The following is a 72,089-nucleotide window of genomic DNA, read 5'->3' on the forward strand; positions in this document are numbered from 1 at the left end:
GTGTATCATCGTCAATAAGAAGGTCCGAGGGATACAGTAAACCTGAATAGAAGCATCGGAATCTATAGCTAGTGTCACAGGAATGGTTCAAAACACAGACAGTAAGAAGAGTCAGACTTCTTTTACTTAAGTCAGCATTGAGCCTATTATATTTAATTCCGATGCAATTTCTGTGTTTCATCGTCAATAAGAATGTCCAAGGGATACAGTAAACCTGGAGTAAAGCATCGGAGTCTATAACTAGTGTCACAGGAATCTTTCAAAACGTAGACAGTAAGATGAGTAAGTCTTCTTGTACTTAATTCGGCATTGTGCCTTTTGTATTTAATTCAGGATGCATTCTCTGTGTTTCATCGGAAATAAGAAGGTCAGAGGGATACAGTAAACCTGATGTGAAGCACGGAAGCCATAACTAGTGGCACAGGAATGGTTCAAATCATAGTCAGTAAGAAGGGCCAGTCTTCTTGTAGTTAAGTCGGCATTGTGCCTTTACTATTTAATTCCGATGCAATTTCTGTGTTTCATCGTCAATAAGAAGGTCATAGGGATACAGTAAACCTGAAGTGAAGCATCGGAATCTATAACTAGTGTCACACGAATGGTTCAAATCATAGACAGTGGGAAAAGTCAGTCTACATGTACTTAAGTCGGCATTGTGCCTTTTGTATTTAATTCCGATGCAATTTCTGTGTTTCATCGTCAATAAGAAGGTCAGAGGGATACAGTAACCCTAAAGTGAAGCATCGGAATGTATAACTAGTGTCACAGTAATGGTTAAAAACATAGTCAGTAAGAAGACTCAGTCTCCTTGTACTTAAGTCGGCATTGTGCCTCTTGTATTTTATTCCGATGCAATTTCTGTGTTTCATAGTCCATAAGAAGGTCCGAGGGATACAGTAAACCTCAAGTGAAGCATCGGAATAAAAAACTAGTGTCACAAGAATGGTTCAAAACATAGACTGTCAGAAGAGTCAGTCTTATTGTACTTTAGTCGGCATTGTGCCTTTTGTATTCAATTCTGATACAATTTCTGTGTTTCATCGTCAATAAGAAGGTCCAGGGGTTTCAGTAAACCTGGAGTGAAGCATCGGAATCTATAACTAGTGTCACAGGAATGGTTCAAATGATAGACAGTAAGATGAGTCAGTCTTCTTGTACTTAAGTCGGCATTGTGAATTTTTTATTTAATTCCGATACAATCTCTGTGTTTCATCGACAATAAGAAGGTCCAAGGGATACAGTAAACCTGGAGTGAAGCATCGGAATCTATAACTAGTGTCACAGGAATGGTTCAAAACATAGACAGTAAGAAGAGTCAGACTTCTTTTACTTACGTCGGCATTGTGCACTTGTATTCAATTCCGATGCAATTTCTGTGTTTCATCGTCCATAAGCAGGTCCAAGGGATACAGTAAACCAGGAGTGAAGCATCGGAGTCTATAACTAGTGGCACAGGAACGGTTCAAAACATAGACAGTAAGAAGAGTCATTCCTCTTGTTCGTAATTCGGCATTGTGCCCTTTGTATTTAATTCTGATGCCATTTCTGTGTTTCATCGTCAATAAGAAGGTCTAAGGGATACAGTAAACCTGGAGTGAAGCATCGGAATCCATAACTAGTGTCACAGGATTGGTTCAAAACACAGACAGTAAAAAGGGTAAGACTTCTTTTACTTAAGTCGGCATTGTGCCTTTTGTATCTAATTCCGATGCAATTACTGTGTTTCATCGTCAATAAGAAGGTCCAAGGGATACAGTAAACCACGAGTGAAGCATCGGAGCCTGTAACTAGTGTCACAGGAATGGTTCAAACCATAGACAGTAAGAAGAGTCAGTGTTCTTGTACTTAATTCGGCATTGTGCCTTTTGTATTATATTCTGATGCAATTTCTGTGTTTCATCGTCAATAAGAAGGTCAGAGGGATACAGGAAACCTGAATTGAAGCATCGGAATCTATAACTAGTGTCACAGGAATGGTTCAAAACATAGTCAGTAAGAAGAGTCAGTCTTCTTGTACTTAAGTCACCATTGTAGATTTTCTATTTAATTCTGATGCAATTTCGGTGTTTCATCGTCAATAAGAAGGTCCATAGGATACAGTAAACCTGGAGTGAAGCATCGGAATCTATAACTAGTGTCACAGGAATGGTTCAAAATATAGTCAGTAAGAAGAGTCAGTCTTCTTGTACTTAATTCGGCACTGTGCCTTTTGTATTTAATTCGGATGCAATTTCTGTGTTTCATCGGAAATAAGAAGGTCAGAGGGATACAGTAGACCTGATGTGAAGCACGGAATCTATAACCAGTGGCACAGGAATGGTTCAAATCATAGTCAGTAAGAAGAGTCAGTCTTGTTGTACTTAGGTCGGTATTGTGCCTTTTGTATTTAATTCCGAAGCAATTTCTGTGTTTCATCGTCAATAAGAAGGTGCAAGGGATACAGTAAACCTGGAGTGAAGCATCGGAATCTATAACTAGTGTCACAGGGACGGTTCAAAGCATAGACAGTAAGATGAGTCAGTATTCTTGTACTTTTTTCGGCATTGTGCTTTTGTATTTAATTCCGATGCAATTTCTGTGCTTAATCGTCACTAAGAAGGTCAGTGGGATACAGTAATCCTGAAGTTAAGCATCAGAATCTATAACTGGTGTCTCAGGAATGGTTCAAAACATTGTCAGTAAGAAGGGCCAGTCTTCTTGTAGTTAAGACGGCATTGTGCCCTTTCTATTTAATTCCGATGCAATTTCTGTGTTTCATCGTCAATAAGAAGGTCAGAGGGATACAGTAAACCTGAAGTAAAGCATCGGAATCTATAACTAGTGTCACACGAATGGTTCAAATCATAGACAGTAGGAAAAGTCAGTCTACATGTACTTAAGTCGGCATTGTGCCTTTTGTATTTAATTCCGATGCAATTTCTGTGTTTCATCGTCAATAAGAAGGTCAGAGGGATACAGTAACCCTAAAGTGAAGCATCGGAATGTATAACTAGTGTCACAGTAATGGTTCAAATCATAGTCAGTAAGAAGACTCAGTCTCCTTGTACTTAAGTCGGCATTGTGCCTCTTGTATTTAATTCCGATGCAATTTGTGTGTTTCATCGTCAATAAGAAGGTCAGAGGGATACAGTAAATCTGAAGTGAAGCATCGGAATCTATAACTAGTGTCGCAGGCATGGTTCAAAACATAGGCAGTAAGAAGAGTCAGTCTTGTTGTACTTAAGTCGGCATTGTGCCTTTTGAATTTCATTCCGATGCAATTTCTGTGTTTCATTGTCCATTAGAACGTCCGGGGGATACAGTAAACCTCAAGTGAAGCATCGGAATAAATAACTAGTGTCACAAGAATGGTTCAAAACATAGACTGTCAGAAGAGTCAGTCTTATTGTACTTTAGTCGGCAATGTGCCTTTTGTATTCAATTCTGATGCAATTTCTGTGTTTCATCGTCAATAAGAAGGTCCAGGGGTTTCAGTAAACCTGGAGTGAAGCATCGGAATCTATAACTAGTGTCACAGGAATGGTTCAAATGATAGACAGTAAGATGAGTCAGTCTTCTTGTACTTAAGTCGGCATTGTGAATTTTTTATTTAATTCCGATACAATCTCTGTGTTTCATCGACAATAAGAAGGTCCAAGGTATACAGTAAACCTGGAGTGAAGCATCGGAATCTATAACTAGTGTCACAGGGATGGTTCTAAACATAGACAGTAAGAAGAGTCAGTCTTCTTGTACCTAAGTCGGCATCGTACCTTTTGCATTTAATTCCGATGCAATTTCTGTGTTTCATCGTCAATAAGAAGGTCAGTGGGATACAGTAATCCTGAAGTTAATCATCGGTATCTATGACTAGTGTCACAGGAATGGTTCAAAACATAGTCGGTAAGAAGAGTCAGTCTTCTTGTACTTAAGACGGCATTGTGCCTATTGTATTTAATTCCGATGCAATTTCTGTGTTTCATCGTCAATAAGAACGGCCAAGGGATACAGTAAACCTGGAGTGAAGCATCGGAATCTATAACTAGTGTCACAGGGATGGTTCAAAACATAGACAGTAAGAAGAGTCAGTCTTCTTGTACTTTAGTCGGCATTGTGCCATTTGTATTTAATTCCGATGCAATTTCTGTGTTTCATCGTCAATAAAAGGTCAGAGGGATACAGTATTCCTGAAGTGAAGCATCGGAATCTATGACTAGTGTCACAGGAATTGTGCAAAACATAGTCAGTAAGAAGAGTCAGTCTTCTTGTAATTAAGTCAGTATTGTGCCTTTTGTATTTAACTCCGATGGAATTTCTGTGTTTGATCGTCAATAAGAGGGTCCAAGGGATACAGTTAACCTGGAGTGTAGCACCGGAGTCTATAACTAGTGTCACAGGAATGGTTCAAAAGCATAGACAGTAAGAAGAGTCAGTCTTCTTGTACTTAAGTCGGCTTAGTGTCTTTTGTATTTAGTTCCGATGCAATTTCTGTGTTTCATCGTCAATAAGTAGGTCCAAGGGATACAGTAAACCTGGAGTGAAGCATCGGAATCTATAACTAGTGTCACAGGAATGGTTCAAAACATAGTCAGTAAGAAGAGACAGTCTTCTTGTACTTAAGTCGGTATTATTCTTTTGTATTTAAATTCGATGCAATTTCTGTGTTTCATCGTCAATAAGAAGGTCCAAGGGATACAGTAAACCAGGAGTGAAGCATCGGAGTCTATAACTAGTGTCACAGGAATGGTACAAAAAATAGTCAGTAAGAGGAGTCAGTCTTCTTTTACTTAATTCGGCATTGTGCCCTTTGTATTTAATTCTGATGCAATTTCTGTGTTTCATCGTCAATACGACGGTCTAAGGGATACAGTAAACCTGGAGTGAAGCATCGGAATCCATAACTAGTGTCATAGGAATGGTTCAAAACACAGACAGTAAGAAGAGTCAGACTTCTTTTACTTACGTCGGCATTGTGCATTTTGTAATTAATTAAGATGCATTTTCTGTGTTTCATCGTCAATAAGAAGGTAAAAAAGGATACAGAAAAGCTAGAGTGAAGCATCGAAATCTATAACTAGTGTCACAGGAATGTTTCAAAACATAGTCAGTAAGAAGAGACAGTCTTCTTGTACTTATGTCGATATTGTGCCTTTTGTATTTAATTCCGATGCAATTTCTGTGTTTCATCGTCAATAAGAAGGTCCGGGGGATACAGTAAACCTGGAGTGAAGCATCGGAATCTATAACTAGTGTCACAGGGACGGTTCAAAACATAGACAGTAAGATGAGTCAGTATTCTTGTACTTTAGTCGGCATTGTGCTTTTTGTATTAATTTCCGATGCAATTTCTGTGTTTCATCGCCACTAAGAAGGACAGTGGGATACAGTAATCCTGAAGTTAAGCATCGGAATCTATAACTAGTGTCACAGGAATGGTGCAAATGTTAGACAGTAAGAAGAGTCAGTCTTCTTGTAGTTAAGTCGGCATTGTGCCTTTTCTATTTAATTCCGATGCAATTTCTGTGTTTCATCCCGTCAATAAGAAGGTCCACGGTATACGGTAAACCTGTAGTGATGCATCGGAATCTATAACTAGTGTCACAGGAGTGGTTCACATCATAGACAGTAAAAAGAGTCCGTCTTCTTGTACTTACGTCGGCATTGTGCTTTTGTATTTAATTCCGATGCAATTTCTGTGTTTCATCGTCAATAAGAAGGTCCAAGGTATACAGTAAACCTGGAGGGAAGCATCGGAATCTATAATTAGTGCCACAGGAATGGTTCAAAACATAGACAGTGAGATGAGTCAGTCTTCTTGTACTAAATTCGGCATTGTGCCTTTTGTATTTAATTCCGACGCAATTTCTGTGTTTCATTGTCAATAAGAACTTCAGAGGGATACAGTAAATCTGAAGCGAAGCATCGGAATCTATAACTAGTGTCACAGGAATGGTTCAAAACATAGACAGTAAGATGAGTCAGTCTTCTTGTACTTAAGTCGGCATTGTGCCTTTTGTATTCAATTCCAATGTAATTTCTGTGTTTTATTGTCAATAAGACGGTCAGAGGGATACAGTAAAATTGAAATGAAGCATCGGAATCTATAACTAGTGTCACAGGAATTGTTCAAAATATAGTCAGTCTGAAGGGTCAGTCTTCTTGTACTTAAGTCGGCAATGTGCCGTTTATAATTAATGACGATGCAATTTCTGTGTTTCATCGTCAGTAATAAGGTCCAAGGGATACTTTAAATCTGGGGTGACGCATCGGAATCTATAACTAGTGTCACAGGAATGGTTCAAAACATAGACAGCAAGAAGAGTCAGTCTACTTCTACTTAAGTCGGCATTGTGCCTTTTGTATTTAATTCCGATGCAATTTCTGTGTTTTATCGTCAATACGAAGGTCAGAGGGATACAGCAAACCTGAAGTGAAGCATCGGAATCTATAACTAGTGTCACAGGAATGGTTCAAACATAGTCAGTAAGAAGAGTCCGTCTTCTTGTACTTATGTCGGCATTGTGTTTTTGTATTTAATTCCGTTGCAATTTCTGTGTTTCAGCGTCAATAAGAAGGTCCAAGGTATACAGTAAACCTGGAGTGAAGCATCGGAATCCATAACTAGAGTCACAGGAATGGTTCAAAACATAGACAGTAAGATGAGTCAGTCTTCTTGTACTTAAGTCGTCAATGTGCTTTTGTATTTAATTCCGATGCAATTTCTGTGTTTTATCGTCAATACGAAGGTCCAAGGTATACAGTAAACCTGGAGTGAAGCATCGGAATCTCTAACTAGTGTCACAGGAATGGTTCAAAACATAGACAGTAAGATGAGTGAGTCTTCTTGTACTTAAATCGGCATTGTGCCTTTTGTATTTAATACAGTCGCAATTTCTGTGTTTCATCGTCAATAAGAACGTCAGAATGATACAGTAAATCTGAAGTGAAGCATCGGAATCAATAACTAGTGTCACAGGAATGGTTCAAAACATAGACAGTAAGAAGAGACAGTCTTCTTGTACTTATGTCGGTATTGTGCCTTTTGTATTTAATTCCATTGCAATTTCTGTGTTTCATCGTCAATAAGAAGGTCCAGGGGATACAGTAAACCTGGAGGGAAGCATCAGAATCTATAACTAGTGTCACAGGGACGGTTCAAAACATAGACAGTAAGATGAGTCAGTATTCTTGTACTTTAGTCGGCATTGTGCTTTTTGGATTAATTTCCGATGCAATTTCTGTGTTTCATCGTCACTAAGAAGGTCAGTGGGATACAGTAATCCTGAAGTTAAGCATCGGAATCTATAACTAGTGTCACAGGAATGGTGCAAATCATATACAGTAAGAAGAGTCAGTCTTCTTGTAGTTAAGTCGGCATTGTGCCTTTTCTGTTTAATTCCGATGCAATTTCTGTGTTTCATCGTCAGCAAGAAGGTCCAAAAGATACAGTAAACCAGGAGTGAAGCATCGGAATCTATGACTAGTGTCACAGGAATGGTTCAAAACATAGACAGTAAGAAGAGTCCGTCTTCTTGTACTTACGTCGGCATTTTGCTTTTGTATTTAATTCCGATGCAATTTCTGTGTTTCATCCCGTCAATAAGAAGGTCCACGGTATACGGTAAACCTGTAGTGATGCATCGGAATCTATAACTAGTGTCACAGGAATTGTTCAAAACATAGTCAGTCTGAAGAGTCAGTCTTCTTGTACTTAAGTCGGCATTGTGCCTTTTCAATTTAATTACGATGCAATTTCTGTGTTTCATCGTCTGCAAGAGGGTCCAAAGGATACAGTAAACCAGGAGTAAAGCATCGGAATCTATAACTAGTGTCACAGGAGTGGTTCACATCATAGACAGTAAGAAGAGTCCGTCTTCTTGTACTTACGTCAGCATTGTGCTTTTGTACTTAATTCCGATGCAATTTCTGTGTTTCATCGTCAATAAGAAGGTCCAAGGTATACAGTAAATCTGAAGTAAAGCATCGGAATCTATAACTAGTGTCACAGGAATGGTTCAAAAAAAAAACAGTAAGATGAGTCAGTTTTCTTGTACTTAAGTCGGCATTGTGCCTTTTGTATTTAATTCCGATGTAATTTCTGTGTTTTGTTGTCAATAAGACGGTCAGAGGGATACAGTAAAACTGAAGTGAAGCATCGGAATCTATAACTAGTGTCACAGGAATTGTTCAAAATATAGTCAGTCTGAAGAGTCAGTCTTCTTGTACTTAAGTCGGCAATGTGCCTTTTATAATTAATTACGATGCAATTTCTGTGTTTCATCGTCAGTAATAAGGTCCAAGGGATACTTTAAACCTGGGGTGAAGCATCGGAATCTATAACTAGTGTCACAGGAATGGTTCAAAACATAGACAGTAAGAAGAGTCAGTCTACTTATACTTAAGTCGGCATTGTGCCTTTTGTATTTAATTCCGATGCAATTTCTGTGTTTTATCGTCAATACGAAGGTCAGAGGGATACAGCAAACCTGAAGTGAAGCATCGGAATCTATAACTAGTGTCACAGGAATGGTTCAAACATAGTCAGTAAGAAGAGTCAGTCTTCTTGTACTTCAGTAGGCATTGTGCCTTTTGTATTTAATTCCGATGCAATTTCTGTGTTTTATCGTCAATAAGAAGGTCAGAGGGATACAGTAAACCTGAAGTGAAGCATCGGAATCTATAACTAGTGTCACAGGAATGGTTCAAAACATAGAGAGTTGGAAAACTCAGTCTTCTTGTACTGAAGTCGGCATTGTGCCTTTTGAATTTCATTCCGATGCAATTTCTGTGTTTCATCGTTCATAAGAATGTCTGAGGGATACAGTAAACCTCAAGTGAAGCATCGGAATAAAAAACTAGTGTCGCAGGAATGGTTCAAACATAGACAGTAGGAAGAGTCAGTCTTCTTGTACCTAAGACGGTATTGTGCCTTTTCTATTTAATTCCGTTGCAATTTCTGTGTTTCATCGTCAATAAGAAGGTCAGAGGGATACAGTAAACCTGGAGTGAAGCACCGGAATCTATAACTAGTGTCACAGGAATGGTTCAAAACATAGACTCTCAGAAGAGTCAGTCTTCTTGTACTTTAGTCGGCATTGTGCCTTTTGTATTTAATTCTGATGCAATTTCTGTGTTTCATCGTCAATAAGAAGGTCAAAGGGATAGAGTAAACCTGGAGTGAAGCATCGGAATCTAAAACTAGTGTCACGGGAATGGATCAAAAGATAGACAGTGAGAAGCGTCAGTCTTCTTCTACTTAAGTCTGCATTGTGCCTTTTGTATTTAACTCCGATGCAATCTGTGTTTCATCGCCAATAAGGACGTCAGAATGATACAGTAAATCTGAAGTGAAGATCGGAATCAATAACTAGTGTCACAGGAATGGTTCAAAACATAGACTCTCAGAAGAGTCAGTCTTCTTGTACTTAAGTCGGCATTGTGCCTATTGTATTTAATTCCGATGAAATTTCTGTGTTTCATCGTCAATAAGATGGGCCAAGGGATACAGTAAACCTGGAGTGAAGCATCGGAATCTATAACTAGTGTCACAGGGATGGTTCGAAACATAGACAGTGAGAAGAGTCAGTCTTCTTGTACATTAGTCGGCATTGTGCCTTTTGTATTTAATTCCGATGCAATTTCTGTGTTTCATCGTCAATAACAAGGTCAGAGGGATACAGTAATCCTGAAGTGAAGCATCGGAATCTATGACTAGTGTCACTGGAATGGTGCAAAACATAGTCAGTAAGAAGAGTCAGTCTTCTTGTACTTAAGTCGGTATTGTGCCTTTTGTATTCAATTCCGATGCAATTTTTGTGTTTCATCGTCAATAAGAAGGTCCAAGGGATACAGTAAACCAGGAGTGAAGCACAGGAGTCTATAACTAGTGTCACAGGAATGGTTCAAAACATAGACAGTAAGAAGACTCAGTCTTCTTTTACTTAAGTCATCATTGCGCATTTTCTATATAATTCTGATGCAATTTCTGTGTTTCATCGTCAATAAGAAGGTCTAAGGGATACAGTAAACCTAGAGTGAAGCATCGGAATCCGTAACTAGTGTCACAGGAATGGTGCAAAGCATAGTCAGTAAGAAGAGTCAGTTTTCTTGTAGTTAAGTCGGCATTGTGCCTTTTCTATTTAAATCTGATGCAATTTCTGTGTTTCATCGTCAATAAGAAGGTCAGAGGGATACAGTAAAATTGAAGTGAAGCATCGGAATCTATAACTAGTGTCACACGAACGGTTCAAAACATAGACAGTTGGAAGAGTCAGTCTTCTTGTACTTAAGTCGGCATTGTGCCTTTTGTATTTAATTCCGATGCAATTTCTGTGTTTCATTGTCAGTTCGAAGTTACAAGGGATACAGTAAACCTGAAATGAACCATCGGAATCTATATCTAGTGTCACAGGAATCGTTCAAAGCATAGACAGTAGGAAAAGTCAGTGTACATGTACTTAAGTCGGCATTGTGCCATTTGTATTTAATTCCGATGCAATTTCTGTGTTTCATCGTCAATAAGAAGGTCAGAGGGATACAGTAAACCTGAAATGAAGCATCGGAATCTATAACTAGTGTCACAGGAATTGTTCAAACGTAGACAGTCTGAAGAGCCGGTCTTCTTGTACTTAAGTCTGCATTGTGCCTTTTCATTTAATTACGATGCAATTTCTGTGTTTCATCGTCAGCAGGAAGGTCCAAATGATACAGTAAACCAGGAGTGAAGCATCTGAATCTATAACTAGTGTCACAGGAATGGTTCAAAACATAGACTGTAAGAAGAGTCCGTCCTCTTGTACTTACGTCGGCATTGTGCTTTTGTATTTAATTCCGATGCAATTTCTGTGTTTCATCGTCACTAAGAAGGTCAGTGGGATACAGCAATCCTGAAGTTAAGCTTGAGAAACTATAACTAGTGTCACAGGAATGGTTAAAAACATAGTCAGTAAGAAGAGTCCGTCTTCTTGTAGTTAAGTGGGTATTGTTCCTTTTCTATTTAATTGCGATGCAATTTCGGTGTTTCATCGTCAATAAGAAGGTCCGAGGGATACAGTAAACCTGAAGTGAAGCATCGGAATTTATAACTAGTGTCACAGGAATGGTTCAAAGCGTAGTCAATAAGAAGAGCCAGTCTTCTTGTACTTAAGTCGGCATTGTGCCTTTTGAATTTAATTCCGATATAATTTCTGTGTTTCATAGTCAATAAGAAGGTCCAAGGGATACAGTAACCCAGGACTGAAGCATCGGAATCTATAACTAGTGTCACAGGGATGGTTCAAAACATAGACAGTAATAAGAGTCAGTCTTCTTGTACTTAATTCGGCATTGCGCCTTTTGTATTTTATTCTGATGCAATTTCTGTGTTTCATCGTCAATACGAAGGTCAGAGGGATACAGTAATCCTGAAGTGAAGCATCGGAATCTATAACTAGTGTCACAGGAATGGTTAAAAACATAGTCAGTAAGAAGAGTCAGTCTTCTTGTACTTAAGTCATCATTGTGCATTTTCTATTTAATTCTGATGCTATTTCTGTGTTTCATCGTCAATAAGAAGGTCTAAGGGATACAGAAAACCTGGAGTGAAGCATCGGAATCCATAAATAGTGTCACACGAATGGTTCAAAACACAGACAGTAAGAAGGGTCAGACTTCTTTAACTTATGTCGGCATTGTGCCTTTTGTATTTAATTCCGATGCAATATCTGTGTTTCACCGTCAATACGAAGGTCCATGGGATACAGTAAACCTGAAATGAACCATCGGAATCTACAACTAGTGTCACAGGAATCGTTCAAAACATAGACAGTGGGAGAAGTCAATCTACATGTACTTAAGTCGGCATTGTGCCTTTTATATTTAATCCGATGCAATTTCTGTGTTTCATCGTCAATAAGAAGGTCAGAGGGATACAGTAAACCTGAAGTGAAGCATCGGAATCTATAACTAGTGTCACAGGAATGGTTCAAAACATAGTCAGTAAGAAGAGTCAGTCTTCTTGTACTTAAGTCGGCATTGTGCCTATTAAATTTAATTCAGATGCAATTAGTGTGTTTCATCGTCAATAAGAAGGTCCAAGTGATACAGTATGCCAGAAGTGAAGCATCGGAATCTATAACTAGTGTCACAGGAATGGTTCAAATCATAGACAGTAGGAAGAGTCAGTCTTCTTGTACTTAAGTCGGTATTGTGCCTTTTCTATTTAATTCCGATGCAATTTCTGTGTTTCATCGTCAATAAGAAGGTCAGATGGATACTGTATACCTGAAGTGAAGCATCAGAATCTATAAATAGTGTCACAGGAATGGTTCAAAACACAGAGAGTTGGAAGATTCAGTCTTCTTGTACTTCATTCGGCATTGTGAATTTTGTATTTCATTCCGATGCAATTTCTGTGTTTCATCGTCCATAAGAAGGTCCGAGGGATACAGTAAACCTCACGTGAAGCATCGGAATAAAAAACTAGTGTCACAGGAATGGTTCAAAACATAGAGAGTAGGAAGAGTCAGTTTTCTTGTACATAAGCCGGCATTGTGCTTTTTCTATTTAATTCCGATGCGATTTCTGTGTCTCATCGTCAATAGGAATGTCCAAGGGATACAGTAAACCTCAAGAGAAGCATCGGAAACTATAAGTAGTGTCACAGGATTTTTTCAAAACATAGTCAGTCTGAAGAGTCAGTCTTCTTGTACTTAAGCCGGCATTGTGCGTTTTCTATTTAATTACGATGCAATTTTTGTGTTTCATCGTCACAAGAAGGTCCAAGGGATACAGTAAACCAGGAGTGTAGCATCGGAATCTATAACTAGTGTCACAGGAATGGTTCAAAACATAGACAGTAGGAAGAGTCCGTCTTCTTTTACTTAAGTCGGCATTGTGCTTTTGTATTCAATTCCGATGCAATTTCTGTGTTTCATCGTCAATAAGAAGTTCCAAGGGATACAGTATACCAGGAGTGAAGCATCGGAGTCTATAACTAGTGTCACAGGAATGGTTCAATACGTAGACACTAATAAGAGTCTGTCTTCTTGCACTTAATTCGGCATTGTGCCTTTTGTATTTATTTCTGATGCAATTTCTGTGTTTCATCGTCAATAAGAAGGTCAGAGGGATACAGGAAACCTGTAGTGAAGCATCGGAATCTATAACTAGTGTCACAGGAATGGTTCAAAACATAGTCAGTAAGAAGAGTCAGTCTTCTTGTACTTAGGTCATCATTGTGCATTTTCTATTTAATTCTGATGCAATTTCTGTGTTTCATCGTCAATAAGAAGGTCTATGGGATGCAGTAAACCTGGAGTGAAGCATCGGAACCCATAACTAGTGTAACAGGAATAATTCAAAACACAGACAGTAAGAAGAGTCAGACTTCATTTACTTAAATCGGCATTGTGCCTTTTCATATAATTCCAATGCAATTTCTGTGATTCATCGTCAATACGAAGGTCCAAGGGATACAGTAAACCTGGAGTGAAGCATCGGAATCTATAACTAGTGTCACAGGAATGGTTCAAAACACAGACAGTAAGAAGAGTCAGACTTCTTTTACTTAAGTCAGCATTGTGCCTTTTTATTTAATTCCGATGCAATTTCTGTGTTTCATCGTCAATACGAAGGTCCAAGGGATACAGTAAACCTGGAGTGAAGCTACGGAATCTATAACAAGTGTCACAGGAATGGTTCAAAACATAGTCAGTAAGAAGAGACAGTCTTCTTGTACTTTAGTCGGTCTTGTGCTTTTTGTATTTAATTCCGATGCAATTTCTGTCTTTCATCGTCAAGAAGAAGGTCCAAGGGATACAGTTGAGCTGGAGTGAAGCATCGGAATCTATAACTAGTGTCACACGGACGGTTCAAAACATAGACAGTAAGATGAGTCAGTATTCTTGTACTTTAGTCGGCATTGTGCCTTTTGTATTTAATTCCGATGCAATTTCTGTGTTTCATCGTCAATATGAAGGTCTAAGGGATAGAGTCAATCTGGAGTGAAGCATAGTGTCACACGAATGGTTCAAAACATAGACAGTAAGATGAGTCAGTCTTCTTGTACTTAAGTCGGCATTGTGCCTTTTGTATTTAATTCCGATGCAATATCTATGTTTCATCGCCAATAAGAAGATCCAAGGGATACAGTAAACTTAAAGGAAGCATCAGATCTATAACTAGTGTCACAGGAGTGGTTCAAAACATAGAGAGTAGGAAGAGTCAGTCTTCTTGTACTTAAGTCGGCATTGTGCCTTTTCTATTTCATTCCGATGCGGTTTCTGTGTCTCTTCGTCAATAGGAAATTCCAAGGGATACAGTAAAGCTGAAGTGAAGCATCGGAATCTATAACTAGTGGCACAGGAATTGTTCAAAATATAGTCAGTCTGAAGAGTCAGTCTTCTTGTACTTAAGTCGGCAATGTGCCTTTTCAATTTAAGTACGATGCAATATCTGTGTTTCATCGTCAACAGGAAGGTCCAAGGTATACAGTAAACCTGGAGTGAAGCATCGGAATCGATAACTAGTGTCACAGGAATGGTTCAAAACATAGACAGTAAGATGAGTCAGTCTTCTTGTACTTAAGTCGGCATTGTGCCTTTTGTATTTAATTCCGATGCAATTTCTAGGTTTCATCGTCAATAGGAAGGTCCAAGCTATACAGTAAAGCTTGAATGAAGCATCGGAATCGATAACTAGTGTCACAGGAATGGTTCAAATCATAGACAGTAGGAAGAGTCAGTCTTCTTGTACTTAAGTCGGTATTGTGCCTTTTCTATTTAATTCCGATGCAATTTCTGTGTTTCATCGTCAATAAGAAGGTCAGATGGATACAGTATACCTGAAGTGAAGCATCAGAATCTATAACTAGTGTCACAGGAATAGTTCAAAACAAAGAGAGTTGGAAGATTCAGTCTTCTTGTACTTAATTCGGCATTGTGCCTTTTGTATTTCATTCCGATGCAATTTCTGTGTTTCATCGTCCATAAGAAGGTCCGAGGGACACAGTAAACCTCACGTGAAGCATCGGAATAAAAAACTAGTGTCACAGGAATGGTTCAAAACATAGACAGTAGGAAGAGTCAGTCTTCTTGTATATAAGCCGGCATTGTGCTTTTTCTATTTTATTCCGATGCGATTTCTGTGTGTCATCGTCAATAGGAATGTCCAAGGGATACAGTAAACCTCAAGAGAAGCATCGGAAACTATAACTAGTGTCACAGGATTTGTTCAAATAATAGTCAGTCTGAAGAGTCAGTCTTCTTGTACGTAAGCCGGCATTGTGCGTTTTCTATTTAATTACGATGCAATTTCTGTGTTTCATCGTCACAAGAAGGTCCAAGGGATACAGTAAACCAGGAGTGTAGCATCGGAATCTATAACTAGTGTCACAGGAATGGTTCAAAACATAGACAGTAGGAAGAGTCCGTCTTCTTTTACTTAAGTCGGCATTGTGCTTTTGTATTTAATTCCGATGCAATTTCTGTGTTTCATCGTCAATAACAAGGTCAGAGGGATACAGTTATCCTGAAATGAAGCATCGGAATCTATGACTAGTGTCACAGGAATGGTGCATAACATAGTCAGTAAGAAGAGTCAGTCTTCTTGTACTTAAGTCGGTATTGTGCCTTTTGTATTTAATTCCGATGCAATTTCTGTGTTTCAACGTCAATAAGAAGGTCCAAGGGATACAGTAAACCTGGAGTGAAGCATCGGAATCTATAACTAGCGTCACAGGAATGGTTCAAAACATAGACAGTAAGAAGAGTCTGACTTCTTTCACATAAGTCTGCATTGTGCCTTTTGTATTCAATTCCGATGCAATTTCTGTGTTTCATCGTCAATAAGAAGTTCCAAGGGATACAGTATACCAGGAGTGAAGCATCGGAGTCTATTACTAGTGTCACAGGAATGGTTCAAAACGTAGACACTAATAAGAGTCTGTCTTCTTGCACTTAATTCGGCATTGTGCCTTTTGTATTTATTTCTGATGCAATTTCTGTGTTTCATCGTCAATAAGAAGGTCAGAGGGATACAGGAAACCTGGAGTGAAGCATCGGAATCTATAACTAGTGTCACAGGAACGGTTCAAACATACTCAGTAAGAAGAGTCTGCATTCTTGTACTTAAGTCGGCATTGTGCTTTTGTATTTAATTCCGATGCAATTTCTGTGTTTCATCGTCAACAGGAAGGTCCAAGGTATACACTAAACCTGGAGTGAAGCATCGGAATCGATAACTAGTGTCACAGGAATGGTTCAAAGCATAGACAGTAAGATGAGTCAGTCTTCTTGTACTTAAGTCGGCATTGTGCTTTTGTATTTAATTCCAATGCAATTTCTGGGTTTCATCGTCAATAGGAAGGTCCAAGGTATACAGTAAACCTGGAATGAAGCATCGGAATCGATAACTAGTGTCACAGGAATGGTTCAAAACATAGACAGTAAGATGAGTCAGTCTTCTTGTACTTAAGTCGGCATTGTGCTGTTGTATTTAATTCCGATGCAATTTCTGTGTTTCATCGTCAATAAGAAGGTCCAAGGTATACAGTAAACCTGGAGTGAAGCACCGGAATCTATAACTAGTGCCACATGAATGCTTCAATACATAGACAGTACGATGAGTCAGTCTTCGTGTACTTAATTCGGCATTGTGCCTTTTGTATTTAATACCGACGCAGTTTCTGTGTTGCATCGTCATTAAGAACGTCAGAGGGATACAGTAAATCTGAAGTGAAGCATCGGAATCTATAACTAGTGTCACAGGAATGCTTCAATACATAGACAGTAAGAAGAGTCAGTCTTCTTGTACTTAAGTCGGCATTGTGCCTTTTGTATTTAATTCCGATGCAATTTCTGTGTTCCATCGTCATTAAGAAGGTCAGTGGGATACAGTAATCCTGAAGTTAAGCTTCAGAATCTATAACTAGTTTCACAGAAATGGTGCAAAACATAGTCAGTAAGAAGAGTCAGTCTTCTTGTAGTTAAGTCGGTATTGTGCCTTTTCTATTTAATTCCGATGCAATTTCTGTGTTTCATCGTCAATAAGAAGGTCAGTGGGATACAGTAAACCTGAAGTGAAGCATCGGAATCTATAACTAGCGTCACAGGAATGGTTCAAAGCTTAGAGAGTTGGAAGAGTCAGTATTTTTGTACTTAAGTCGGCATTGTGCCTTTAGTATTTAATTCCGATGTAATTTCTGTGTTTCATCGTCAATAAGAAGGTCCAAGGGATACAGTAAACCTGAAATGAACCGTCGGAATCTATAACTAGTGTTACAGGAATGGTTCAAATATAGACAGTAGGAAAAGTCAGTCTACACGTACTTAAGTCGGCATTGAGCCTTTTGTATTTAATTCCGATGCAATTTCTGTGTTTCATCGTCAATAAGAAGGTCAGAGGGATACAGTAAACCTGAAGTGAAGCATCGGAATCTATAACTAGTGTCACAGGAATGGTTCAAAACACAGTCAGTAAGAAGAGTCAGTCTTCTTGTACTTAAGTCGGCATTGTGCCTTTTGTATTTAATTCCGATGCAGTTTGTGTGTTTCATCGTCAATAAGAAGGTCCAAGGGATACAGTAACCCTGAAGTGAAGCATCGGAATCTATAACTGGCGTCACAGGAATGGTTCAAAACATAGAGAGTTGGAAGAGTCAGTCTACTTGTACATAGGTCGGCATTGTGCCTTTTGTATTTCATTCCGATGCAATTTCTGTGTTTCATCGTCCATAAGAAGGTCCGAGGGATACAGTAAAACCTGAAGTGAAGCATCGGAATAAAAAACTAGTGTCACAGGAAAGGTTCAAAACATAGAGAGTAGGAAGAGTCAGTCTTCTTGTAGTTAAGTCGGCATTGTGCTTTTTCTAATTAATTCCAATGCGATTTCTGTGTCTCATCGTCAACAGGAAAGTCTAAGGGACACAATAAACCTGAAGTGAAGCATCGGAATTTATAACTGGCGTCACAGGAATGGTTCAAAACATAGTCAGTAAGAAGAGTCAGTCTTCTTGAACGTAAGTCGGCATTGTGAATTTTGTATTTAATTCCGATACAATTTCTGTGTTTCATAGTCAATAAGAAGGTCCAAGGGACTCAGTAAACCTGGAGTGAAGCATCGGAATCTATAACTAGTGTCACAGGGTTGGTTCAAATCATAGACAGCAAGAAGTGTCAGTTTTCTTGTACTTAAGTCGGCATTGTGCCTTTTGTATTTAATTCCTATGCAATTTCTGTGTTTCATCGTCAATAAGAAGGTCAGAGGGATACAGTAATCCTGAAGTTAAGTATCGGAATCTATGACTAGTGTCTCAGGAATGGTTCAAAACATTGACAGTAGGAAGAGTCAGTCTTCTTGTACTTAAGTCATCATTGTGCATTTTCTATTTAATTCTGAAGCAATTTCTGTGTTTCATCGTCAATAAGAAGGTCCAAGATATACAGTAAACCTGGAGTGAAGCATCGGAATCTATAACTAGTGTCACAGGAATGGATCAAAACATAGACAGTAAGAAGAGTCAGTCTTCTTTTACTTAAGTCGGCATTGTGATTTTTGTATTTAATTCCGATGCAATTTCTGTGTTTCATCGTCAATATGAAGGTCTAAGGGATACAGTACACGTGGAGTGAAGCATCGGAAACTATAACTAGTGTCACAGGATTGTTTCAAAACATAGACAGTAAGAAGAGTCAGTCTCCTTGTACTTAAGTTGGCATTGTGCCTTTTGTATTTAATTCCGATGCAATTTCTGTGTTTCATCGTCACTAAGAAGGTCAGTGGGATACAGTAATCCTGAAGTTAAGCTTCAGAATCTATAACTAGTTTCACAGAAATGGTTCAAAACATAGTCAGTAAGAAGAGTCAGTCTTCTTGCAGTTAAGTCGGTATTGAGCTTTTCTATTTAATTAGGATGCAATTTCTGTGTTTCATCGTCAATAAGAAGGTCAGTGGGATACAGTAAACCTGAAGTGAAGCATCGGAATGTATAACTAGCGTCACAGGAATGGTTCAAAGCATAGAGAGTTGGAAGAGTAAGTATTCTTGTACTTAAGTCGGCATTGTGCTTTTAGTATTTAATTCCGATGCAATTTCTGTGTTTCATCGTCAATAAGAAGGTCCAAGGGATACAGTAAACCTGAAATGAACCGTCGGAATCTATAACTAGTGTTACAGGAATGGTTCAAAACATAGACAGTAGGAAAAGTCAGTCTACACGTACTTAAGTCGGCATTGTGCCTTTTGTATTTAATTCCGATGCAATTTCTGTGTTTCATCCTGAATAAGAAGGTCAGAGGGATACAGTAAACCTGAAGTGAAGCATCGGAATCTATAGCTAGTGTCTCAGGAATGGTTCAGAGCATAGTCAGTAAGAAGAGTCAGTCTTCTTGTACTTAAGTCGGCATTGTGCCTTTTGTATTTAATTCCGATGCAATTTGTGTGTTTCATCGTCAATAAGAAGGTCCATGGGATACAGTAAACCTGAAGTGAAGCATCGGAATCTATAACTAGGGTCACAGGAATGGTTCAAAACATAGACATTAGGAAGAGTCAGTCTTCTTGTACTTAAGTCGGTATTGTGCCTCTTCTATTTAATTCCGATGCAATTTCTGTGTTTCATTGTCAATACGAAGGTCAGAGGGATGCAGTAAACCTGAAGTGGTGCATCGGAATCTATAACTAGTGTCACAGGAATGGTTCAAAACATAGAGAGTTGGAAGAGTCAGTCTACTTGTACGTAAGTCGGCATTGTGCCTTTTGTATTTCATTCGAATACAATTTCTGTGTTTCATCGTCCATAAGAAGGTCCGAGGGATACAGTAAACCTGAAGTGAAGCATCGGAATAAAAAACTAGTGTCACAGGAAAGGTTCAAAACATAGAGAGTAGAAAGAGTCAGTCTTCTTGTACTTAAGTCGGCATTGTGCTTTTTGTATTTAATTCCGATGCAATTTCTGTGTTTCATCGTCAATATGAAGGGCTAAGGGATACAGTAAACCTGGAGTGAAGCATCGGAATCTATAACTAGTGTCTCAGGAATGGTTCAGAGCATAGTCAGTAAGAAGAGTCAGTCTTCTTGTACTTAAGTCGGCATTGTGCCTTTTGTATTTAATTCCAGTGCGATTTCTGTGTCTCATCGTCAATAGGAAGGTCTAAGGGACACAATAAACCAGAAGTGAAGCATCGGAATTTATAACTGGTGTCACAGGAATGGTTCAAAACATAGTCAGTAAGAAGAGTCAGTCCCCTTGTACGTAAGTCGGCATTGTGAATTTTGTATTTAATTCCGTTACAATTTCTGCGTTTCATCGTCAATAAGAAGGTCCAAGGGATACAGTAAACCTGGAGTGAAGCATCGGAATATATAACTAGTGTCACAGGGTTGGTGCAAATCATAGACAGTAAGAAGTGTCGGTCTTCTTGTACTTAAGTCGGCATTGTGCCTTTTGTATTTAATTCCTATGCAATTTCTGTGTTTCATCGTCAATAAGAAGGTCAGAGGGATACAGTAATCCTGAAGTTAAGCATCGGAATCTATGACTAGTGTCACAGGAATGGTTCAAAACATAGACAGTAGGAAGAGTCAGTCTTCTTGTACTTAAGTCATCATTGTGCATTTTCTATTTAATTCTGAAGCAATTTCTGTGTTTCATCGTCAATAAGAAGGTCCAAGATATACAGTAAACCTGGAGTGAAGCATCGGAATCTATAACTAGTTTCTCAGGAATGGTTCAAAACACAGACATTAAGAAGAGTCAGACTTCTTTTACTTATGTCGGCATTGTGCCTTTTGTATTTAATTGCGATGCAATTTCTGTGTCGTATCGTCAATAAGAAGGTCCAAGGGATACAGTAAACCTGGAGTGAAGCATCAGAGTCTATAACTAGTGTCACAGGAATTGTTCAAAACATGGACAGAAAGAAGAGTCAGTCTTCTTGTACTTAATTCAGCATTGAGCCTTTTGTATTTAATTCCGATGCAATTTCTGTGTTTCATCGTCAATAAGAAGGTCAGAGGCATACAGTAAACCTGATGTGAAGCATCGTCATCTATAACTAGTGTCACAGGAATGGTTCGAAACATAGTCAGTAAGAAGAGTCAGTCTTCTTGTACTTAAGTCGGTATTGTGCCTTTTGTATTTAATTCCGATGCAATTTCTGTGTTTCAACGTCAAAAAGAGGGTCCAAGGGATACAGTAAACCTGGAGTGAAGCATCGGAATCTATAACTAGTGTCAGAGGGACGGTTCAAAACATAGACAGTAACATGAGTCAGTATTCTTGTACTTTAGTCGGCATTGTGCTTTATGTATTTAATTCCGATGCAATTTCTGTGTTTCATCGTCACTAAGAAGGTCAGTGGGATACAGTATTCCTGAAGTTAAGCATCGGAATCTATAACTAGTGTCACAGGAATGGTTCAAAACATAGTCAGTTTGAAGAGTCAGTCTTCATGTACGTAAGTCTGCATTGTGAATTTTGTATTTAATTCTGATACCATTTTTGTGTTTCATCATCAATAAGAAGGTCCAAGGGAAACACTGAACCTGGAGTGAAGCATCGGAATCTATAACTTGTTTCACAGGAATGGTTCAAAACCCAGACAGTAAGAAGAGTCACACTTCTTTTACTTAAGTCGGCATTGTGCCTTTTGTATTTAATTCCGTTGCAATATCCGTGTTTCATCGTCAATAAGAAGGTCCAAGGGATACAGTAAACCCGGAGTGAAGCATCAGAGTCTATAACTAGTGCCACAGGAATGGTTCTAAACATAGACAGTAAGAGTAGTCAGTCTTCTTGTACTTAATTCGGCATTGTGCCTTTTGTATTTAATTCTGATGCAATTACTGTGATTCATCGTCAATAAGAAGGTCAGAGGGATACAGTAAACCTGACGTGAAGCATCGTTATCTATAACTAGTGTCATAGGAATGGTTCAATACATAGTCAGTAAGAAGAGTCAGTCTTCTTGTTCTTAAGTCGGTATTATTCCTTTTGTATTTAATTCCGATGCAATTTCTGTGTTTCTACGTCAATAAGAAGGTCCAAGGGATACAGTAAACCTGGAGTGAAGCATTGGAATCTGTGACTAGTGTCAGAGGGACGGTTCAAAACATAGACAGTAACATGAGTCAGTAAACTTGTACTTTAGTTGGCATTATGCTTTTTGTATTTAATTCCGATGCAATTTCTGTGTTTCATCGTCACTAAGAAGGTCAGTGGGGTACAGTAATCCGAAGTTAAGCATAGGAATCTAGAAGTAGTGTCACAGGATTGGTTCAAATCATAGTCAGTAAGAAGAGTCACTCTTCTTGTAGTTAAGTCGGCATTGTTCCTTATCTATTTAATTCCGATGCAATGTCTGTGTTTTATCGTCAATAAGAAGGTCAGAGGGATACAGTAAACCTGAAGTGAAGCATCGGAATCTATAACTAGTGTCACACGAATGGTTCAAAACATAGGTAGTTGGAAGGGTCAGTCTTCTTGTACTTATGTCGGCATTGAGCCTTTTGTAGTTAATTCCGATGCAATTTCTGTGTTTGATCATCAATAAGAAGCTCCAAGGGATACAGTAAACCTGAAATGAACCATCGGAATCTATAACTAGTGTCACAGGAATGGTCAAAAACATAGACAGTAGGAAAAGTCAGTCTACATATACTGAAGTCGGCATTGTGCCTTTTGTATTTAATTCCGATGCAATTTCAGTGTTTCATCATCCATAAGAAGGTCCGAGGGATACAGTAAACCTCAAGTGAAGCATCGGAATCTATAACTAGTGTCACAGGAATGATTCAAAACATAGACAGTAACAAGAGTCAGTCTTCTTGTAGTTAAGTCGGCATTGTGCCTTTTGTATTTAATTCCGATGCAATTTCTGTTCTTCATCGTCAATAAGAAGGTCCAAGGGATATAGTAAATCTGAAGTGAAGCATCGAAATCTACAACTAGTATCACAGGAATGGTTCAAAACATAGACAGTAAGCAGAGTCAGTCTTCTTGTACTTAAGTCGGCATTGTGCTTTTTTTATTCAATTCCGATGCAATTTCTGAGTTTAATCGTTAATAAGAAGGTTCAAGGGATGCAGTAAACCTAAAGTGAGGCATCGGAATCCATAACTAGTGTCACAGGAACGGTTCAAAACATAGTCAGTAAGAAGAGTCAGTCTTCTTGTACTTAAGTCGGCATTGTGCCTTTTGTATTTAATTCCGATGCAATTTCTGTGTTTTATCGTCAATAAGAAGGTCAGAGGGATACAGTAAACCTGAAGTGAAGCATCGGAATCTATAACTAGTGTCACAGGATAGGTTCAAAACATAGTCAGTAAGAAGAGTCCGTCTTCTTGTACTTAAGTCGGCATTGTGCTTTTGTATTTAATTCCGATGCAATTTCTCTGTTTCATCGTCAATAAGAAGGTCCAAGGTATACAGTAATCCTGGAGTGAAGCATCGGAATCTGTAACTAGTGTCACAGGAATGGTTCAAACATAGACAGTAAGATGAGTCAGTCTTCTTGTACTTAAGTCGGCATTGTGCTTTTGTATTTAATTCCGATGCAATTTCTGTGTTTCATCGTCAATACGAAGGTCCAAGGTATACAGTAAACCTTGAGTGAAGCATCAGAATCTATAACTAGTGTCACAGGAATGATTAAAAACGTAGACAGTAAGAAGAGTCAGTCTTCTTGTACTTAAGTCGGCATTGTGCTTTTGTATTTAATTCCGATGCAATTTCTGTGTTTCATCGTCAATACGAAGGTCCAAGGTATACAGTAAACCTTGAGTGAAGCATCGGAATCTATAACTAGTGTCACACGAATGGTTCAAAACATAGGTAGTTGGAAGGGTCAGTCTTCTTGTACTTATGTCGGCATTGCGCCTTTTGTATTTAATTCCGATGCAATTTCTGTGTTTTATCGTCAATAAGAAGGTCAGAGGGATACAGTAAACCTGAAGTGAAGCATCGTAATCTATAACTGGTGTCACAGGAATGGTTCAAAACATAGTCGGTAAGAAGAGTCCGTCTTCTTGTACTTAAGTCGGCATTGTGCTTTTGTATTTAATTCCGATGCAATTTCTGTGTTTCATCGTCAAAAAGAAGGTCCAAGGTATACAGTAATCCTGGAGTGAAGCATCGGAATCTATAACTAGTGTCACAGGAATGGTTCAAAACATAGACAGTCAGATGAGTCAGTCTTCTTGTACTTTAGTCGGCATTGTTCCTTTAGTATTTAATTCCGATGCAATTTCTGTGTTTCATCGTCACTAAGACGGTCAGTGGGATACATCAAACCTGAAGTGAAGCATCGGAATCTATAACTAGTGTCACAGGAATGGTTCAAAACATAGTCAGTAAGAAGAGTCAGTCTTCTTGTACTTAAGTCGGTATTGTGCCTTTTGTATTTAATTCCGATGCTATTTCTGTGTTTCTACGTCAATAAGAAGGTGCAAGGGATACACTAAACCTGGAGTGAAGCATCGTAATCTATAACTAGTGTCACAGGAATGGTTCAAAACATAGTCAGTAAGAAGAGTCAGTCTTCTTGTACTTAAGTCGGTATTGTGCCTTTTGTATTTAATTCCGATGCTATTTCTGTGCTTCTACGTCAATAAGAAGGTCCAAGGGATACAGTACGCCTGAAGTGATGCATCGGAATCTATGACTAGTGTCACACGAATGGTTCAAAACATAGACAGTTGGAAGGGTCGGTCTTCTTGTACTTAAGTCGGCATTGTGCCTTTTGTATTTAATTCCGATGCAATTTCTGTGTTTGATCGTCAATACGAAGGTCCAAGAGATACAGTAAACCTGAAATGAACCATCGGAATCTATAACTAGTGTCACTGGAATGGTTCAAAACATAGACAGTAGGAAAAGTCAGTCTACATATACTTAAGTCGGCATTGTGCCTTTTGTATTTAATTCCGATGCAACTTCTGTGTTTCATCGTCAATAAGAAGGTCAGAGGGATACAGTAAACCTGAAGTGAAGCATCGAAATCTATAACTAGTGTCACAGGAATGGTTCAAAACATAGTCAGTAAGAAGAGTCAGTCTTCTTGTACTTAAGTTGGCATTGTGCCTTTTGTATTTAATTCCGTTGCAATTAGTGTGTTTCATCGTCAATACGAAGGTCCAAGGGATTCAGTAAACCTGAAGTGAAGCATCGGAATCTATAACTAGTGTCACAGGAATGGTTCAAATCATAGAGAGTTGGAAGATTCAGTCTTCTTGTACTTAAGTCGGCATTGTGCCTTTTGTATTTCATTCTGATGCAATTTCTGTGCTTCATCGTCAATAAGAAGGTCAGAGGGATACAGTAAACCTGAAGTGAAGCATCGGAATCTATAACTAGTGTCACAGGAATGGTTCAAAACATAGCCAGTAAGAAGAGTCAGTGTTCTTGTACTTAAGTCGGCTTTGTGCCTATTGTATTTAATTCCGATGCAATTTCTGTGTTTCATCGTCAATAAGAAGGTCCAAGGGATACAGTAAACCTGAAGTGAAGCATCGGAATCTGTAACTAGTGTCACAGGAATGGTTCAAAATATAGGCAGTAAGAAGAGTCATCCTTCTTGTACTTTAGTCGGCATTGTGCTTTATCTATTGAATTCCGATGCGATATCTGTGTCTCATCGTCAATAGGAATGTCCAAGGGATACAGTAAACCTGAAGTGAAGCATCGGAATTTATAACTAGTGTCACAGGAATGGTTCAAAACATAGTCAGTATGAAGAGTCAGTCTTCTTGTACGTAAGTCTGCATTGTGAATTTTGTATTTACTTCCGATACAATTTCTGTGTTTCATCGTCAATAAGAAGGTCCAAGGGATACAGTAAACCTGAAGTGAAGCATCGGAATCTATAACTAGTGTCACAGGAATGGTTCAAAACATAGACAGTAAGAAGAGTCCGTCTTCTTGTACTTAAGTCATCATTGTGCATTTTCGATTTAATTCTGAAGCAATTTCTGTGTTTCATCGTCAATAAGAAGGTCCAAGGGATACTGTAAACCTGGAGTGAAGCATCGGTATCTATAACTAGTGTCACAGGGATGGTTCAAAACATAGACAGTAAGATGAGTCAGTCTTCTTGTACTTAAGTCGGCATTGTGCCTTTTGTATTTAATTCCGATGCATTTTCTGTGTTTCATCGCCAATAAGAAGGTCAGAGGGATACAGTAATCCTGAAGTTAAGTATCGGAATCTATGACTAGTGTCACAGGAATGGTTCAAAACATAGACAGTAGGAAGAGTCAGTCCTCTTGTACTTAAGTCGGCATTGTGCCTTTTGTATTTAATTCCGATGCAATTTCTGTGTATCATCGTCAGTAAGAAGGTCCAAGGGATACAGTTAACCTGAAGTGAAGCATCGGAATCTATAACTAGTGTCACAGGAATGGTTCAAAACATAGACAGTAAGAAGAGTCCGTCTTCTTGTACTTAAGTCATCATTGTGCATTTTCTATTTAATTCTGAAGCAATTTCTGTGTTTCATCGTCAATAAGATGGTCCAAGGGATACAGTAAACCTGAAGTGAAGCATCGGAATCTATAACTAGTGTCACAGGAATGGTTCAAAACATAGACAGTAAGAAGAGTCCGTCTTCTTGTACTTAAGTCATCATTGTGCATTTTCTATTTAATTCTGAAGCAATTTCTGTGTTTCATCGTCAATACGAACGTCCAAGGGATACAGTAAACCTGGAGTGAAGCATCAGAGTCTATAACTAGTGTCACAGGAATGGTTTTAAACATAGACAGAAAGAAGAGTCAGTCTTCTTGTACTTAATTCGGCATTGTGTCTTTTGTATTTAATTCAGATGCAATTTCTGTGATTAACCGTCAAAAAGAAGGTCAGAGGGATACAGTAAACATGATGTGAAGCATCGTAATCTATAACTAGTGTCACAGGAATGGTTCAAAACATAGTCAGTAAGAAGAGTCAGTCTTGTTGTACTTAAGTCGGTATTGTGCCTTTTGTATTTAATTCCGATGCTATTTCTGTGTTTCTACGTCAATAAGAAGGTGCAAGGGATACACTAAACCTGGAGTGAAGCATCGTAATCTATATCTAGTGTCACAGGAATGGTTCAAAACATAGTCAGTAAGAAGAGTCAGTCTTCTTGTACTTAAGTCGGTATTGTGCCTTTTGTATTTAATTCCGATGCTATTTCTGTGCTTCTACGTCAATAAGAAGGTCCAAGGGATACAGTACGCCTGAAGTGATGCATCGGAATCTATGACTAGTGTCACACGAATGGTTCAAAACATAGACAGTTGGAAGGGTCGGTCTTCTTGTACTTAAGTCGGCATTGTGCCTATTGTATTTAATTCCGATGCAATTTCTGTGTTTGATCGTCAATACGAAGGTCCAAGAGATACAGTAAACCTGAAATGAACCATCGGAATCTATAACTAGTGTCACTGGAATGGTTCAAAACATAGACAGTAGGAAAAGTCAGTCTACATATACTTAAGTCGGCATTGTGCCTTTTGTATTTAATTCCGATGCAACTTCTGTGTTTCATCGTCAATAAGAAGGTCAGAGGGATACAGTAAACCTGAAGTGAAGCATCGAAATCTATAACTAGTGTCACAGGAATGGTTCAAAACATAGTCAGTAAGAAGAGTCAGTCTTCTTGTACTTAAGTTGGCATTGTGCCTTTTGTATTTAATTCCGTTGCAATTAGTGTGTTTCATCGTCAATAAGAAGGTCCAAGGGATTCAGTAAACCTGAAGTGAAGCATCGGAATCTATAACTAGTGTCACAGGAATGGTTCAAATCATAGAGAGTTGGAAGATTCAGTCTTCTTGTACTTAAGTCGGCATTGTGCCTTTTGTATTTCATTCTGATGCAATTTCTGTGCTTCATCGTCAATAAGAAGGTCAGAGGGATACAGTAAACCTGAAGTGAAGCATCGGAATCTATAACTAGTGTCACAGGAATGGTTCAAAACATAGCCAGTAAGAAGAGTCAGTGTTCTTGTACTTAAGTCGGCTTTGTGCCTATTGTATTTAATTCCGATGCAATTTCTGTGTTTCATCGTCAATAAGAAGGTCCAAGGGATACAGTAAACCTGAAGTGAAGCATCGGAATCTGTAACTAGTGTCACAGGAATGGTTCAAAATATAGGCAGTAAGAAGAGTCATCCTTCTTGTACTTTAGTCGGCATTGTGCTTTATCTATTGAATTCCGATGCGATATCTGTGTCTCATCGTCAATAGGAATGTCCAAGGGATACAGTAAACCTGAAGTGAAGCATCGGAATTTATAACTAGTGTCACAGGAATGGTTCAAAACATAGTCAGTATGAAGAGTCAGTCTTCTTGTACGTAAGTCTGCATTGTGAATTTTGTATTTAGTTCCGATACAATTTCTGTGTTTCATCGTCAATAAGAAGGTCCAAGGGATACAGTAAACCGGAAGTGAAGCATCGGAATCTATAACTAGTGTCACAGGAATGGTTCAAAACATAGACAGTAAGAAGAGTCCGTCTTCTTGTACTTAAGTCATCATTGTGCATTTTCGATTTAATTCTGAAGCAATTTCTGTGTTTCATCGTCAATAAGAAGGTCCAAGGGATACTGTAAACCTGGAGTGAAGCATCGGTATCTATAACTAGTGTCACAGGGATGGTTCAAAACATAGACAGTAAGATGAGTCAGTCTTCTTGTACTTAAGTCGGCATTGTGCCTTTTGTATTTAATTCCGATGCATTTTCTGTGTTTCATCGCCAATAAGAAGGTCAGAGGGATACAGTAATCCTGAAGTTAAGTATCGGAATCTATGACTAGTGTCACAGGAATGGTTCAAAACATAGACAGTAGGAAGAGTCAGTCCTCTTGTACTTAAGTCGGCATTGTGCCTTTTGTATTTAATTCCGATGCAATTTCTGTGTTTCATCGTCAGTAAGAAGGTCCAAGGGATACAGTTAACCTGAAGTGAAGCATCGGAATCTATAACTAGTGTCACAGGAATGGTTCAAAACATAGACCGTAAGAAGAGTCCGTCTTCTTGTACTTAAGTCATCATTGTGCATTTTCTATTTAATTCTGAAGCAATTTCTGTGTTTCATCGTCAATAAGATGGTCCAAGGGATACTGTAAACCTGGAGTGAAGCATCGGAATCTATAACTAGTTTCTGAGGAATGGTTCAAAAAACAGACAGTAAGACGAGTTAGACTTCTTTTACTTAAGTCGGCATTGTGCCTTTTGTATTTAATTCCGATGCAATTTCTGTGTTTCATCGTCAATAAGAAGGTCCAAGGGATACAGTAAACCTGGAGTGAAGCATCAGAGTCTATAACTAGTGTCACAGGAATGGTTCTAAACATAGACAGTAAGAAGAGTCAGTCTTCTTGTACATAATTCGGCATTGTGTCTTTTGTATTTATTTCCGATGCAATTTCTGTGATTCATCGTCAATAAGAAGGTCAGAGGGATACAGTAAACATGATGTGAAGCATCGTAATCTGTAACTAGTGTCACAGGAATGGTTCAAAAAATAGTCAGTAAGAAGAGTCAGTCTTCTTGTACTTAAGTCGGTATTGTGCCCTTTGTATTTAATTCCGATGCAATTTCTGTGTTTCATCGTCAATAAGAAGGTCAGAGGGATACAGTAAACCTGAAGTGAAGCATTGGAATCTATAACTAGTGTCACAGGAATGGTTAAAATCATAGAGAGTTGGATGATTCAGTCTTCTTGTACTTAAGTCGGCATTGTGCCTTTTGTATTTCATTCTGATGCAATTTCTGTGTTTCATCGTCCATAAGATGGTCCGAGGGAGACAGTAAACCTCAAGTGAAGCATCGGAATAAAAAACTAGTGTCACAAGAATGGTTCAAACATAGAGAGTAGGAAGAGTCAGTCTTCTTGTACTTAAGTCGGCATTGTGCTGTTTCTATTTAATACCGATGCGATTTCTGTGTCTCATCGTCAATAAGAAGGTCCAAGGGATACAGTAAACCTGAAGTGAAGCATCGGAATCTACAACTAGTGTCACAGGAATGGTTCAAAACATAGTCAGTAAGAAGAGTCAGTGTTCTTCTACTTAAGTCGGCATTGTGCCTATTGTATTTAATTCCGATGCAATTAGTGTGTTTCATCGTCAATAAGAAGGTCTAAGAAATACAGTATACCGGAAGTGAAGCATCGGAATCTATAACTAGTGTCACAGGAATGGTTCAAAACATAGAGAGTGGGAAGATTCAGTCTTCTTGTACTTAAGTCGGCATTGTGCTATTGTATTTAATTCCGATACAATTTCTGTGTTTCATCGTCAATAAGAAGGTCCAAGGTATACAGTAAACCTGGAGTGAAGCAACGGAATCTATTACTAGTGTCACAGGAATGCTTCAATACATAGACAGTAAGATGAGACAGTCTTCTTTTACTTCATTCGGAATTGTGCCTTTTGTATTTAATACCGACGCAATTTCTGTGTTTCATCGTCAATAAGAACGTCAGAGGGATACAGTAAATCTGAAGTGAAGCATCGGAATCTATAACTAGTGTCACAGGAATGGTTCAAAACATAGACAGTAAGAAGAGTCAGTCTTCTTGTACTTAAGTCGGCATTGTGCCTTTTGTATTTAATTCCGATGCAATTTCTGTGTTTCATCGTTAATAAGAAGGTCAGTGGGATACAGTAAAAATGAAGCGAAGCATCGGAATCTATAACCAGCGTCACAGGAATGATTCAAAGCATAGAGAGTTGGAAGAGTCAGTATTCTTGTACTTAAGTCGGCATTGTACCTTTTGTATTTAATTCCGATGCAATTTCTGTGTTTCATCGTCACTAAGACGGTCAGTGGGATACAGTAAACCTGAAGTGAAGCATCGGAACCTATAACTAGTGTAACAGGAATGGTTTAAAACATAGTAAGTAAGAAGAGTCAGTCTTCTTGTACTTAAGTCAGCATTGTGCCCTTTGTATTTAATTCCGATGCAATTTCTGTGTTTCATCGTTAATAAGAAGGTCCAAAGGTTACAGGAAACCTGAAATGTACCATGGGAATCTATAACTAGTGACACAGGAATGGTTTAAAACATAGACAGTAGGAAAAGTCAGTCTACACGTACTTAAGTCGGCATTGTGCCTTTTGTATTTAATTCCGATGCAATTTCTGTGTTTCATCGTCAATAAGAAGGTCAGAGGGATACAGTAAACCTCAAGTGAAGCATCGGAATCTATAACTTGTGTCACAGGAATGATTCAAAGCATAGACAGTAACAAGAGTCAGTCTTCTTGTAGTTAAGTCGGCATTGTGCCATTTGTATTTAATTCCGATGCAATTTCTGTTCTTCATCGTCAATAAGAAGGTCCAAGGGATACAGTAAATCTGAAGTGAAGCATCGAAATCTACAACTAGTATCACAGGAATGGTTCAAAACATAGACAGTAAGCAGAGTCAGTCTTCTTGTACTTAAGTCGGCATTGTGCTTTTTTTATTCAATTCCGATGCAATTTCTGAGTTTAATCGTTAATAAGAAGGTTCAAGGGATGCAGTAAACCTAAAGTGAAGCATCGGAATCCATAACTAGTGTCACAGGAACGGTTCAAAACATAGTCAGTAAGAAGAGTCAGTCTTCTTGTACTTAAGTCGGCATTGTGCCTTTTGTATTTAATTCCGATGCGATTTCTGTGTTTTATCGTCAATAAGAAGGTCAGAGGGATACAGTAAACCTGAAGTGAAGCATCGGAATCTATAACTAGTGTCACAGGATAGGTTCAAAACATAGTCAGTAAGAAGAGTCCGTCTTCTTGTACTTAAGTCGGCATTGTGCTTTTGTATTTAATTCCGATGCAATTTCTCTGTTTCATCGTCAATAAGAAGGTCCAAGGTATACAGTAATCCTGGAGTGAAGCATCGGAATCTGTAACTAGTGTCACAGGAATGGTTCAAACATAGACAGTAAGATGAGTCAGTCTTCTTGTACTTAAGTCGGCATTGTGCTTTTGTATTTAATTCCGATGCAATTTCTGTGTTTCATCGTCAATACGAAGGTCCAAGGTATACAGTAAACCTTGAGTGAAGCATCAGAATCTATAACTAGTGTCACAGGAATGATTAAAAACGTAGACAGTAAGAAGAGTCAGTCTTCTTGTATTTATGTCGGCATTGCGCCTTTTGTATTTGATTCCGATGCAATTTCTGTGTTTTATCGTCAATAAGAAGGTCAGAGGGATACAGTAAACCTGAAGTGAAGCATCGGAATCTATAACTGGTGTCACAGGAATAGTTCAAAACATAGTCGGTAAGAAGAGTCCGTCTTCTTGTACTTAAGTCGGCATTGTGCTTTTGTATTTAATTCCGATGCAATTTCTGTGTTTCATCGTCAAAAAGAAGGTCCAAGGTATACAGTAATCCTGGAGTGAAGCATCGGAATCTATAACTAGTGTCACAGGAATGGTTCAAAACATAGACAGTCAGATGAGTCAGTCTACTTGTACTTTAGTCGGCATTGTTCCTTTAGTATTTAATTCCGATGCAATTTCTGTGTTTCATCGTCACTAAGACGGTCAGTGGGATACATCAAACCTGAAGTGAAGCATCCGAATCTATAACTAGTGTAACAGGAATGGTTCAAAACATAGTCAGTAGGAAGAGTCAGTCTTCTTGTACTTAAGTCGGCATAGTGCCCTTTGTATTTAATTCCGATGCAATTTCTGTGTTTCTTCGTCAATAAGAAGGTCCAAAGGATACAGAAAACCTGAAATGCAGAATGGGAATCTATAACTAGTGTCACAGGAATGGTTCAAAACATAGACAGTAGGAAAAGTCAGTCTACACGTACTTAAGTCGGCACTGTGCCTTTTGTATTTAATTCCGATGCAATTTCTGTGTTTCATCGTCAATAAGAAGGTCCGAGGGAGACAGTAAACCTCAAGTGAAGCATCGGAATAAAAAACTTGTGTCACAAGAATGGTTCAAACATAGAGAGTAGGAAGAGTCAGTCTTCTTGTACTTAAGTCGGCATTGTGCTGTTTCTATTTAATACCGATGCGATTTCTGTGTCTCATCGTCAATAAGAAGGTCCAAGGGATACAGTAAACCTGAAGTGAAGCATCGGAATCTACAACTAGTGTCACAGGAATGGTTCAAAACATAGTCAGTAAGAAGAGTCAGTGTTCTTCTACTTAAGTCGGCATTGTGCCTATTGTATTTAATTCCGATGCAATTAGTGTGTTTCATCGTCAATAAGAAGGTCTAAGAAATACAGTATACCGGAAGTGAAGCATCGGAATCTATAACTAGTGTCACAGGAATGGTTCAAAACATAGAGAGTGGGAAGATTCAGTCTTCTTGTACTTAAGTCGGCATTGTGCTATTGTATTTAATTCCGATACAATTTCTGTGTTTCATCGTCAATAAGAAGGTCCAAGGTATACAGTAAACCTGGAGTGAAGCATCGGAATCTATTACTAGTGTCACAGGAATGCTTCAATACATAGACAGTAAGATGAGACAGTCTTCTTTTACTTCATTCGGAATTGTGCCTTTTGTATTTAATACCGACGCAATTTCTGTGTTTCATCGTCAATAAGAACGTCAGAGGGATACAGTAAATCTGAAGTGAAGCATCGGAATCTATAACTAGTGTCACAGGAATGGTTCAAAACATAGACAGTAAGAAGAGTCAGTCTTCTTGTACTTAAGTCGGCATTGTGCCTTTTGTATTTAATTCCGATGCAATTTCTGTGTTTCATCGTTAATAAGAAGGTCAGTGGGATACAGTAAAAATGAAGCGAAGCATCGGAATCTATAACCAGCGTCACAGGAATGATTCAAAGCATAGAGAGTTGGAAGAGTCAGTATTCTTGTACTTAAGTCGGCATTGTACCTTTTGTATTTAATTCCGATGCAATTTCTGTGTTTCATCGTCACTAAGACGGTCAGTGGGATACAGTAAACCTGAAGTGAAGCATCGGAACCTATAACTAGTGTAACAGGAATGGTTTAAAACATAGTAAGTAAGAAGAGTCAGTCTTCTTGTACTTAAGTCAGCATTGTGCCCTTTGTATTTAATTCCGATGCAATTTCTGTGTTTCATCGTTAATAAGGTGGTCCAAAGGTTACAGGAAACCTGAAATGTACCATGGGAATCTATAACTAGTGTCACAGGAATGGTTTAAAACATAGACAGTAGGAAAAGTCAGTCTACACGTACTTAAGTCGGCATTGTGCCTTTTGTATTTAATTCCGATGCAATTTCTGTGTTTCATCGTCAATAAGAAGGTCAGAGGGATACAGTAAACCTCAAGTGAAGCATCGGAATCTATAACTAGTGTCACAGGAATGATTCAAAACATAGACAGTAACAAGAGTCAGTCTTCTTGTAGTTAAGTCGGCATTGTGCCTTTTGTATTTAATTCCGATGCAATTTCTGTTCTTCATCGTCAATAAGAAGGTCCAAGGGATACAGTAAATCTGAAGTGAAGCATCGAAATCTACAACTAGTATCACAGGAATGGTTCAAAACATAGACAGTAAGCAGAGTCAGTCTTCTTGTACTTAAGTCGGCATTGTGCTTTTTTTATTCAATTCCGATGCAATTTCTGAGTTTAATCGTTAATAAGAAGGTTCAAGGGATGCAGTAAACCTAAAGTGAAGCATCGGAATCCATAACTAGTGTCACAGGAACGGTTCAAAACATAGTCAGTAAGAAGAGTCAGTCTTCTTGTACTTAAGTCGGCATTGTGCCTTTTGTATTTAATTCCGATGCAATTTCTGTGTTTTATCGTCAATAAGAAGGTCAGAGGGATACAGTAAACCTGAAGTGAAGCATCGGAATCTATAACTAGTGTCACAGGATAGGTTCAAAACATAGTCAGTAAGAAGAGTCCGTCTTCTTGTACTTAAGTCGGCATTGTGCTTTTGTATTTAATTCCGATGCAATTTCTCTGTTTCATCGTCAATAAGAAGGTCCAAGGTATACAGTAATCCTGGAGTGAAGCATCGGAATCTGTAACTAGTGTCACAGGAATGGTTCAAACATAGACAGTAAGATGAGTCAGTCTTCTTGTACTTAAGTCGGCATTGTGCTTTTGTATTTAATTCCGATGCAATTTCTGTGTTTCATCGTCAATACGAAGGTCCAAGGTATACAGTAAACCTTGAGTGAAGCATCAGAATCTATAACTAGTGTCACAGGAATGATTAAAAACGTAGACAGTAAGAAGAGTCAGTCTTCTTGTATTTATGTCGGCATTGCGCCATTTGTATTTAATTCCGATGCAATTTCTGTGTTTTATCGTCAATAAGAAGGTCAGAGGGATACAGTAAACCTGAAGTGAAGCATCGGAATCTATAACTGGTGTCACAGGAATAGTTCAAAACATAGTCGGTAAGAAGAGTCCGTCTTCTTGTACTTAAGTCGGCATTGTGCTTTTGTATTTAATTCCGATGCAATTTCTGTGTTTCATCGTCAAAAAGAAGGTCCAAGGTATACAGTAATCCTGGAGTGAAGCATCGGAATCTATAACTAGTGTCACAGGAATGGTTCAAAACATAGACAGTCAGATGAGTCAGTCTACTTGTACTTTAGTCGGCATTGTTCCTTTAGTATTTAATTCCGATGCAATTTCTGTGTTTCATCGTCACTAAGACGGTCAGTGGGATACATCAAACCTGAAGTGAAGCATCGGAATCTATAACTAGTGTAACAGGAATGGTTCAAAACATAGTCAGTAGGAAGAGTCAGTCTTCTTGTACTTAAGTCGGCATAGTGCCCTTTGTATTTAATTCCGATGCAATTTCTGTGTTTCTTCGTCAATAAGAAGGTCCAAAGGATACAGAAAACCTGAAATGCAGAATGGGAATCTATAACTAGTGTCACAGGAATGGTTCAAAACATAGGCAGTAGGAAAAGTCAGTCTACACGTACTTAAGTCGGCACTGTGCCTTTTGTATTTAATTCCGATGCAATTTCTGTGTTTCATCGTCAATAAGAAGGTCAGAGGGATACAGTAAACCTCAAGTGAAGCATCGGAATCTATAACTAGTGTCACAGGAATGGTTCAAACATAGTCGGTAAGAAGAGTCAGTCTTCTTGTACTTAAGTCGGCATTGTGCCTTTTGTATTTAATTCCGATGCAATTTCTGTGTTTCATCGTCAATAAGAAGGTCCAAGGGATACAGTAAACCTGGAGTGAAGCATCGGAATCTATAACTAGTGTCACAGGGATGGTTCAAAACATAGACAGTAAGAGGAGTCAGTCTCCTTGTACTTAAGTCGGCATTGTGCCTTTTGTATTTAATTCCGATGCAATTTCTGTGTTTCGTCGTCAATAAGAAGGTCCAAGGGATACAGTAAACCTAAAGCGAAGCATCGAAATCTATTACTAGTATCACAGAAATGGTTCAAAAGATAGACAGTATGCAGAGTCAGTCTTCTTGTACTTAAGTCGGCATTGTGCCTTTTCTATTTAATTGCGATGCAATTTCTGTGTTTCATCGTCAATAAGAAGGACCAAGGGATACAGTAAACCTGGAGTGAAGCATCGGAATCTCTAACTAGTGCCACAGGAATTGTTCAAAACTTAGACAGTAAGATGAGTTGGTCTTCTTGTACTTAAGTCGGCATTGTGCCTTTTGTATTTAATTCCGATGCAATTTCTGTGTTTGATCGTCAATACGAAGGTCCAAGAGATACAGTAAACCTGAAATGAACCATCGGAATCTATAACTAGTGTCACTGGAATGGTTCAAAACATAGACAGTAGGAAAAGTCAGTCTACATATACTTAAGTCGGCATTGTGCCTTTTGTATTTAATTCCGATGCAACTTCTGTGTTTCATCGTCAATAAGAAGGTCAGAGGGATACAGTAAACCTGAAGTGAAGCATCGAAATCTATAACTAGTGTCACAGGAATGGTTCAAAACATAGTCAGTAAGAAGAGTCTGTCTTCTTGTACTTAAGTTGGCATTGTGCCTTTTGTATTTAATTCCGTTGCAATTAGTGTGTTTCATCGTCAATAAGAAGGTCCAAGGGATTCAGTAAACCTGAAGTGAAGCATCGGAATCTATAACTAGTGTCACAGGAATGGTTCAAATCATAGAGAGTTGGAAGATTCAGTCTTCTTGTACTTAAGTCGGCATTGTGCCTTTTGTATTTCATTCTGATGCAATTTCTGTGCTTCATCGTCAATAAGAAGGTCAGAGGGATACAGTAAACCTGAAGTGAAGCATCGGAATCTATAACTAGTGTCACAGGAATGGTTCAAAACATAGCCAGTAAGAAGAGTCAGTGTTCTTGTACTTAAGTCGGCTTTGTGCCTATTGTATTTAATTCCGATGCAATTTCTGTGTTTCATCGTCAATAAGAAGGTCCAAGGGATACAGTAAACCTGAAGTGAAGCATCGGAATCTGTAACTAGTGTCACAGGAATGGTTCAAAACATAGACAGTAAGAAGAGTCCGTCTTCTTGTACTTAAGTCATCATTGTGCATTTTCTATTTAATTCTGAAGCAATTTCTGTGTTTCATCGTCAATAAGAAGGTCCAAGGGATACTGTAAACCTAGAGTGAAGCATCGGAATCTATAACTAGTTTCAGAGGAATGGTTCAAAAAACAGACAGTAAGACGAGTTAGACTTCTTTTACTTAAGTCGGCATTGTGCCTTTTGTATTTAATTCCGATGCAATATCTGTGTTTCATCGTCAATAAGAAGGTCCAAGGGATACAGTAAACCTGGAGTGAAGCATCAGAGTCTATAACTAGTGTCACAGGAATGGTTCTAAACATAGACAGTAAGAAGAGTCAGTCTTCTTGTACTTAATTCGGCATTGTGTCTTTTGTATTTATTTCCGATGCAATTTCTGTGATTCATCGTCAATAAGAAGGTCAGAGGGATACAGTAAACATGATGTGAAGCATCGTAATCTGTAACTAGTGTCACAGGAATGGTTCAAAAAATAGTCAGTAAGAAGAGTCAGTCTTCTTGTACTTAAGTCGGTATTGTGCCCTTTGTATTTAATTCCGATGCAATTTCTGTGTTTCATCGTCAATAAGAAGGTCAGAGGGATACAGTAAACCTGAAGTGAAGCATTGGAATCTATAACTAGTGTCACAGGAATGGTTAAAATCATAGAGAGTTGGATGATTCAGTCTTCTTGTACTTAAGTCGGCATTGTGCATTTTGTATTTCATTCTGATGCAATTTCTGTGTTTCATCGTCCATAAGATGGTCCGAGGGAGACAGTAAACCTCAAGTGAAGCATCGGAATAAAAAACTAGTGTCACAGGAATGGTTCAAACATAGAGAGTAGGAAGAGTCAGTCCTCTTGTACTTAAGTCGGCATTGTGCTGTTTCTATTTAATACCGATGCGATTTCTGTGTCTCATCGTCAGTAAGAAGGTCCAAGGGATACAGTAAACCTGAAGTGAAGCATCGGAATCTACAACTAGTGTCACAGGAATGGTTCAAAACATAGTCAGTAAGAAGAGTCAGTGTTCTTCTACTTAAGTCGGCATTGTGCCTATTGTATTTAATTCCGATGCAATTAGTGTGTTTCATCGTCAATAAGAAGGTCTAAGAAATACAGTATACCGGAAGTGAAGCATCGGAATCTATAACTAGTGTCACAGGAATGGTTCAAAACATAGAGAGTGGGAAGATTCAGTCTTCTTGTACTTAAGTCGGCATTGTGCCTTTTGTATTTCATTCCGATGCAATTTCTGTGTTTCACCGTCCATAAGAAGTTCCGAGGGATACAGTAAACCTCAAGTGAAGCATCGGAATAAAAAACTAGTGTCACAGGAATGGTTCAACACATAGAGAGTAGGAAGAGTCAGTCTTCTTGTACATAAGTCGGCATTGTGCCTTTTCTATTGAATTATGGTGCAATTTCTGTGTTTCATCGTCAGCAAGCAGGTCCAAGGGATACAGTAAACCAGGAGTGAAGCATCGAAATCTATAACTAGTATCACAGGAATGGTTCAAAACATAGACAGTAAGAAGGGTCCGTCTTCTTGTACTTAAGTCGGCATTGTGCTTTTGTATATAATTCCGATGCAATTTCTGTGTTTCATCGTCAATAACAAGGTCCGAGGTATACAGCAAACCTGGAGTGGAGCATCGGAATCTATAACTAGTGTCACAGGAATGGTTCAAAGCATAGACAGTGAGATGAGTCAGCCTTCTTGTACTTAATTCGGCATTGTGCCTTTTGAATTTAATTCAGACGCTATTTCTGTGTTTCATTGTCAATAAGAACGTCAGAGGGATACAGTAAATCTGAAGTGAAGCATTGGAATCTATAACTAGTGTCTCAGGAATGGTTCAAAACATAGACAGTAAGAAGAGTCAGTCTCCTTGTACTTAAGTCGGCATTGTGCCTTTGGTATTTAATTCCGATGTAATTTCTGTTTTTTTATCGTCATTAAGAAGGTCAGAGGGACACAGTAAACCTGAAGAGAAGCATTGGAATCAATAACTAGTGTCACAATAATGGTTCAAAACATAGTCAGTAAGAGGAGCCAGTCATTTTGTACTTCAGTCGGCATTGTGCCTTTTGTATTTAATTCCGATGCAATTTCTGTGTTTCATCGTCAATATGAAGGTCTAAGGGATACAGTAAATCTGGAGTGAAGCATCGGAATCTATAACTAGTGTCACAGGAATGGTTCAAAACATAGTTAGTAAGATGAGTCAGCCTTCTTGTACTTAAGTTGGCATTGTGCTATTGTATTTAATTCCGATTCAATTTCTGTGTTTCATCGTCAATAAGAATGTCCAAGGTATACAGTAAACCTGGAGTGAAGCATCGGAATCTATTACTAGTGTCACAGGAATGCTTCAATACATAGACAGTAAGATGAGACAGTCTTCTTTTACTTCATTCGGAATTGTGCCTTTTGTATTTAATACCGACGCAATTTCTGTGTTTCATCGTCAATAAGAACGTCAGAGGGATACAGTAAATCTGAAGTGAAGCATCGGAATCTATAACTAGTGTCACAGGAATGGTTCAAAACATAGACAGTAAGAAGAGTCCGTCTTCTTGTACTTAAGTCATCATTGTGCATTTTCTATTTAATTCTGAAGCAATTTCTGTGTTTCATCGTCAATAAGAAGGTCCAAGGGATACTGTAAACCTAGAGTGAAGCATCGGAATCTATAACTAGTTTCAGAGGAAAGGTTCAAAAAACAGACAGTAAGACGAGTTAGACTTCTTTTACTTAAGTCGGCATTGTGCCTTTTGTATTTAATTCCGATGCAATTTCTGTGTTTCATCGTCAATAAGAAGGTCCAAGGGATACAGTAAACCTGGAGTGAAGCATCAGAGTCTATAACTAGTGTCACAGGAATGGTTCTAAACATAGACAGTAAGAAGAGTCAGTCTTCTTGTACTTAATTCGGCATTGTGTCTTTTGTATTTATTTCCGATGCAATTTCTGTGATTCATCGTCAATAAGAAGGTCAGAGGGATACAATAAACATGATGTGAAGCATCGTAATCTGTAACTAGTGTCACAGGAATGGTTCAAAAAATAGTCAGTAAGAAGAGTCAGTCTTCTTGTACTTAAGTCGGTATTGTGCCCTTTGTATTTAATTCCGATGCAATTTCTGTGTTTCATCGTCAATAAGAAGGTCAGAGGGATACAGTAAACCTGAAGTGAAGCATTGGAATCTATAACTAGTGTCACAGGAATGGTTAAAATCATAGAGAGTTGGATGATTCAGTCTTCTTGTACTTAAGTCGGCATTGTGCCTTTTGTATTTCATTCTGATGCAATTTCTGTGTTTCATCGTCCATAAGATGGTCCGAGGGAGACAGTAAACCTCAAGTGAAGCATCGGAATAAAAAACTAGTGTCACAGGAATGGTTCAAACATAGAGAGTAGGAAGAGTCAGTCTTCTTGTACTTAAGTCGGCATTGTGCTGTTTCTATTTAATACCGATGCGATTTCTGTGTCTCATCGTCAATAAGAAGGTCCAAGGGATACAGTAAACCTGAAGTGAAGCATCGGAATCTACAACTAGTGTCACAGGAATGGTTCAAAACATAGTCAGTAAGAAGAGTCAGTGTTCTTCTACTTAAGTCGGCATTGTGCCTATTGTATTTAATTCCGATGCAATTAGTGTGTTTCATCGTCAATAAGAAGGTCTAAGAAATACAGTATACCGGAAGTGAAGCATCGGAATCTATAACTAGTGTCACAGGAATGGTTCAAAACATAGAGAGTGGGAAGATTCAGTCTTCTTGTACTTAAGTCGGCATTGTGCCTTTTGTATTTCATTCCGATGCAATTTCTGTGTTTCACCGTCCATAAGAAGTTCCGAGGGATACAGTAAACCTCAAGTGAAGCATCGGAATAAAAAACTAGTGTCACAGGAATGGTTCAACACATAGAGAGTAGGAAGAGTCAGTCTTCTTGTACATAAGTCAGCATTGTGCTTTTTCTATTTAATTCCAATGCGATTTCTGTGTCTCATCGTCAATAGGAAGGTCCAAGGTATACAGTAAACCTAAAGTGAAGCATCGGAATCTGTAACTAGTGTCACAGGAAATGTTCAAAACATAGTCAGTTTGAAGAGTCAGTCTTCATGTACTTAAGTCGGCATTGTGCCTTTACTATTGAATTATGGTGCAATTTCTGTGTTTCATCGTCAGCAAGCAGGTCCAAGGGATACAGTAAACCAGGAGTGAAGCATCGAAATCTATAACTAGTATCACAGGAATGGTTCAAAACATAGACAGTAAGAAGGGTCCGTCTTCTTGTACTTAAGTCGGCATTGTGCTTTTGTATATAATTCCGATGCAATTTCTGTGTTTCATCGTCAATAACAAGGTCCAAGGTATACAGCAAACCTGGAGTGGAGCATCGGAATCTATAACTAGTGTCACAGGAATGGTTCAAAGCATAGACAGTGAGATGAGTCAGCCTTCTTGTACTTAATTCGGCATTGTGCCTTTTGAATTTAATTCAGACGCTATTTCTGTGTTTCATTGTCAATAAGAACGTCAGAGGGATACAGTAAATCTGAAGTGAAGCATTGGAATCTATAACTAGTGTCTCAGGAATGGTTCAAAACATAGACAGTAAGAAGAGTCAGTCTCCTTGTACTTAAGTCGGCATTGTGCCTTTGGTATTTAATTCCGATGTAATTTCTGTTTTTTTATCGTCATTAAGAAGGTCAGAGGGACACAGTAAACCTGAAGTGAAGCATTGGAATCAATAACTAGTGTCACAATAATGGTTCAAAACATAGTCAGTAAGAGGAGCCAGTCATTTTGTACTTCAGTCGGCATTGTGCCTTTTGTATTTAATTCCGATGCAATTTCTGTGTTTCATCGTTAATAAGAAGGTCAGTGGGATACAGTAAAAATGAAGCGAAGCATCGGAATCTATAACCAGCGTCACAGGAATGATTCAAAGCATAGAGAGTTGGAAGAGTCAGTATTCTTGTACTTAAGTCGGCATTGTACCTTTTGTATTTAATTCCGATGCAATTTCTGTGTTTCATCGTCAATAAGAAGGTCAGTGGGATACAGTAAACATGAAGTGAAGCATCAGAATCTATAACTAGCGTCACAGGAATGGTTCAAAGCATAGAGAGTTGGAAGAGTCAGTATTCTTGTACTTAAGTCGGCATTGTGCCTTTTGTATTTAATTCCGATGCAATTTCTGTGTTTCATCGTCAATAAGAAGGTCCAAGGGACACAGTAAACCTGAAATGATCCATCGGAATCTATAACTAGTGTCACAGGAATGGTTCAAAACATAGACAGTAGGAAAAGTCAGTCAACACGTACTTAAGTCGGCATTGTGCCTTTTGTATTTAATTCCGATGCAATTTCTGTGTTTCATCGTCAATAAGAAGGTCAGTGGGATACAGTAAACATGAAGTGAAGCATCGGAATCTATAACTAGCGTCACAGGAATGGTTCAAAGCATAGAGAGTTGGAAGAGTCAGTATTCTTGTACTTAAGTCGGCATTGTGCCTTTTGTATTTAATTCCGATGCAATTTCTGTGTTTCATCGTCAATAAGAAGGTCCAAGGGATACAGTAAACCTGAAATGAACCATCGGAATCTATAACTAGTGTCACAGGAATGGTTCAAAACATAGACAGTAGGAAAAGTCAGTCAACACACACTTAAGTCGGCATTGTGCCTTTTGTATTTAATTCCGATGCAATTTCTGTGTTTCATCGTCAATAAGAAGGTCAGAGGGATACAGTAAACCTGAAGTGAAGCATCGGAATCTATAACTTGTGTCACAGGAATGGTTCAAAGCATAGTCAGTAAGAAGAGTCAGTCTTCTAGTACTTAAGTCGGCATTGTGCCTTTTGTATTTAATTCCGATGCAATTTGTGTGTTTCATCGTCAATAAGAAGGTCCAAGGTATACAGTAAACCTCAAGTGAAGCATCGGAATCTATAACTAGGGTCACAGGAATGGTTCAAAACATAGACATTAGGAAGAGTCAGTCTTCTTGTCCTTAAGTCGGTATTGTGCCTTTTCAATTTAATTCCGATGCAATTTCTGTGTTTCTTTGTCAATACGAAGGTCAAGGGATACAGTAACCCTGAAGTGAAGCATCGGAATCTATAACTAGTGTCACAGGAATGGTTCAAAACATAGAGAGTAGGAAGAGTCAGTCTACTTGTTCATAAGTCGGCATTGTGCCTTTTGTATTTCATTCCGATGCAATTTCTGTGTTTCATCGTTCATAAGAAGGTCCGAGGGATGCAGTAAACCTCAATTGAAGCATCGGAATAAAAAACTAGTGTCACAGGAAAGGTTCAGAACATAGAGAGTGGGACGAGTCAGTCTTCTTGTACTTAAGTCGGCATTGTGCGTTTTCTATTTAATTCCGATGCGATTTCTGTGTCTCATCGTCAATAGGAAGATCCAAGGGATACAGTAAACCTGAAGAGAAGCATCGGAATAAAAAACTAGTGTCACAGGAAAGGTTCAAAACATAGAGAGTAGGAAGAGTCAGTCTTCTTGTACTTAAGTCGGCATTGTGCTTTTTCTATTCCTATGCGATTTCTGTGTCTCATCATCAATAGGAAGGTCTAAGGGACACAGTAAACCTGAAGTGAAGCATCGGAATTTATAGCTAGAGTCACAGGAATGGTTCAAAACATAGTCAGTAAGAAGAGTCAGTCTTCTTGTACGTAAGTCGGCATTGTGAATTTTGTATTTAATTCCGATACAATTTCTGTGTTTCATCGTCAATAAGAAGGTCCAAGGGATACAGTAAACCTGGAGTGAAGCATCGGAATCTATAACTAGTGTCACAGGGTTGGTTCAAAACATAGACAGTAAGAAGAGTCACTCTTCTTGTACTTAAGTCGGCATTGTGCCTTTTTTATTTAATTCCGATGCAATTTCTGTGTTTCATCGTCAATAATAAGGTCCAAGGGATACAGTAATCCTGAAGTTAAACATCGGAATGTATGACTAGTGTCACAGGAATGGTTCAAAACATAGACAGTTGGAAGAGTCAGTCTTCTTGTACTTAAGTCATCATTGTGCATTTTCTATTTAATTCTGAAGCAATTTCTGTGTTTCATCGTCAATAAGAAGGTCCAAGATATACAGTAAACATGGAGTGAAGCATCGGAATCTACAACTAGTTTCACAGGAATGGTTCATATCACAGACAGTAAGAAGAGTCAGACTTCTTTTATTTAAGTCGGCATTGTGCCTTTTGTATTTAATTCCGATGCAATTTCTGTGTTTCGTCGTCAATAAGAAGGTCCAAGGGATACAGTAAAACTGGAGTGAAGCATCAGAGTCTATAACTAGTATCACAGGAATGGTTCAAAACATAGACAGTAAGAAGAGTCAGTCTTCTTGTACTTAATTCAGCATTGTGCCTTTTGTATTTAATTCCGATGCAATTCCTGTGTTTCATCGTCAATAAGAAGGTCAGAGGGATAAAGTAAACATGATGTGCAGCATCATAATCTATAACTAGTGTCACAGGAATGGTTCAAAACATAGTCAGTAAGAAGAGTCAGTCTTCTTGCACTTAAGTCGGTATTGTGCCTTTTGTATTTAATTCCGATGCAATTTCTGTGCTTCTACGTCAATAAGAGGGTCCAAGGGATACAGTAAACCTGGAGTGAAGCATCGGAATCTATAACTAGTGTCAGAGGGACGGTTTAAAACATAGACAGTAACATAAGTCAGTATTCTTGTACTTTAGTCGGCATTGTGCTTTTTGTATTTAATTCGGATGCAATTTCTGTGTTTCATCGTCACTAAGAAGGTCAGTAGGATACAGTAATCCTGAAGTTAAGCATCGGAATCTATGACTAGTGTCACAGGAATGGTTCAAAACATAGACAGTAGGAAGAGTCAGTCTTCTTGTACTTAAGTCATCATTGTGCATTTTCTATTTAATTCTGAAGCAATTTCTGTGTTTCATCGTCAATAAGAAGGTCCAAGATATACAGTAAACATGGAGTGAAGCATCGGAATCTATAAATAGTTTCACAGGAATGGTTCATAACACAGACAGTAAGAAGAGTCAGACTTCTTTTATTTAAGTCGGCATTGTGCATTTTGTATTTAATTCCGATGCAATTTCTGTGTTTCATCGTCAATAAGAAGGTCCAAGGGATACAGTAAACCTGGAGTGAAACATCAGAGTCTATAACTAGTGTCACAGGAATGGTTCAAAACATAGACAGTAAGAAGAGTCAGTCTTCTTGCACTTAATTCAGCATTGTGCCATTTGTATTTAATTCCGATGCAATTTCTGTGATTCATCGTCAATAAGAAGGTCAGAGGGATACAGTAAACATGATGTGCAGCATCATAATCTATAACTAGTGTCACAGGAATGGTTCAAAACATAGTCAGTAAGAAGAGACAGTCTTCTTGCACTTAAGTCGGTATTGTGCCTTTTGTATTTAATTCCGATGCAATTTCTGTGCTTCTACGTCAATAAGAGGCTCCAAGGGATACAGTAAACCTGGAGTGAAGCATCGGAATCTGTAACTAGTGTCAGAGGTACGGTTCAAAACATAGACAGTAGGAAGAGTCAGCCTTCTTGTACTTAAGTCGGCATTGTGCCTTATCTATTTAATTCCGATGCGATTTCTGTGTCTCATCGTCAATAGGAAGGTCCAAGGGATACAGTAAACCTGAAGTGAAGCGACGGAATTTATAACTAGTGTCACAGGAATGGTTCAAAGCATAGTCAGTAAGAAGAGTCAGTCTTCTTGTCCGTAAGTGTGCATTGTGAATTTTGTATTTAATTCCGATACAATATCTGTGTTTCATCGTCAATAAGAAGGTCCAAGGGATACAGTAAACTTGGAGTGATGCATCGGAATCTATAACTAATGTCACAGGGATGGTTCAAAACATAGACAGTAAGAAGAGTCAGTCTCCTTGTACTTAAGTCGGCATTGTGCCTTTTGTATTTAATTCCGATGCAATTTCTGTGTTTCATTGTCAATAAGAAGGTCCAAAGGTTACAGTAAACCTGAAGCGAAGCATCGAAATCTATAACTAGTATCACAGAAATGGTTCAAACATAGATGGTATGCAGAGTCAGTCTTCTTGTACTTAAGTCGGTATTGTGCCTTTTGTATTTAATTCCGATGCAATATCTGTGCTTCTACGTCAATAAGAGGGTCCAAGGGATACAGTAAACCTGGAGTGAAGCATCGGAATCTATAACTAGTGTCAGAGGGACGGTTTAAAACATAGACAGTAACATAAGTCAGTATTCTTGTACTTTAGTCGGCATTGTGCTTTTTGTATTTAATTCGGATGCAATTTCTGTGTTTCATCGTCACTAAGAAGGTCAGTAGGATACAGTAATCCTGAAGTTAAGCATCGGAATCTATGACTAGTGTCACAGGAATGGTTCAAAACATAGACAGTAGGAAGAGTCAGTCTTCTTGTACTTAAGTCATCATTGTGCATTTTCTATTTAATTCTGAAGCAATTTCTGTGTTTCATCGTCAATAAGAAGGTCCAAGATATACAGTAAACATGGAGTGAAGCATCGGAATCTATAAATAGTTTCACAGGAATGGTTCATAACACAGACAGTAAGAAGAGTCAGACTTCTTTTATTTAAGTCGGCATTGTGCATTTTGTATTTAATTCCGATGCAATTTTTGTGTTTCATCGTCAATAAGAAGGTCCAAGGGATACAGTAAACCTGGAGTGAAGCATCAGAGTCTATAACTAGTGTCACAGGAATGGTTCAAAACATAGACAGTAAGAAGAGTCAGTCCTCTTGCACTTAATTCAGCATTGTGCCATTTGTATTTAATTCCGATGCAATTTCTGTGATTCATCGTCAATAAGAAGGTCAGAGGGATACAGTTAACATGATGTGCAGCATCATAATCTATAACTAGTGTCACAGGAATGGTTCAAAACATAGTCAGTAAGAAGAGACAGTCTTCTTGCACTTAAGTCGGTATTGTGCCTTTTGTATTTAATTCCGATGCAATTTCTGTGCTTCTACGTCAATAAGAGGCTCCAAGGGATACAGTAAACCTGGAGTGAAGCATCGGAATCTGTAACTAGTGTCAGAGGTACGGTTCAAAACATAGACATTAGGAAGAGTCAGCCTTCTTGTACTTAAGTCGGCATTGTGCTTTATCTATTTAATTCCGATGCGATTTCTGTGTCTCATCGTCAATAGGAAGGTCCAAGGGATACAGTAAACCTGAAGTGAAGCGACGGAATTTATAACTAGTGTCACAGGAATGGTTCAAAGCATAGTCAGTAAGAAGAGTCAGTCTTCTTGTCCGTAAGTGTGCATTGTGAATTTTGTATTTAATTCCGATACAATATCTGTGTTTCATCGTCAATAAGAAGGTCCAAGGGATACAGTAAACTTGGAGTGATGCATCGGAATCTATAACTAATGCCACAGGGATGGTTCAAAACATAGACAGTAAGAAGAGTCAGTCTTCTTGTACTTAAGTCGGCATTGTGCCTTTTGTATTTAATTCCGATGCATTTTCTGTGTCTCATCGTCAATAAGAAGGTCAGAGGGATACAGTTATCCTGAAGTTAAGTATCGGAATCTATGACTAGTGTCACAGGAATGGTTCAAATCATAGACAGTAGGAAGAATCAGTTTTCTTGTACTTAAGTCGGCATTGTGCCATTTGTATTTAATTCCGATGCAATTTCTGTGTTTCATCGTCAATAAGAAGGTGCAAGGGATACACTAAACCTGAAGTGAAGCATCGGAAACTATAACTAGTGTCACAGGAATGGTTCAAAATATAGTCAGTAAGAGGAGTCAGTCTTCTTGTACTTAAGTCATCATTGTGCATTTTCTATTTAATTCTGAAGACATTTCTGTGCTCCATCGTCAATAAGAAGGTCCAAGGGATCCAGTAAACCTGGAGTGAAGCATCGGAATCTATAACTAGTGTCACAGGAATGGTTCTAAACAAAGGCAGTAAGAAGAGTCAGTCTTCTTGTACTTAATTCGGCATTGTGCCTTTTGTATTTAATTCCGATGCAATTTCTGTGATTCATCGTCAATAAGAAGGTCAGAGGTATACAGTAAACATGATGTGAAGCATCGTAATCTATAACTAGTGTCACAGGAATGGTTCAAAATACAGTCAGTAAGAAGAGTCAGTCTTCTTGTACTTAAGTCGGTATTGCGCTTTTTGTATTTAATTCCGATGCAATTTCTGTGTTTGATCGTCAACAAGAAGGTCCAAGAGATACAGTAAACCTGAAATGAACCATCGGAATCTATAACTAGTGTCAGAGGAATGGTTCAAAACATAGACAGTAGGAATAAGTCAGTCTACATATACTTAAGTGGGCATTGTGCCTTTTGTATTTTATTCCGATGCAACTTCTGTGTTTCATCGTCAATAAGAAGGTCAGAGGGATACAGTAGACCTCAAGTGAAGCATCGGAATAAGAAACTAGTGTCACAGGAATGGTTCAAACATAGAGAGTAGGAAGAGTCAGTCTTCTTGTACTTAAGTCGGCATTGTGCTGTTTCTATTTAATACCGATGCGATTTCTGTGTCTCATCGTCAATAAGAAGGTCCAAGGGATACAGTAGAGCTCAAGTGAAGCATCGGAATCTATAACTAGTGTCACAGGAATGGTTCAAACATAGTCAGTAAGAAGAGTCAGTCTTCTTGTACTTAAATCGGCATTGTGCCTTTTGTATTTAATTCCGATGCAAAATCTGTGTTTCATCGTCAATAAGAAGGTCCAAGGGATACAGTAAACCTGGAGTGAAGCATCGGAATCCATAACTAGGGTCACAGGGATGGTTCAAAACATAGACAGTAAGAAGAGTCAGTCTCCTTGTACTTAAGTCGGCATTGTGCCTTTTGTATTTAATTCCGATGCAATTTCTGTGTTTCATTGTCAATAAGAAGGTCCAAAGGTTACAGTAAACCTGAAGCGAAGCATCGAAATCTATAACTAGTATCACAGAAATGGTTCAAACATAGAGGGTATGCAGAGTCAGTCTTCTTGTACTTAACTCGGCATTGTGCCTTTTCTATTTAATTCCGATGCAATTTCTGTGTTTCATCGTCAATAAGAAGGTGCAAGGGATTCAGTAAAGCTGGAGTGAAGCATCGGAATCTATAACTAGTGTCACAGGAATGGTTCAAAACATGGTCAGTAAGAAGAGTAAGTCTTCTTGTAGTTAAGTCGGTATTGTGCCTTTTCTATTTAATTCCGATGCAATTTCTGTGCTTCTACGTCAATAAGAGGGTCCAAGGGATACAGTAAACCTGGAGTGAAGCATCGGAATCTATAACTAGTATCAGAGGGACGGTTTAAAACATAGACAGTAACATGAGTCAGTATTCTTGTACTTTACTCGGCATTGTGCTTTTTGTATTTAATTCGGATGCAATTTCTGTGTTTCATCGTCACTAAGAAGGTCAGTAGGATACAGTAATCCTGAAGTTAAGCATCGGAATCTATAACTAGTGTCAGAGGTACGGTTCAAAACATAGACAGTAGGAAGAGTCACCTTCTTGTACTTAAGTCGGCATTGTGCTTTATCTATTTAATTCCGATGCGATTTCTGTGTCTCATCGTCAATAGGAAGGTCCAAGGGATACAGTAAACCTGAAGTGAAGCATCGGAATTTATAACTAGTGTCACAGGAATGGTTCAAAACATAGTCAGTAAGAAGAGTCAGTCTTCTTGTCCGTAAGTGTGCATTGTGAATTTTGTATTTAATTCCGATACAATATCTGTGTTTCATCGTCAATAAGAAGGTCCAAGGGATACAGTAAACTTGGAGTGATGCATCGGAATCTATAACTAATGTCACAGGGATGGTTCAAAACATAGACAGTAAGAAGAGTCAGTCTTCTTGTACTTAAGTCGGCATTGTGCCTTTTGTATTTAATTCCGATGCATTTTCTGTGTCTCATCGTCAATACGAAGGTCAGAGGGATACAGCTATCCTGAAGTTAAGTATCGGAATCTATGACTAGTGTCACAGGAATGGTTCAAATCATAGACAGTAGGAAGAATCAGTTTTCTTGTACTTAAGTCGGCATTGTGCCATTTGTATTTAATTCCGATGCAATTTCTGTGTTTCATCGTCAATAAGAAGGTGCAAGGGATACAGTAAACCTGAAGTGAAGCATCGGAATCTATAACTAGTGTCACAGGAATGGTTCAAAATATAGTCAGTAAGAGGAGTCAGTCTTCTTGTACTTAAGTCATCATTGTGCTTTTTCTATTTAATTCTGAAGACATTTCTGTGCTTCATCGTCAATAAGAAGGTCCAAGGGATCCAGTAAACCTGAAGTGAAGCATCGGAATCTATAACTAGTGTCACAGGAATGGTTCTAAACAAAGACAGTAAGAAGAGTCAGTCTTCTTGTACTTAATTCGGCATTGTGCCTTTTGTATTTAATTCCGATGCAATTTCTGTGATTCATCGTCAATAAGAAGGTCAGAGGGATACAGTAAACATGATGTGAAGCATCGTAATCTATAACTAGTGTCACAGGAATGGTTCAAAATATAGTCAGTAAGAAGAGTCAGTTTTCTTGTACTTAAGTCGGTATTGCGCTTTTTGTATTTAATTCCGATGCAATTTCTGTGTTTGATCGTCAACGAGAAGGTCCAAGAGATACAGTAAACCTGAAATGAACCATCGGAATCTATAACTAGTGTCAGAGGAATGGTTCAAAATATAGACAGTAGGAATAAGTCAGTCTACATATACTTAAGTCGGCATTGTGCCTTTTGTATTTAATTCCGATGCAACTTCTGTGTTTCATCGTCTATAAGAAGGTCAGAGGGATACAGTAAACCTCAAGTGAAGCATCGGAATAAGAAACTAGTGTCACAGGAATGGTTCAAACATTGAGAGTAGGAAGAGTCAGTCTTCTTGTACTTAAGTCGGCATTGTGCTGTTTCTATTTAATACCGATGCGATTTCTGTGTCTCATCGTCAATAAGAAGGTCCAAGGGATACAGTAAACCTCAAGTGAAGCATCGGAATCTATAACTAGTGTCACAGGAATGGTTCAAACATAGTCAGTAAGAAGAGTCAGTCTTCTTGTACTTAAATCGGCATTGTGCCTTTTGTATTTAATTCCGATGCAAATTCTGTGTTTCATCGTCAATAAGAAGACCCAAGGGATACAGTAAACCTGGAGTGAAGCATCGGAATCCATAACTAGTGTCACAGGGATGGTTCAAAACATAGACAGTAAGAAGAGTCAGTCTCCTTGTACTTAAGTCGGCATTGTGGCTTTTGTATTTAATTCCGATGCAATTTCTGTGTTTCATCGTCAATAAGAAGGACCAAGGGATACAGTAAACCTGGAGTGAAGCATCGGAATCTATAACTAGTGTCACAGGAATTGTTCAAAACATAGACAGTAAGAAGAGTCAGTCTTATTGTACTTATGTCGGCATTGTGCCTTTTGTATTTAATTCCGAAGCAATTTCTGTGTTTTATCGTCAATAAGAAGGTCAGAGGGATACAGTAAACCTGAAGTGAAGCATCGGAATCTATAACTAGTATCATAGGAATGGTTCAAAACATAGACAGTAAGCAGAGTCAGTCTTCTTGTACTTAAGTCGGCATTGTGCTTTATCTATTTAATTCCGGTGCGATTTCTGTGTTTCTACGTCAATAAGAGGGTCCAAGGGATACAGTAAACCTGGAGTGAAGCATCGGAATCTATAACTAGTGTCAGAGGTACGGTTCAAAACATATCAGTAACAAGAGTCAGTCTTCTTGTACTTAAGTCATCATTGTGCCTTTGCATTTAATTTCGATGCAATTTCTGTGTTTCATCGTCACTAAGAAGGTCCAAGAGATACAGTAATCCTGAAGTTAAGCATCGGAATCTTTAACTAGTGTCACACGAATGGATCAAGGCATAGACAGTTGGAAGGGTCAGTCTCCTTGTACTTTTGTCGGCATTGTGCCTTTTGTATTTAATTCCGATGCAATTTCTGTGTTTGATCGTCAATAAGAAGGTCCAAGAGATACAGTAAACCGGAAATGAACCATCGGAATCTATAACTAGTGTCATAGGAATGGTTCAAAACATAGACAGTAGGAAAAGTCAGTCTGCATATACTTAAGTCGGCATTGTGCCTTTTGTACTTAATTCCGATGCAACTTCTGTGTTTCATCGTCAATAAGAAGGTCAGAGCGATACAGTAAACCTGAAGTGAAGCATCGGAATCTATAACTAGTGTCACAGGAATGGTTCAAAACATAGTCAGTAGGAAGAGTCAGTCTTCTTGTACTTAAGTTGGCATTGTACCTTTTGTATTAAATTCCGATGCAATTAGTGTGTTTCATCGTCAATAACAAAGTCCAAGGGATACAGTAAACCTGAAGTGAGGCATCGGAATCTATAACTAGTGTCACAGGAATGGTTCAAATCATAGAGAGTTGGAAGATTCAGTCTTCTTGTACTTAAGTCGGCATTGTGCCTTTTGTATTTAATTCCGATGCAATTTCTGTGTTTCTTCGTCCATAAGAAGGTCCGCGGGAGACAGTAAACCTCAAGTGAAGCATCGGAATAAAAAACTAGTGTCACAGGAATGGTTCAAACATAGATAGTAGGAAGAGTCAGTCTTCTTGTACTTAAGTCGGCATTGTGCTGTTTCTATTTAATACCGATGCGATTTCTGTTTCTCATCGTCAATAAGAAGGTCCAAGGGATATAGTAAACCTGAAGTGAAGCATCGGAATCTATAACTAGGGTCACAGGAATGTTTCAAAACATAGTCAGTAAGAAGAGTCAGTCTACTTGTACTTAAGTTGGCATGGTGCCTTTTCTATTTAATTCCGATGCAATTTCTGTGTTTCATCGTCAAGAAGAAGGTCCAAGGGATACAGGAAACCTTGAGTGAAGCATCGGAATCTATAACTAGTGTCACAGGAATGGTTCGAAACATAGACAGTAAGAAGAGTCAGTCTTCTTGTACTTATGTCGGCATTGTGACTTTTGTATTCAATTCCGGTGCAATTTCAGTGTTTTATCGTCTATATGAAGGTCAGAGGAATACAGTAAACCCGAAGTGAAGCATCGGAATCTATAACTAGTGTCACAGGAATGGTTCAAAACATAGTCAGTAAGAAGAGTCTGTCTTCTTGTACTTAAGTCGGCATTGTGGTTTTGTATTTAATTCCGATGCAATTTCTGTGTTTCAACGTCAATAAGAAGGTCCAAGGTATACAGTAATCCTGGAGTGAAGCATCGGAATCTATAACTAGTGTCACAGGAATGGTTCAAAGCATAGTCAGTAAGATGAGTCAGTCTTCTTGTACTTAAGTCGGCATTGTGCCTTTTGTATTTAATTCCGATGTAATTTCTGTGTTTCATCGTCACTAAGACTGTCAGTGGGATACAGTAATCCTGAAGCTAAGCATCGGAATCTAAAACTGGTGTCACAGGAGTTGTTCAAAACATGGTCAGTAAGAAGAGTCAGTCTTCTTGTACCTAAGTCGGCATTGTGCCTTTTGTATTTAATTCCGATGCAATTTCTGTGTTTCATCGTCAATAAGAAGGGCCAAGGGATACAGTTAACCTCGAGTGAAGCATCAGAATCTATAACTTGTGTCACAGGAATGGTTCAAAAAGTAGACAGGAAGAAGAGTCAGTCTCCTTGTACTTAAGTCGGCATTGTGCCTTTTGTATTTAATTCCGATGCAATTGCTATGTTTCATCGTCACTAAGACGGTCAGTGGGATACAGTAATCAAGAAGTTAAGCATCGAAATCTATAACTAGTGTCACAGGAATGGTTCAAAACATGGTCAGTAAGAAGAGTCAGTCTTCTTGTAGTTAAGTCGGTATTGTGCCTTTTCTATTTAATTCCTATGCAATTTCTGTGCTTCATCGTCAATAAGAAGGTCATAGGGATACAGTAAACCTGAAGTGAAGCATCAGAATCTATAACTAGTGTCACAGGATAGGTTCAAAACATAGTCACTAAGAAGAGTCAGTCTTCTCGTACTTAAGTCGGCATTGTGCCTTTTGCATTTAATTCCGATGCAATTTCTGTGTTTCATCGTCAATGGGAAGGTCCAAGGGATACAGTAAACGTGAAGTAAACCATCAGAATTTATAACTAGTGTCACAGGAATGGTTCAAAACATAAACATTATGAAGAGTCAGTCTTCTTGTACGTAAGTCTGCATTGTGAATTTTGTATTTAATTCCGATACAATTTCTGTGCTTCATCGTCAATAAGAAGGTACAAGGGATACAGTAAACCTGGAGTGATGCATCGGAATCTATAACTAGTGTCACAGGGATGGTTCAAAACATAGACAGTAAGAAGAGTCAGTCTTCTCGTACTTAAGTCGGCATTGTGCCTTTTGTATTTAATTCCGATGCATTTTCTGTGTTTCATCGTCAATAAGAAGGTCCAAGGGATACAGTAAACCTGAAGTGAAGCATCGGAATTTATAACTAGTGTCACAGGAGTGGTTCAAAACATAGCCAGTAAGAAGAGTCAGTCTTCTTGTACTTAAGTCATCATTGTTCATTTTCTATTCGATTCTGAAGCAATTTCTGTGTTTCATCGTCAATACGAAGGTCCAAGGGATACGGTAAACCTGGAGTGAAGCATCGGAATCTATATCTAGTTTCACAGGAATTGTTCAAAACACAGACAGTAAGAAGAGTCAGACTTCTTTTACTTAAGTCGGCATTGTGCCTTTTGTATTTCATTCCGATGCAATTTCTGTGTTTCATCGTCAATAAGTAGGTCCAAGGGATACAGTAAACCTGGAGTGAAGCATCAGAGTCTATAACTAGTGTCACAGGAATGGTTCTAAACATAGACAGTAAGAAGAGTCAGTCTTCTTGTACTTAATTCCGCATTGTGCCTCATGTATTTAATTCCGATGCAATTTCTGTGATTCATCGTCAATAAGAAGGTCAGAGGGATACAGTAAACCTAATGTTAAGCATCGTAATCTATAACTAGTGTCACAGGAATGGTTCAAAACATAGTCAGTAAGAAGAGTCAGTCTCACTGTACTTAAGTCGGTATTGTGCCTTTTGTATTTAATTCCGATGCAACTTCTGTGTTTCTACGTCAATAGGAAGGTCCACGGGATACAGTAACCCTGGAGTGAAGCATCGGATTCTATAACTAGTGTCAGAGGGACGGTTCAAAACATAGACAGTAACATGAGTCAGTATTCTTGTACTTTAGTCGCCATTGTGCTTTTTGTATTTAATTCCAATGCAATTTCTGTGTTTTATCGTCACTAAGAAGGTCAGTGGGATACAGTAACCCTGAAGTTAAGCATCGGAATCTATAACTAGTGTCACACGAATGGTTCTAGGCATAGACAGTTGGAAGGCTCGGTCTCCTTGTACTTTAGTCGGCATTGTGCCTTTTGTACTTAATTCAGATGCAACTTCTGTGTTTCATCGTCAATAAGAAGGTCAGAGCGATACAGTAAACCTGAAGTGAAGCATCGGAATCTATAACTAGTGTCACAGGAATGGTTCAAAACATAGTCAGTAAGAAGAGTCAGTCTTCTTGTACTTAAGTCCGCATTGTGCCTTTTGTATTTAATTCCGATGCAATTTCTGTGTTTCATCGTCAAGAGGAAGGTCCAAGGGATACAGTAAACCTTGAGTGAAGCATCGGAATCTATACTAGTGTCACAGGAATGGTTCAAAACATAGACAGTAAGAAGAGTCAGTCTTCTTGTACTTATGTCGGCATTGTGACTTTTGTATTCAATTCCGATGCAATTTCTATGTTTTATCGTCAATAAGAAGGTCAGAGGGATACAGTAAAACCGAAGTGAAGCATCGGAATCTATAACTAGTGTCACAGGAATGGTTCAAACATAGTCAGTAAGAAGAGTCCGTCTTCTTGTACTTAAGTCGGCATTGTGGTTTTGTATTTAATTCCGATGCAATTTCTGTTTCATAGTCAATAAGAAGGTCCAAGGTATACAGTAATCCTGGAGTGAAGCATCGGAATCTATAACTAGTGTCACAGGACTGGTTCAAAACATAGTCAGTAAGATGAGTCAGTCTTTTTGTACTTAAGTCGGCATTGTGCCTTTTGTATTTAATTCCGATGTAATTTCTGTGTTTCATCGTCACAAAGACTGTCAGTGGGATACAGTAATCCTGAAGCTAAGCATCGGAATCTAAAACTGGTGTCACAGGAGTTGTTCAAAACATGGTCAGTAAGAAGAGTCAGTCTTCTTGTAGTTAAGTCGGTATTGTTCCTTTTCTATTTCATTCCGATGCAATATCTGTGTTTCATCGTCAATAAGAAGGTCAGAGGGATGCAGTAAACCTCAAGTGAAGCATCGGAATCTATAACTAGTGTCACAGGAATGGTTCAAAACATAGACAGTAGGAAGAGTCAGTCTTCTTCTACTGATGTCGGCATTCTGCCATTTCTATTTAATTCCGATGCAATTTCTGTGATTCATCGTCAATAAGAAGGTCCAAGGGATACAGGAAACCTGGAGTGAAGCATCGGAATCTATAACTAGTGTCACAGGAATGGTTCAAATCATCGACAGTAAGAAGAGTCAGTCTTCTTGTACTTAATTCGGCATTGTGCCTTTAACATTTAATTCCGATGCAATTTCAGTGTTTCATCGTCAATAAGAAGGTCCATGGGATACAGTAAACCCGGAGTGAAGCATCGGAATCTATAACTAGTGTCACAGGAATTGTTCAAAACATAGACAGTAAGAAGAGTCAGTCTTCTTGTACTTACGTCGGCATTGTGCCTTTTGTATTTAATTCCGAAGCAATTTCTGTGTTTTATCGTCAATAAGAAGGTCAGAGGGATGCAGTAAACCTGAAGTGAAGCATCAGAATCTGTAACTAGTGTCACAGGAATGGTTCAAAACATGGTCAGTAAGAAGAGTCAGTATTCTTGTAGTTAAGTCGGTATTGTGCCCTTTCTATTTAATTCGGATGCAATTTCTGTGTTTCATCGTCAATAAGAAGGTCCAAGGGATACAGTAAACCTGAAATGAACCATGGGAATCTATAACTAGTGTCACAGGAATGGTTTAAACATAGACAGAAGGAAAAGTCAGTCTACACGTACTTAAGTGGCATTGTCCCTTTTGTATTTAATTCCGATGCGATTTGTGTGTTTCAAAGTCAATAAGAAATTCAGAGGGATACAGTAAACCAGAAGTGAAGCATCGGAATCTATAACTAGTGTCACAGGAATGGTTCAAAGCATAGTCAGTAAGAAGAGTCAGTCTTCTTGTACTTAAGTCCGCATTGTGCCTTTTGTATTTAATTCCGATGCAATTTGTGTGTTTCATCGTCAATAAAAAGGTCCAAGGGATACAGTAAACCTGAAGTGAAGCATCGGCATCTATAACTAGTGTCCCAGGAATGGTTCAAAACATAGACAGTGGGAAGAGTCTGTCTTCTTGTACTTAAGTCGGCATGGTGCCTTTTGTATTTAATTCCGATGCAATTTCTGTGTTTCATCGTCAATATGAAGGTCCAAGGGATACAGTAAACCTGGAGTGAAGCATCAGAGCCTATAACTAGTGTCACAGGAATGGTTCAAAACATAGACAGTAAGATGAGTCAGCCTTCTTGTACTTAATTCAGCATTGTGCCTTTTGTATTTCATTCCGATGCAATTTCTGTGTTTCATCATCAATAAGAAGGTCAGAGGGATACAGTAAACCTGAAGTGAAGCATCGGAATCTATAACTAGTGTCAGAGGTACGGTTCAAAACATAGACAGTAACATGAGTCAGTGTTCTTGTACTTTAGCCGGCATTGTGCTTTTTGTATTTAATTCCGATGCAACTTCTGTGATTCATCGTAACTAAGAAGGTCAGTGGGATCCAGTAATCTTGAAGTTAAGCATCGGAATCTATAACTAGTGACAAAGGAATGGTTCAAAACTTATCCAGTAAGGAGAGTCAGTCTTCTTGTAGTTAAGTCGGCATTGGTCCTTTTCTATTTAATTCCGTTGCAATATCTGTGTTTAATCGTCATAAATAAGGTCAGAGGTATACAGTAAACCTGAAGTGAAACATCGGAATCTATAACTAGTGTCACAGGAATGGTTCAAAATATAGACAGTAGGAAGAGTCAGCCTTCTTGTACTTAAGTCGGCATTGTGCTTTATCTATTTAATTCCGATGCGATTTCTGTGTCTCATCGTCAATGGGAAGGTCCAAGGGATACAGTAAAAGTGAAGTAAACCATCAGAACTTATAACTAGTGTCACAGGAATGGTTCAAAACATAGTCATTATGAAGAGTCAGTCTTCTTGTACGTAAGTCTGCATTGTGAATTTTGTATTTAATTCCGATACAATTTCTGTGTTTCATCGTCAATAAGAAGGTACAAGGGATACAGTAAACCTGGAGTGATGCATCGGAATCTATAACTAGTGTCACAGGGATGGTTCAAAACATAGACAGTAAGAAGAGTCAGTCTTCTCGTACTTAAGTCGGCATTGTGCCTTTTGTATTTAATTCCGATGCATTTTCTGTGTTTCATCGTCAATAAGAAGGTCCAAGGGATACAGTAAACCTGAAGTGAAGCATCGGAATCTATAACCAGTGTCACAGGAATGGTTCAAAACATAGTCAGTAAGAAGAGTCAGTCTTCTTGTACTTAAGTCATCATTGTGCATTTTCTATTCGATTCTGAAGCAATTTCTGTGTTTCATCGTCAATAAGAATTCCAAGGGATACGGTTAACCTGGAGTGAAGCATCGGAATCTATATCTAGTTTCACAGGAATGGTTCAAAACACAGACAGTAAGAAGAGTCAGACTTCTTTTACTTAAGTCGGCATTGTGCCTTTTGTATTTCATTCCGATGCAATTTCTGTGTTTCATCGTCAATAAGTAGGTCCAAGGGATACAGTAAACCTGGAGTGAAGCATCAGAGTCTATAACTAGTGTCACAGGATTGGTTCTAAACATAGACAGTAAGAAGAGTCAGTCTTCTTGTACTTAATTCCGCATTGTGCCTCATGTATTTAATTCCGATGCAATTTCTGTGATTCATCGTCAATAAGAAGGTCAGAGGGATACAGTAAACCTAATGTTAAGCATCGTAATCTATAACTAGTGTCACAGTAATGGTTCAAAACATAGTGAGTAAGAAGAGTCAGTCTCACTGTACTTAAGTCGGTATTGTGCCTTTTGTACTTAATTCCGATGCAACTTCTGTGTTTCTACGTCAATAAGAAGGTCCACGGGATACAGTAACCCTGGAGTGAAGCATCGGATTCTATAACTAGTGTCAGAGGGACGGTTCAAAACATAGACAGTAAGATGAGTCAGTATTCTTGTACTTTAGTCGCCATTGTGCTTTTTGTATTTAATTCCGATGCAATTTCTGTGTTTTATCGTCACTAAGAAGGTCAGTGGGATACAGTAATCCTGAAGTTAAGCATCGGAATCTATAACTAGTGTCACACGAATGGTTCTACGCATAGACAGTTGGAAGGGTCGGTCTCCTTGTACTTTAGTTGGCATTCTGCCTTTTGTACTTAATTCAGATGCAACTTCTGTGTTTCACCGTCAATAAGAAGGTCAGAGCGATACAGTAAACCTGAAGTGAAGCATCGGAATCTATAACTAGTGTCACAGGAATGGTTCAAAACATAGTCAGTAAGAAGAGTCAGTCTTTTTGTACTTAAGTTGGCATTGTGCCTTTTGTATTTAATTCCGATGCAATTAGTGTGTTTCATCGTCAATAACAAAGTCCAAGGGATACAGTAAACCTGAAGTGAAGCATCGGAATCTATAACTAGTGTCACAGGAATGGTTCAAATCACAGAGAGTTGGAAGATTCAGTCTTCTTGTACTTAAGTCGGCATTGTGCCTTTTGTATTTAATTCCGATGCCATTTCTGTGTTTCATCGTCCATAAGAAGGTCCGAGGGAGACAGTAAACCTCAAGTGAAGCATCGGAATAAAAAACTAGTGTCACAGGAATGGTTCAAACATAGATAGTAGGAAGAGTCAGTCTTCTTGTACTTAAGTCGGCATTGTGCTGTTTCTATTTAATACCGATTCGACTTCTGTGTCTCATCGTCAATATGAAGGTCCAAGGGATACAGGAAACCTGAAGTGAAGCATCGGAATCTATAACTAGTGTCACAGGAATGTTTCAAATCATAGTCAGTAAGAAGAGTCAGTCTTCTTGTACTTAAGTCGGCATGGTGCCATTTTTATTTAATTCCGATGCAATATCTGTGTTTCATCGTCAAGAAGAAGGTCCAAGGGATACAGTAAACCTTGAGTGAAGCATCGGAATCTATACTAGTGTCACAGGAATGGTTCAAAACATAGACAGTAAGAAGAGTCAGTCTTCTTGTACTTATGTCGGCATTGTGACTTTTGTATTCAATTCCGATGCAATTTCTATGTTTTATCGTCAATAAGAAGGTCAGAGGGATACAGTAAACCCGAAGTGAAGCATTGGAATCTATAACTAGTGTCACAGGAATGGTTCAAACATAGTCAGTAAGAAGAGTCCGTCTTCTTGTACTTAAGTCGGCATTGTGGTTTTGTATTTAATTCCGATGCAATTTCTGTTTCATAGTCAATAAGAAGGTCCAAGGTATACAGTAATCCTGGAGTGAAGCATCGGAATCTATAACTAGTGTCACAGGAATGGTTCAAAACATAGTCAGTAAGATGAGTCAGTCTTTTTGTACTTAAGTCGGCATTGTGCCTTTTGTATTTAATTCCGATGTAATTTCTGTGTTTCATCGTCACTAAGACTGTCAGTGGGATACAGTAATCCTGAAGCTAAGCATCGGAATCTAAAACTGGTGTCACAGGAGTTGTTCAAAACATGGTCAGTAGGAAGAGTCAGTCTTCTTGTAGTTAAGTCGGTATTGTTCCTTTTCTATTTCATTCCGATGCAATATCTGTGTTTCATCGTCAATAAGAAGGTCAGAGGGATACAGTAAACCTCAAGTGAAGCATCGGAATCTATAACTAGTGTCACAGGAATGGTTCAAAACATAGACAGTAGGAAGAGTCAGTCTTCTTGTACTGATGTCGGCATTCTGCCATTTCTATTTAATTCCGATGCAATTTCTGTGATTCATCGTCAATAAGAAGGTCCAAGGGATACAGTAAACCTGGAGTGAAGCATCGGAATCTATAACTAGTGTCACAGGAATGGTTCAAAACATCGACAGTAAGAAGAGTCAGTCTTCTTGTACTTAATTCGGCATTGTGCCTTTAATATTTAATTCCGATGCAATTTCTGTGTTTCATCGTCAATAAGAAGGTCCATGGGATACAGTAAACCCGGAGTGAAGCATCGGAATCTATAACTAGTGTCACAGGAATTGTTCAAAACATAGACAGTAAGAAGAGTCAGTCTTTCTGTACTTATGTCGGCATTGTGCCTTTTGTATTTGATTCCGAAGCAATTTCTGTGTTTTATCGTCAATAATAAGGTCAGAGGGATACAGTAAACCTGAAGGGGGGCATCGGAATCTATAACTAGTGTCACAGGAATGTTTCAAAACATAGTCAGTAAGTAGAATCCGTCTTCTTGTACTTAAGTCGGCATTGTGCTTTTGTATTTAATTCCGATGCAATTTCTGGGTTTCATCGTCAACAAGAAGGTCCAAGGGATACAGTAAACCTAGAGTGAAGCATCGGAATCCATAACTAGTGTCACAGGAATGGTTCAAAGCATAGTCAGTAAGAAGAGTCAGTCTTCTTGTACTTAAGTCGGCATTGTGCCTTTTGTATTTAATTCCTATGCAATTTCTGTGTTTCATCGTCATTAAGAAGGTCCAAGGGATACAGCAAAGCTGGAGTGAAGCATCGGAATCTATAACTAGTGTCACAGGAATGGTTCAAAACATGGTCAGTAAGAAGAGTCAGTATTCTTGTAGTTAAGTCGGTATTGTGCCCTTTCTATTTAATTCGGATGCAATTTCTGTGTTTCATCGTCAATAAGAAGGTCCAAGGGATACAGTAAACCTGAAATGAACCATGGGAATCTATAACTAGTGTCACAGGAATGGTTTAAACATAGAGAGTAGGAAGAGTCAGTTTTCTTGTACTTAAGTCGGCATTGTGCTTTTGTATTTAATTCCGATGCAATTTCTGTGTTTCATCGTCAATGAGAAGGTCCAAGGGATACAGTAAACCTGAAGATAAGCATCGGAATCTATAACTAGTGTCACAGGAATGATTCAAAACGTAGTCCGTAAGAAGAGTCAGTCTTCTTGTACTTACGTCTGCATTGTGCCTTTTGTATTTAATTCCGATGCAATTTCTGTGCTTCATCGTCAATAAGAAGGTCAGAGGGATACAGTAAACCTGAAGTGAAGCATCGGAATCTATACTAGTGTCACAGGAATGGTTCAAAGCATAGTCAGTAAGAAGAGTCAGTCTTCTTGTACTTAAGTCGGCATTGTGCCTTTTGTATTTAATTCCGATGCACTTTTTGTGTGTTTCTTCGTCAATAAAAACGTCCAAGGGATACAGTAAACCTGAAGTTAAGCATCGGAATCGATATCTAGTGTCCTAGGAATGGTTCAAAACATAGACAGTAGGAAGAGTCTGTCTTCTTGTACTTAAATCGGTATTGTGCCTTTTCTATTTAATTCCGATGCAATATCTGTGTTCCATCGTCAATAAGAAGGTCAGAGGGATACAGTAAACCTGAAGTGAAGCATCGGAATCTATACTAGTGTCACATAAATGTTTCAAAACATAGAGAGATGGAAGAGTCAGTCTTCCTGTACTTAAGTCGCCATTGTGCCTTTTGTATTTCATTCCGATGGAATTTTTGTGTTTCATCGTCAATAAGAAGGTCCGAAGGATACAGTAAACCTCAAGTGAAGCATCGGAATAAAAAACTAGTGTCACAGGAATGGTTCAAAACATAGAGAGTAGGAAGAGTCAGTTTTCTTGTACTTAAGTCGGCATTGTGCTTTTGTATTTAATTCCGATGCAATTTCTGTGTTTCATCGTCAATGAGAAGGTCCAAGGGATACAGTAAACCTGAAGATAAGCATCGGAATCTATAACTAGTGTCACAGGAATGATTCAAAACGTAGTCCGTAAGAAGAGTCAGTCTTCTTGTACTTACGTCTGCATTGTGCCTTTTGTATTTAATTCCGATGCAATTTCTGTGTTTCATCGTCAATAAGAAGGTCCAAGGGATACAGTAAACCTGAAGCGAAGCATCGGATTCTATAACTAGTATCACAGAAATGGCTCAAAACATAGACGGTAAAAAGAGTCGGTCTTCTTGTACTTAAGTCGGCATTCTGCCTTTTCTATTTAATTCCGATGCAATTTCTGTGTTTCATCGTCAATAAGAAGGTCCAAGGGATACAGCGAATCACAAGTGAAGGATCGGAATCTATAACTAGTGTCACAGGAATGGTCCAAAGCATAGTCGGTAAGATGAGCAAGTCATCTTGTACTTATGTCGGCATTGTGCCTTTTGTATTTAATTCCGATGCAATTTCTGTGTTTCATCGTCAATAAGAAGGTCCAAGGGATACAGTAAACCTGGAGTGAAGCATCGGAATCTGTAACTAGTGTCACAGGAATGGTTCAAAATTTAGACAGTATGAAGAGTCAGTCTTCTTGTACTTAAGTCGGCATTGTGCCTTTTTTATTTAATTCCGATGCAATTTCTGTGTTTCATCGTCAATAAGAAGGTCCAAGGGATACAGTATACCTAGAGTGAAGCGTCGGAATCTATAACTAGTGTGACAGGAAAGGTTCAAACATAGACAGTAAGAAGAGTCAGTCTTTTTGTACTTAATTCTGCATTGTGCCTTTTGTATTTAATTCCGACGCTATTTCTGTGTTTCATCGTCAATAAGAACGTCAGAGGGATACAGTAAATCTCAAGTGAAGCATCGGAATCTATAACTAGTGTCACAGGAATGGTTCAATACATAGACAGTAAAAAGAGTCGGTCTTCTTGTACTTAAGTCGGCATTGTGCCTTTTGTATTTAATTCCGATGTAATTTCTGTGTTTTATCGTCAATACGAAGGTCAGAGGGATACAGTAAACCTGAAGTGAAGCATCGGAATCTATAACTAGTGTCACAGGAATGATTCAAAACATAGTCCGTAAGAAGAGTCAGTCTTCTTGTACTTACGTCTGCATTGTGCCTTTTGTATTTAATTCCGATGCAATTTCTGTGTTTCATCGCCAATAAGAAGTTCCAAGGGATACAGTAAACCTGAAGTGAAGCACCAGAATCTATAACTAGTGTCACAGGAATCGTTCAAAACATAGTCAGTAAGAAGAGTCTGTCTTCTAGTACTTAAGTCGGCCTTGTGCCCCTTGTATTGAATTCCGATGCAATTTCTGTGTTTCATCGTCAATAAGAAAGTCCAAGGGATACAGTAAACCTGAAGTGAAGCATAGAAATCTACAACTAGTGTCACAGGAATGGTTCAAAGCATAGACACTAGAAGAGTGTGTCTTCTTGTACTTAAGTCGGCATTGTGCCTTTTGTATTTAATTCCGATGCAATTTCTGTGTTTCATCGTTAATTAGAAGGGCAGAGGGATACAGTAAACCTCAAGTGAAGCATCGGAATCTATAACTAGTGTCACAGGAATGGTTCAAACATAGTCAGTAAGAAGAGTCAGTCTTCTTGTACTTAAATCGGCATTGTGCCTTTTGTATTTAATTCCGATGCAATTTCTGTATTTCATCGTCAATAAGAAGGTCCAAGGGATACAGTAAACCTGGAGTGAAGCATCGGAATCTATAACTAGTGTCACAGGGGTGGTTCAAAACATAGACAGGAAGAAGAGTCAGTCTCCTTGTACTTAAGTCGGCATTGTGCGTATTGTATTTAATTTCGATGCAATTTCTGTGTTTCATCGTCAATATGAAGGTCCAAGGGATACAGTAAACCTGAAGCGAAGCATTGAAATCTATAACTAGTATCACAGAAATGGTTCAAAACATAGACAGTATGCAGGGTCAGTCTTCTTGTACTTAAGTCGGCATTGTGCCTTATCTATTTAATTCCGATGCAATTTCTGTGTTTCATCGTCAATAAGAAGGTCCAAGGGATACAGTAAACCCGGAGTGAAGCATCGGAATCTATAACTAGTGTCACAGGAATTCTTCAAAACATAGACAGTAAGAAGAGTCAGTCTTCTTGTACTTATGTCGGCATTGTGCCTTTTGTATTTAATTCCGAAGCAATTTCTGTGTTTTATCGTCAATAAGAAGGTCAGAGGGATACAGTAAACCTAAAGTGAGGCATCGGAATCTATAACTAGTGTCACAGGAATGTTTCAAAACATAGTCAGTAAGAAGAATCCGTCTTCTTGTACTTAAGTCGGCGTTGTGCTTTTGTATTTAATTCCGATGCAATTTCTGTGTTTCATCGTCATTAAGAAGGTCCAAGGGGTACAGTAAAGCTGGAGTGAAGCATCGGAATCTATAACTAGTGTCACAGGAATGGTTCAAAACATGGTCAGTAAGAAGAGTCAGTATTCTTGTAGTTAAGTCGGTATTGTGCCCTTTCTATTTAATTCGGATGCAATTTCTGTGTTTCATCGTCAATAAGAACGTCCAAGGGATACAGTAAACCTGAAATGAACCATGGGAATCTATAACTAGTGTCACAGGAATGGTTTAAAACATAGACAGAAGGAAAAGTCAGTCTACACGTACTTAAGTGGCATTGTGCCTTTTGTATTTAATTCCGATGCAATTTGAGTGTTTCAAAGTCAATAAGAAATTCAGAGGGATACAGTAAACCAGAGGTGAAGCATCGGAATCTATAACTAGTGTCACAGGAATGGTTCAAAGCATAGTCAGTAAGAAGAGTAAGTCTTCTTGTACTTAAGTCGGCATTGTGCCTTTTTTATTTCATTCCGATGCAATTTCTGTGTTTCATCGTCAATAAGAAGGTCCAAGGGATACAGTAAACCTGGAGTGAAGCATCGGAGTCTGTAACTAGTGTCACAGGAATGGTTCAAAACATAGACAGTAGGAAGAGTCAGACTTCTTGTACTTAATTCGGCATTGTGCGTTTTGTATTTAATTCCGACGGAACTTCTGTGTTTCATCGTCAATAAGAAATCCAGTGGGATACAGAAAACCTGGAGTGAAGCATCGGAATCCATAACTAGTGTCACAGGGATGGTTCAAAACATGGACAGTTAGAAGAGTCAGTCTTCTTGTACTTAAGTCGGCATTGTGCCATTTGTATTTAATTCCGTTGCAATTTCTGTGTTGCATCGTCAATAAGAAGGGCAGAGGTTTACAGTACACCTGAAGTGAAGCATCGGAATCTATAACTAGTGTCACAGGAATGGTTCAACACATAGAGAGCAGGAAGAGTCAGTCGTCATGTACTTAATTCGGCATTGTGGCTTTTCTATTTAATTCCGATGCAATTGCAGTGTTTCATCGTCAATAAGAAGGTCCAAGGGATACAGTAAACCTGAAGTGTAGCATCGGAATCTATAACTAGTGACACAGGAATTGTTCAAAGCATAGTCAGTAAGAAGAGTCAGTCTTCTTGTACTTATGTCGGCATTGTGCCTTTTCTATTTAATTCCGATGCTATTTCTGTGTTTCATCGTCAATAAGTAGGTCCCAGGGACCCAGTGAACCTGAAGTGAAGCATCGGAATCTATAACTAGTGTCACAATAATGGTTCAAAACATAGTCAGTAAGAAGAGTCAGTCTTCTTGTACTTAAGTCGCCATTGTGCCTTTTTTATTTCATTCCGAAGCAATTTTTGTGTTTCATCGTCCATAAGAAGGTCCGAAGGATACAGTAAACCTCAAGTGAAGCATCGGAATAAAAAACTAGTGACACAGGAATGGTTCAAAACATAGAGAGTAGGAAGAGTCAGTCTTCTTGTACTTAATTCGGCATAGTGCCTTTTGTATTTCATTCCGATGCAATTTCTGTGTTTCATCGTCAATAAGAAGGTCAGAGCGATACAGTAAACCTCAAGTGAAGCATCGGAATCTATAACTAGTGTCACAGGAATGGTCCAAATCATAGTCGGTAAGATGAGCAAGTCATCTTGTACTTATGTCGGCATTGTGCCTTTTGTATTTAATTCCGATGCAATTTCTGTGTTTCATCGTCAATAAGAAGGTCCAAGGGATACGGTAAACCTGGAGTGAAGCATCGGAATCTGTAACTAGTGTCACAGGAATGGTTCAAAACGTAGACAGTATGAAGAGTCAGTCTTCTTGTTCTTAAGTCGGCATTGTGCCTTTTTTATTTAATTCCCATGCAATTTCTGTGTTTCATCGTCAATAAGAAGGTCCAAGGGATACAGTATACCTAGAGTGAAGCATCGGAATCTATATCTAGTGTGACAGGAAAGGTTCAAAAATAGACAGTAAGAAGAGTCAGTCTTCTTGTACTTAATTCTGCATTGTGCCTTTTGTATTTAATTCCGACGCTATTTCTGTGTTTCATCGTCAATAAGAACGTCAGAGGGATACAGTAAATCTCAAGTGAAGCATCGGATTCTATAACTAGTGTCACAGGAATGATTCAAAACATAGTCCGTAAGAAGAGTCAGTCTTCTTGTACTTAAGTCGGCATTGTGCCATTTGTATTTAATTCCGATGCAATTTCTGTGTTTCATCGTCAATAAGTAGGTCCAAGGGACCCAGTGAACCTGAGGTGAAGCATCGGAATCTATAACTAGTGTCACATAAATGGTTCAAAGCATAGTCAGTAAGAAGAGTCAGTCTTCTTGTACTTGAGGCGGCATTGTGCTTATTGTATTTAATTCCGATGCAATTTCTGTGTTTCATCGTCAATAAGAAGGTCCAAGGGATACAGTAAACCTGGAGTGAAGCATCGGAGTGTGTAACTAGTGTCACAGGAATGGTTCAAAACATAGACAGTAAGCAGAGTCAGTCTTCTTGTACTTAAGTCGGCATTGTGTCTTTTTTATTTATTTCCGATGCAATTTCTATGTTTCATCGTCAATAAGAAGGTCCAAGGGATACAGTAAACCTAGAGTGAGCATCGGAATCTATAACTAGTGTCACAGGAAAGGTTCAGAATATAGACAGTAGGAAGAGTCAGACTTCTTGTACTTAATTCGGCATTGTGCGTTTTGTATTTAATTCCGACGGAATTTCTGTGTTTCATCGTCAATAAGAAAGCCAGAGGGATACAGTAAACCTGGAGTGAAGCATCGGAATCCATAACTAGTGTCACAGAGATGGTTCAAAACATAGGCAGTTAGAAGAGTCAGTCTTCTTGTACTTAAGTCGGCATTGTGCCATTTGTATTTAATTCCGTTGCAATTTCTGTGTTACATCGTCAATAAGAAGGGCAGAGGTTTACAGTACACCTGAAGTGAAGCATCGGAATCTATAACTAGTGTCACAGGAATGGTTCAACAAATAGACAGTAGGAAGAGTCAGTCTTCATGTACTTAATTCGGCATTGTGGCGTTTCTATTTAATTCCGATGCAATTGCAGTGTTCCATCGTCAATAAGAAGGTCCAAGGGATACAGTTAACCTGAAGTGTAGCATCGGAATCTATAACTAGTGACACAGGAATTGTTCAAAGCATAGTCAGTAAGAAGAGACAGTCTTCTTGTACTTATGTCGACATTGTGCCTTTTCTATTTAATTCCGATGCAATTTCTGTGTTTCATCGCCAATAAGAAGGTCCATGGGATACAGTAAACCCGGAGTGAAGCATTGGAATCTATTACTAGTGTCACAGGAATTGTTCAAAACATAGACAGTAAGAAGAGTCAGTCTTCTTGTACTTATGTCGGCATTGTGCCTTTTGTATTTAATTCCGAAGCAATTTCTGTGTTTTATCGTCAATAAGAAGGTCAGAGGGATACAGTAAACCTGAAGGGGAGCATCGGAATCTATAACTAGTGTCACAGGAATGTTTCAAAACATAGTCAGTAAGTAGAATCCGTCTTCTTGTACTTAAGTCGGCATTGTGCTTTTGTATTTAATTCCGATGCAATTTCTGTGTTTCATCGTCAACAAGAAGGTCCAAGGGATACAGTAAACCTAGAGTGAAGCATCAGAATCCATAACTAGTGTCACAGGAATGGTTCAAAGCATAGTCAGTAAGAAGAGTCAGTCTTCTTGTACTTAAGTCGGCATTGTGCCTTTTGTATTTAATTCCGATGCACTTTTTCTGTGTTTCTTCGTCAATAAAACCGTCCAAGGGATACAGTAAACCTGAAGTTAAGCTTCGGAATCGATATCTAGTGTCCTAGGAATGGTTCAAAACATAGACAGTAGGAAGAGTCTGTCTTCTTGTACTTAAATCGGTATTGTGCCTTTTCTATTTAATTCCGATGCAATATCTGTGTTCCATCGTCAATAAGAAGGTCAGAGGGATACAGTAAACCTGAAGTGAAGCATCGGAATCTATACTAGTGTCACAGAAATGTTTCAAAACATAGAGAGATGGAAGAGTCAGTCTTCCTGTACTTAAGTCGCCATTGTGCCTTTTGTATTTCATTCCGATGCAATTTTTGTGTTTCATCGTCTATAAGAAGGTCCGAAGGATACAGTAAACCTCAAGTGAAGCATCGGAATAAAAAACAAGTGTCACAGGAATGGTTCAAAATATAGAGAGTAGGAAGAGTCAGTCTTCTTGTACTTAATTCGGCATTGTGTCTTTTGTATTTCATTCCGATGCAATTTCTGTGTTTCATCGTCGATAAGAAGGTCAGAGGGATACAGTAAACCTCAAGTGAAGCCTCGGAATCTGTAACTAGTGTCACAGGAATGGTTCAAACCTAGTCAGTAAGATGAGTCAGTTTTCTTGTACTTAAGTCGGCATTGTGCTTTTGTATTTAATTCCGATGCAATTTCTGTGTTTCATCGTCAATGAGAGGGTCCAAGGGATACAGTAAACCTGAAGATAAGCATCGGAATCTATAACTAGTGTCACAGGAATGATTCAAAACGTAGTCCGTAAGAAGAGTCAGTCTTCTTGTACTTACGTCTGCATTGTGCCTTTTGTATTTAATTCCGATGCAATTTCTGTGTTTCATCGTCAATAAGAAGGTCCAAGGGATACAGTAAACCTGAAGCGAAGCATCGAAATCTATAACTAGTATCACAGAAATGGTTCAAAACATAGACGGTAAAAAGAGTCTTTCTTCTTGTACTTAAGTCGGCATTCTGCCTTTTCTATTTAATTCCGATGCAATTTATGTGTTTCATCGTCAATAAGAAGGTCCAAGGGGTACAGCGAATCTCAAGTGAAGGATCGGAATCTATAACTAGTGTCACAGGAATGGTCCAAAGCATAGTCGGTAAGATGAGCAAGTCATCTTGTACTTATGTCGGCATTGTGCCTTTTGTATTTAATTCCGATGCAATTTCTGTGTTTCATCGTCAATAAGAAGGTCCAAGGGATACAGTAAACCTGGAGTGAAGCATCGGAATCTGTAACTAGTGTCACAGGAAAGGTTCAAACATAGACAGTAAGAAGAGTCAGTCTTTTTGTACTTAATTCTGCATTGTGCCTTTTGTATTTAATTCCGACGCTATTTCTGTGTTTCATCGTCAATAAGAACGTCAGAGGGATACAGTAAATCTCAAGTGAAGCATCGGAATCTATAACTAGTGTCACAGGAATGGTTCAAAACATAGACAGTAAAAAGAGTCGGTCTTCTTGTACTTAAGTAGGCATTGTGCCTTTTGTATTTATTTCCGATGTAATTTCTGTGTTTTATCGTCAATACGAAGTTCAGAGGGATACAGTAAACCTGAAGTGAAGCATCGGAATCTATAACTAGTGTCACAGGAATGATTCAAAACATAGTCCGTGAGAAGAGTCAGTCTTCTTGTACTTACGTCTGCATTGTGCCTTTTGTATTTAATTCCGATGCAATTTCTGTGTTTCATCGCCAATAAGAAGGTCCAAGGGATACAGTAAACCTGAAGTGAAGCACCAGAATCTATAACTAGTGTCACAGGAATCGTTCAAAACATAGTCAGTAAGAAGAGTCTGTCTTCTAGTACTTAAGTCGGCCTTGTGCCCCTTGTATTGAATTCCGATGCAATTTCTGTGTTTCATCGTCAATAAGAAGGTCCAAGGGATACAGTAAACCTGAAGTGAAGCATAGAAATCTACAACTAGTGTCACAGGAATGGTTCAAAGCATAGACAGAAGAAGAGTGTGTCCTCTTGTACTTAAGTCGGCATTGTGCCTTTTGTATTTAATTCCGATGCAATTTCTGTGTTTCATCGTTAATTAGAAGGTCAGAGGGATACAGTAAACCTGAAGTGAAGCATCGGAATCTATAACTAGTGTCACAGGAATGTTTCAAAGCATAGTCAGTAAGAAGAATCCGTCTTCTTGTACTTAAGTCGGCATTGTGCTTTTGTATTTAATTCCGATGCAATTTCTGTGTTTCATCGTTAACAAGAAGGTCCAAGGGATACAGTAAACCTAGAGTGAAGCATCGGAATTAATAACTAGTGTCACAGGAATGGTTCAAAACATAGTCAGTAAGATGAGTCAGTCTTCTTGTACTTAAGTCGGCATTGTGCCTTTTGTATTTAATTCCGATGCAATTTCTGTGTTTCATCGTCATTAAGAAGGTCCAAGGGGTACAGTAAAGCTGGAGTGAAGCATCGGAATCTATAACTAGTGTCACAGGAATGGTTCAAAACATGGTCAGTAAGAAGAGTCAGTATTCTTGTAGTTA

The sequence above is a fragment of the Schistocerca americana genome, chromosome X (assembly GCF_021461395.2).
Source record: "Schistocerca americana isolate TAMUIC-IGC-003095 chromosome X, iqSchAmer2.1, whole genome shotgun sequence".
Taxonomy (NCBI): domain Eukaryota; kingdom Metazoa; phylum Arthropoda; class Insecta; order Orthoptera; family Acrididae; genus Schistocerca; species Schistocerca americana.